We start from the raw sequence: 72,089 nt of genomic DNA on the forward strand, positions 1-72,089 counted from the left end.
AGAGTGACAATCTTCCATGAGAACTATTTGGGCACTTGTTTAAAATGCAGATTCTTAGGTCCCCACCTGAGCCCTACTGAATCACAATCTCTAAGGGAACAGCCCGGGACTAAGCATTTTCATAGGCACACCCAGTGCTCCTGATACACACCAAACATTGAGGATCACTGCTCTGGCATTGGCCAACTACGGCCTGCAAGCTGGATCATACAGCCCTTAAGCTAAAGATGGTTTTCACATTTTAAAGAAATGTAAAAAGAAAAAGAATATGCAACACAGACAACGTGGCCCACAAAGCTTAAAATACTATCTGGCCCTTTACAGAAAAGTTTGCCGACTGCTATCTTGTGCATTGCAAATAGCTTGGGTGGCACAAAGCAAATGGCTAAGCATGTGACTACTAACCGAGAGGTTGATGGTTCAAACCCATCTGGAGCCACCTCGGAAGTAAGGCCTAGTGATCTGCTTCTGAAAGGTTACAGTCCTGAAAACCCTAGCCTGGGGATGCCAGGAGTCAGAACTGACCAGAAGACAACTGATAACATCTGAATTGAGCCCTATCCCAGCCCCGCCACAGCTAAAATAACTGATGCACCAAAACTTTAAAAAACATAAACTGAGAGTGATGAAATACCTAAAGCTGTCATCTAAAAATGTATTTGTAATACTTTTAAATGGAGAGGCGAAATGTATAAATAAAATTGCAGCAAGCATTCTTTTAAAATATGTTTCATCAGTTCAAGAATTTATGGTAACTTCATGTGATTCTGTCCTTCCATGTACTTATCAGATGACAATAAATGACAAATTAGCCTAGGAAGAATTATCACATATACACTATTTACTGGACTATGCATATCTCCAATGCATTACTGCCACATATATCAGGAAAAATGTAAAACTATATGCCAGAATGCCTGGGGAATAAAAATATTATAAAATTTCAAAACAAAATACAGGAAAATGATTCACAAAGGAAATAAAGAAATAGAAATTTAAATTGGTTATCTCCCTACTGGAAAGGAGCTTGAGAGCCATAGAGCGGCTCCATTTCCTAAGAATAAGAATCTTGGGAAAGACCTAAGAACTCATTTTGGGAATGGTTCAGATAGCCACATTGTGCCAAAGAGGTTCAGCGTTTTGGGAACCATTCCAGTTAGATTCATAAAGTAATCCCAAAGCCAAAATGCAATTCCTTTAGGGGTAGTTTCTAGATGTTTGTTCTAGATACTTAAAAAAAAATTTGTTTATTTTTAACGTGGAGAAAGAAACTTTATTATAGAATCTAGGAACAAATATTGGCTTTAAAAATATATTACCTTTCAAGTGACTTGTCTTTCAGAATTGTAAACCGAAATATCTCACAATAATTTTGTTTCAGTGTTTTTTTTTTCCCTCAGAAGAAAGGAATGTTAGAAACCTTACTCACAATAACATTTTGATAAAGATTTAAACTATATAACATTTTTTAAGAAACAAGGTTTAAAGCCCCAGATAAAGTCTTGAAACTTAGCATGCTTCACCATTTAATAAAAATATGACTCATTTTAGTAAGAAAAATGCTTTCTGAGCTAAGTTTGAACTGCCGAAGAACATGGGACACCCACAAACCCAGTCAGCAAAAGTCTCAAACTCCTATAAGATTAAAGGAAAAATAAATTAGTGTGTACAGAGAATTTAAAAAAAAAAAAAAATCCCCAATGCTACTCGTCTCTAAGCGGAAGTAAAACTAAAACCCCCCTAAAATCCCCCAATCATCAATCCTTATAAATTCAGCATTTATCCTCTCCCTTGACTTCTCTGGGAGCCCTTAAATGACCACGAAGTCTTCTATGACTTTTATCTCATAAATGAGAATTCTTAAACTACACGATGTATGGATACCGACCTCCGTGTCACAAAGTGTTTTAACTTTTAAACCCATGCAAGCCAACGTGGGGTTTCCTGAGTTCCACAGGGGCCGGCTGTTAGGAACCGGATGGGTTTTGCAGATGTGTAATCCCAGGACGCGCACGGCACGAGTGGTGCTGGGGCCAGAGCTGTGTGGTGGCCGCCGCCTGGGCTGGGCAAGGTGGGTGGGACCGGGCGTGTGCCCGGGTGAGAGTGAAGGGCATGTGACAATACGCCGGTGGCGTGGTGGCCGCAGGATCTGGGAGGAGAGCGAAAGCTTGGCCGGGGTGTCCCATATGTGAGCGGAGATAGTCACAGCCCCACTCGTATTTAAGTGCCATTTGTCGCTAACAACTTAGGGATGTTCTTTATTTAAAAAAAAAAAAAAAAAACCTAGCCAAATGTCCTACTAAAACATATACTTCCACTCCCAACCCCCACCCCCCAAATTTCCCCATCTCCAGGGAGCTGAGTTTTTAAACCAGCCTAAAATCCAATCCCAAATGCGGGAGTCCCCTCCTCGCCCGCCCCCGCAACAGTGAGTCAGAGCCCGGCGAGCCCGGGTTCTGGTGCCGGGGAGCACGCCGAGTGGGGCGACGGCTGTCCGGCCGTCCAGGAGAAGGAGAGGAGGCATCAGCGGGACCTGGCGCGGAATCGCGCCGCCGCCGCCGCCCGGGAGCGGGGTTTGCGCAGGAAAAGGCGCCGCGGCGGCCCCCGGCCGCCCCTCCCGGCCGTGGGCTCTCCGCCCGCGCGCCGCCCCGGCCTCGCGGCGCGCCAGGCACAGCGCGGCGGCGCGAGTGCAGAATGGGAGCGGGGCGGCCGGGCCAGCACCCGGCGGGCGGCAGCCAGGGCGACCGCGGAGGCGGCGGGCAGGGCGCGTGCGCACTGCAGGGGCGCCAGATTTGGCGGGAGGGGGAGTGTCCAAAGCTCTTTGTTTGATGGCATCTCTGTTTACAGAGTTTATACTTTAATATCTACCTGTTTCCTCCTCCTCCTTCTCCTCCTCCTCTGCGACCTCCTCCTCCTCTTTCTCCTGAGAAACTTCGCGCAGGCGGTGCGGAGCGCCGCTGCGCAACCGGGGAGGGACACAGGCAGGCGGCGGCCAGCGCGAGGCGGCAGCCCCGTGCGGTCCCCGCGGCGTCCAGCGGAGCCCCCGCGCCCGCCGCGCCATGGCCCGAAGACCCCGGCACAGGTAACGGGGAGTCCGGGAGGGCGGCGCAGGGCGGGGGCGCGCTGGGCGTGAGGCGCCCGAGAGCAGGTGGGAATTCGTTCCCGGCGCTTCTCCGGGGCTGTCAGATCCTTGGAAGACCCGGAGCCCCTGCCTGGGCAGCAGCAGTCGCTTGAGAGACCGATGAATGGGAAAAGTCTATGCGGGAAATGTAACAGGACGTTGGGAAGGACGCCCTGTGGCTCTTTTTGCAAGTTGCAAGGGGATACATTGCTCTTTAGGGGGAAAAAACAGCACTTTCCAACCGAGGGCAGAGTGGTGCCTACCAGCCCCTGGGAGCCCACCAGGTGCCTGGCTGGATGCCTCGGGTGTCGGCGAGGGAGTCGCGGCATAATTGCTGGATGCACTGAGATATGTTTGGACTTGGAAGTGCAGAGCATATGGCAGATATAGGAAAAATGCCGGACCGTAGTAGCTGCACGTAGTTCATTTAAATTTCATTCATTCTTTGTGGAGGAGAAGAAAAGTGTCAGCTGACAAGCGGCTCGAAAGAAGATTTTAGCGGAGGAAAGGGGTCACTGCGTTCGAAAAGTGTTCAAACCGCTGGTTTTGAAGGTTCTAATCATTCTCCGGGAGACTTTTATTTCTAATGCAAACATTGCACACGCGCACACACACACAGACACACACGTCCGCGCCGCACATGTCACTGCACTTGGGGAGGCTCGCCTGCATGACGGGTGAAATCCCCTATATTTGGGCCAGGCGGACGGGAAGAGGGAACCGAGAATGAAGGCGATGCTCGTCCGAACTGTCAGTTACTGGCGTTCCAGCTTCCACTATCTTTTCAACTTCCCAGACTGGACGCGCCGGAGCTCCCTGCATGCCGCCGTGGGCAGGGGGTAGCCCGGCGGCCGTCGCAGTCGCCACTCTGTGGAAAGTGACCGGGCTTGCAGCACCCAAGGCCGCTGCCGCGCAACCAGGACGCAATCCCCGCGGGCCCTTCCCCTGGGCAAGAGGTCGGTGCGCCGCGCACACACGTGGACGCGGCTGAGGTCGCCGCTCCTCTCGCGCCCTGCGCCCGCCACCTTAGGGCGTCCGGGCCGAGCCCGGGGGAGGGGCAGGCCCCCATGAAGGGGCTCTGGGGTAAAGTCGTGGAGACAGAACACATGCACCCGCTTTTCTTCGGGATTGTTAGATTTTCTTGTGCTTGTCTTTGAACCAGCGGCTGCTGTTCTCGAGCGACGCTGAGAAGTTGCAAAGAGCGTTGGTGTGGGCCCTGCAGTGGCACCCCTGGGCCTGCCCGACCGGGGAGCAGCGCCAAGGCTTGGCTAGGTGCTGGAGGGGAAGGGAGGCTACCGGGGGGGGACCCCGAATCCCTGTGCCTTGCCCGAGACCTGGCCGCGCGCGCGTGGGGGTGTTGCCCCTTGAGGGGCTTCACCTTCGCCTTTGAGACACAACAGTAGAGCAGCCGGGGGCACCTATATTTTTTGAGAGTAGAAACTGGGGAGGGGGGGGAGGAGGAGGGGGCAGAGAGAGGCGCGGTTTGAGGCCCTGCGCCCCGAGGTCTCGGCTGCCCCCGCGGGGCGGTGCTGCGCAGGTTCCCTGCGGCTCCCAGGTAGCCGAGAGGGGAGGTGGCCGGGAGGGGTGGGAGCCTTGAACTTGCCTCAGGGCGGGGGAAGAGAAACCCCGCTGCGGGCCTGAAGCCGTTTCTTGCTGGGCGAGCGTCAACTCCGCAGAGATTATTAACCAGGTCAGCGAAATGAGTCTGAACCCCTTTTCTAGAATCACAGTAGCAGCCACAAGGCACTTCCTCCCGCTCCCCACCCTCTTCCCAACCCCTAGCGCCCCTTTTCTTTTTCGTTTCTTTGCACGGTTTGTTTCCTTGACAGAATGTAATATTCATAGTTGTACTCCTGTAACCACACCGGGTCTAGCAGGTGGGGAGTCGAGTGCATCAACCCTGAAATCATCTTTTGAAAGTCCTCTGACTGTTGGGTCTGAGATCTTGTCAGAGCAGATAAAGGAAAAGTTATTTCAGGTCTTTAGTTGAAATTAATCATGCTACAAAGGCGACCTGGACAAACGTAGAGCCAGGAAATCGCTTGCAGAGCTCAAAGGGGAGCCTCCGTGCCACATAGTCAGGGGGCTGACTATGTGAGGGCCCTGGACTCGCCCTGCCCCCCTCGTGGCCCCTTAGAGGCCTGCAGAAGTCACATACCACATTTTCCCCTAAGGCCTGGTTTTGCACATCTCTGTTTCTGTGCTTACTTTTTCAGTGGCACCAAAGAAATGGAATCATCCATTATTAGCGCTGAGAAGTACCTTAGAAAGCGAATCCAAGCCTTTATTTTGAGGCAAGGAAACTGAGGTCCTAAGAGAGAGGAAGTGATTTGTCCAAATCAGGCAGCTCGGTGGAGGCAGAGCTGGGACTGGCACCTTTGCCCCCAGAACCCCGGTTCTATTTGATTCCTATTCTCCCTCACCTGATGTTGGCTGCCCCCTGTGGGCGGTTGAATATGTTGCTTGTACCTGAGGGCCAAGCTGTTTCCAAGAGAGATGTGCCCAATTACTAGTTTGGAAAACGTAGCCTTCAGTTCTGAAAAGGTTGTCTCCAGATCCAGTCAAACCTAGAAAGTTAAAACGAGTTGGATCTGTGACTCCATGTTTGGATTACTCTGGTTTTCCCGGTATCCCTGATGTTTCACAAGGCTGCCACTTCATTTGGGGACTTTCCTAGGAATTCTCTGTCAACCTTTCAGAAGATGCTGACCTACGGCTCCAAATATTATAATTTTTTTTTGCTTTATGATGCTTATATTTCATATGAAAAGGAAACTGTAGTAATTATTATTAACCAGAAATTGTTCATTGCCTCCTGTTTACAATGTGAAACAGAACTAGGCTCTTGTTTAAAAGGATAGCTCCTAAATGAAAGAAATGATTACAGATTATAAATACACTTTAGTGGACTTTTTTTGTGGTAACATTTTAAATTTGGATCACATCCTGCCTGTCACTGTACATCCTGGGTCTTCATATTGTTATCCAAAATCATAGGTTTAAATTATAAGAACCCCAGACTCAGGATTTTTGGCAAGCACTGTAGCTTGACTTGTAGGGCTCAGTAAAATACACTTGTGAATTAGTTTGGAAAGATAAAACCTGATGGGACTATAAATTTCTTTTTTTTTAAATAATAAATTACATTATGACATTGCTTTATATTAGTATTGTTAATGCTCTCAATTTGGTGGATTTCTCAATATTACAATGATACATTTTCCTCATATTTTAAATTTTATAAGTAACATTATAACTAAAAGTACTCTCATCTATACAGTACCTGATTAATAAACATTAAATATAGAGTTACTTCAAAAGTCATCAAAATTCCTTGCTTTGGTCAGCTATGTAACAGAAAAAGCTCTTTTAAAAACAGCCGTGAGTTCTTTTTAAACGCACAGATTTATTCTGGGGGGAATCCCTTAGTTTTGAATTAGGTACATTCTGGGATATTTCAAACACCATTTAGTGAAAGGCAATAACAACAAAAGAGTAACTAAGATCCTGACTATAAGTGGCCTATTATCCCCTCTGGTTCTTTGGAAACTGAGTATTCTAAGCATAGCCACAGGTTGGATCTACCTGAGCCTGAGTTTTGAACAGTTTGATATTAATGTTATTTACAAAACACTTGGATCATTTAATGGTCTTATTTATCCTTCCTCAGGGGTTTAAATCCATCCTCTTAGACTCTTCTGATCCTCTAATCTTTAAGGGATGATTATAATTATATTATTGAGTATATTACAACTTGAATTTTTTCTCTTTTAATAAGTCACCAGCCCCGTTGAAATAACATACTCGAGTTGTTTATTGTTTGGGAAATGTTATTTAAACAATGTGACGTATGCCAAGGCTTTGGAGTGTGTTCTTATATAAAGGATATGGGCTCTTGTTCCTTTTACTGTCTCTAACATTAAGTCTTAAATGTAAACCTCCATTGGTGGGAAGGTTGCCAAATGTATAACTTGTCCCTAGTCTAACAGTAACAACAGGTTTAAACATGCAGAGTAATAAGAAAGTGCCAGGTCCTTTGCCGTATCTGTGGATACCAATAACAGCAGAGCCAGTTTACAATGCTGGAGCGACAGAATGCTGAATAAAATCTTGTTGTGCAAGTTTTCAGAGTTTTATCTTCGTAAACTTTGAAAAAGATTGTTGGGGAGTTTTTGTGGAAAGTTTTGTAATCCAAGAGTTTAAATCCTCTTGTTCCAGCTTACGTCTGCCCACTTTTATTTCTGGCAGCATATACAGTAGTGATGAGGATGATGAAGACATTGAGATGTGTGATCACGACTATGATGGGCTGCTTCCCAAGTCTGGAAAGCGTCATTTGGGGAAAACTAGGTGGACCAGGGAAGAGGTAACTCGTTACTTTATCAAAACATGGAAAAAGCCTTGAGTGTGTCAATTTATGAAAAACAAAATGTCAGCTCTACTACGGGTGTCAAACTCATTAGCAGCCTCTTTATGATCATAGCCTGCCTGTGCGACTTCACCTCTCACCACTCCCTGGATTGTATGTTCTGCCAACCATTTCCAAACTATTCAATGAACGTTCTCTCTTTTCACTTTAGGCTACATCTGTGTTTCCCTCTGCCTATTATGTTGCCCACAACCTCTTACTACTTCTTTGTTACCTTGCTCACCCCTCAGCTCTTCTATGAAGCTACCCCTAGCCTCCCCAAACACAGTTGCATGCTTACCCCTGTGGTCCCCTGCAATTGGATTCCTGTCCAGCCATAGATCTTATCGTTGCTGTAACATATATGCCTCCCCAGTAGACTGCAAAACTGCTGAGAGCAGGGCTAACCATCTGCTCATTTTTTTGTTCCCCAAACCCAGAATTGCTTGACACAAAGCGGAATATGAATAAATGTTCCCAGAATGAATAAATGGCTGTTTCCAAAAACAAAATGAAAAAACTCCAAAACTGCATAGAACTCATCTTGTTATAATGTATTCAGTTAATAGTCTAGATATATAATATTTGACAGAGCCATATACATGTATGTATAGGAGCCCTGGTGGCGCAGTGGTAACAGTGCTCGGCTACTAACTGAAAGATTGATGGTTCGAACTCGCTAGTTACTCCTTGGGAGAAAAATATAGTAATCTGCTTCCATAAAGATTTCAGCCTTGGAAACCCTATGGGGAAGTTCTACTCTGTCCTATAGGGTCTCTATGAGTCAAAATGGACTTGAAGGCAACGGGTATATTCTAAAAGCATTCCATAATGGTTGGAGATGTGTCTGCTTCCCACATTTCTTTTTCTGCCAGTTTATTAAAACTTAATCTTTTTAGGAATGGGAAAATACTTAGGTAGCAAAATTAGTAATGTGTTGGGAAAAGTTTCTTTTTCCTTAATGTTCTCAACATCTTTTGCAATTTATTTGGGAGGATTCATGTTAGAATAAATGCTATTAACTCTTCCTCAGTTTCATTCCACTCTGCTTCATTTAAATCAAAGCCCCTACTGGCAGCCAGGCAGGATTTCCAGTGAAGCCAGTCGGGATTTCCAGTGAAGCCCATAGAAAATGCCCATGGGAAGTGCACTTGGATGATCCTTAGAGATAAAGAAGGTCTTTCCTTAACACTGGTTCCTAATTCCTGTGGCCAGTGACCCATGTTGTGTGTGAATGTTGTTGCCTTTGCAGAAACATAAGGCTATCATTCTCTTGAAGGAATACATTTAGAAAGGCACTAGAGAATGGGTGGGACAGTGAACAGTCTTTAAACTGAAAGAACGGATTGCCCACTGATGTTTAGCGTCTTCTGTGTTCTAGTAAGGCAGACCTCATTTAACTTATGAATATATTGATACAAACGCTGAGCTATTTTCTTACATCGTACATGCCTTTTAAGCTCAATTACAAAGTGGTCTTCCATTTTTTTGTATGAAAGAGGTTGAACTAACTGAAAATACTGAATTTTTTACTCAAGATCCTATCTATTGTGATAGTTAAATGTCTGCTAAATCTAACATTGGAGTCCATTATTTTTTTTCTCCACAAAGTAAAACTTTTAACAATTACCATATGTTAAATACTCAATATGTGCCAGGCATTATGCACAATGTTTTGTATAATTACCTCATATAATTCCAAATAACCCTATGGATGTCAGCTTTCCCCTTTTGTAGATAACAATACTAAGGCCCAGAAAGATAAAATTATATACCCAAGCTTATACAACTCATCAGGAGCTGTGTCCAAGCTCAAAATCTGGTCTGTGTGACTCTAAATAGATCTATGTTCTAAACCAGTACGTCACGTTAATACCTGTTGTATTTGGATATTTTTGAGAGTTTTTTTTTTTTTTCCTGGATTGGATTATTGAATTGGTTCCCTCCTTTATTCCAACTTGAACAGAGTTACATAGTAAATGACTGATAATCCTAGGAGTACTTTTAAATGTCTTAGGATGAAAAACTAAAGAAGCTGGTGGAACAGAATGGAACAGATGACTGGAAAATTATTGCCAACTATCTCCCGGTAAGTTAGTAGTTTTTTTCTTTTATTTTTTTCAAAAGGGAAGCTTCTCCCAAGTGTTTTAATAAGATATTCTAGAAGATATTAAGATAATACATAGTATTTCCTCACATATAAGAAGTCAGAGGCGAAATACCCCGTCTATAATTTATATTGTCATGCATATAATTAGAATTTCTAGATAGATTGCTAAAGGAGTTCTAGAACTTTTTTAAAAAAGTTTGCTTTCTGTTTTATGCCTTCATTTATCAAGGTAATATAATTTAGCATTTTGATGACTTATTACATGGTAAATGACTAAACTCAAGATATTTCTCCCAATCAGCCTCTTCTAAATTCCCTGTTTTTGTCGATAGCAGCCTCTGGCATCCAGTTTTAGAATTTTGGGATCATTTTCAATATATCACACCCCCTCATCTTCTACATCCAAGCATTTACTAAATATTTAAATTACGAGTCTGGAATTCCTTTGTCATTGGTCCCTTTTGATTCTTTCTCACCACTGCTTCCATAGGTTAGGCTCCCTCCCTCTCATCTAGACTCTTTCAATGGCCTCCTGACCGGCTTTCCTGCTTGCAGCTTTGCATGTCCCAGTTCACCCACAGATGGCAGATCGAGCTTCCTAAAATGCAGCTGTACTTTATCTTTTCAAAACCTACAACAGCAACTTTAGAGTCTCCCAAATTAAGTTAAACTGCCTCAACCTGGCTGACACACCAGGGCCCTCCTCTATGGCCCCTACTCAGCTCCAGTTCTGTTTCCTACTTCCTCTCTGTAAGAAAGTTTGGTTACATTCATTTCTGCTTTCTCTCCTATAGCCTTTTGTTCCTGATGATCCCACCACCTAGAATATTCTCCCTTTACTTCTCTGCCAGTTAAAATTCTGTCCATCCTTCAAAGTCCATATCAAGAGCTTTTCCTGACTCCTCCGAGGGAGACATAATTTCTCTATCCTCAGAACGTGCCTCTCCCCACCTCAGTGTCTTTTTACATTGGTCTTTTCTTGGGCATGAATCAAATTTTGCCTTCTGTTATAGTTAATTATAATTTTTTTCTTATAATGTTATAATCTCTTGTAAGGTAGGGCCTATCTTTTATTTATCTTTGTTCCTTTTACAATATGAATTCTGGCCCTGAATTGAAGCAGATCTCTCAGTTTGAATGGGAAGCAAACTTTAGTCACTTAGGATGGATTTCCATAAAAGCCCGACATTAATAATGAAGCTCTAAGAAGCCTAAGGCCATATAGGCACTTCCACATGAAACAGACTGAGGTTAAGTTGAAGTTAAATTGGCAGGCCCATGTGCAGTATATGCTGTTCCTTTAGTTCAAGTAGCGGGACTGTTTCCCTCAGGAGGCAGAGCTTCTAATTTTAGATGCAACTTTGATATATTCTTTGTCTATTTTTTAGCTGTAAGTAGTGAGTGATATGTGGGCTCTCCAAAACATGCCTGAACACGTTCTTGAATGCTTTCACTGTATGCTTTCTACATATAATTCATATTAGAATCAGGTCTTCACGCGTACATCAAATCATATTGACGTGACAGTGTGTACTTTATTTTTTTGGCCTAGAATCGAACAGATGTGCAGTGTCAGCATCGATGGCAGAAAGTACTAAACCCTGAACTCATCAAAGGTCCTTGGACCAAAGAAGAAGACCAGAGAGTAAGTCCTTTCTTCATTGATGTGTGACTCGCATTTAAAAATATTCCCAAGACACCTTTGTTGTATGTTTTCCAACTTCAGAAAACAGGTAAAGTGTGCAAACAGGAAGTAAAGGACCCTATGCCTATATTTCCAGTGAATGAAAGCAGATTTTTAGAATTTTTCTGAAGATCTTGTAACCCTGAAGAATGATGACGCTGACTCATTACATAACATTAAAACACAGGTTATTTTTGTGTGTTTATCTGAAGGTGATAGAGCTTGTACAGAAATACGGTCCGAAACGTTGGTCTGTTATTGCCAAGCACTTAAAGGGGAGAATTGGAAAACAATGTAGGGAGAGGTGGCATAACCACTTGAATCCAGAAGTTAAGAAAACCTCCTGGACAGAAGAGGAAGACAGAATTATTTACCAGGCACACAAGAGACTGGGGAACAGATGGGCAGAAATCGCAAAGCTACTGCCTGGACGGTAATAATATGTCAAAAAATATATTGATTGGGAAGAATGAGGGAGTGGGTATTGAAAATTCTGTTTTAAATGTATGGCGAGTAGATTACATTCCATCGATTGTAATTTGTTGGGTGAACCTGAACCATGGCTTTTAGAACTGGAAGAGATCTTAGAGTTTTTCTTGTTGAAGACTTGAGTTAAAGTCCAGGAGCCACCCAGCCATGAGCCCTGGGCCAAGCCTTTTAACTTCCCTTGGCCTCAGTTTCTCCATTTGCAAAAAGAGTAATAACCTACTTCATAGGGCCAAAGCACTTAGTGCACTACCAAACACTAAACACATTGTTGGAAACTGAGGACAGTTCGTCTCTGGTCTGAGTTCAGACAGCTGATTAAGAGGCCAGAAGGAACTTGGTCACCATTTTGTATGATACTGGAGTTTATTTTATTATACCACATTTCCTAATTTTTTTTTCTTTTGAGTAAAAAAATAATATATTTCCAGGATTACCACACACCTTCCAGGTTTTTAAATCATGTCAGTGTAATGCTTTCTTTTTAATGAACAAGTCAGGAAAATGACATCATTATGAGGGATAACTGTGGAAGCTCATTTTTTTGTCTATATTCCCCACTTAAACATTATATAACAGATTTTGTTGAATTTGGAAAATTTTTACTACAGTCCAAAAATAATGTAAGATAAACCAAAACCCACTGCCATTGGATCAATTTGGACTCATAGCAACCCTACAGGAGAGAGTAGAACTGCCCCACAGGGTTTCCAAGGAGCAACTGGTAGACTTGAACTGCTGACCTTTTGGTTAGCAGCCAAACTCTTAACCACTGCACCACCAGAGCTCCGATGTAAGACAGAAAGTAATAAAGATCTTTTTCTTCTTGAGTTTCATATCCAAAAGTGGAGAAAGGGTTGTTTCAAAGAAGCCATGGCTACGATGGTGCATGTCCTGTTTTCTTGTGATGCTCTATAGCATTTCCTTCATCCTAGTTCAGTATAAGCTTAGAGAATTTAAGAGGTTAGTAAAAGGAGGCCTCTTATCACATATGGCCTGAGAGGATATGCTGTTGATTCTTCTAAAAATTAAAGGGGCAATTGAACTTCCTCTTTCTTTCACTTACATCCCCCACCCGCCTCGAAATAGTAAAAGGGAGGCTTAAAACGGTTTTTGAATTGAGAAACTGTTTTCCTGAGAAATGAAAGACTTTAGTAGAAAGGCTGTGCAGTTTGAAAATGTTTTGAGGGTTAGCATGTTACCCTCCTGGGTTCCATTTTCCACCCTTACCTGTCTGGTTATAGGACAGTTTGGGTGGTGTTCAAAAGGTGGGATTTTTCTGAACTCAGAATTTCTTGCTGGTGCTATGAAAGATGAAAAGCGGACAGTGAGGCAGCAGCAGCATAAGTTATTCACTGACTTCACCGAGTACCTAGTGGGCTGTGTGCTGTACCACACTACCAGGAGTAATTTCCTAGGCGAGCCAAAACTTTAAGTTACACCAGAGTCTTGTACCACAAACAGAATGAACATGAAGGGTGATTGTGTGGAGAATACACCTTTATCAAGGAAATAAAATGGCCCAAAGATACCAACATTTATAGAAAAGTACATCTATTCCAGTTATGGAATTAAGAAAAGTCAATGGATTGTAAATCAGCCTATAGAGAAAGCATGGTCTTCGGAGGTAGAGAAGACCAAAAGGATTAAACAAAAACTATTAGTGGTCCAAAAGAAAAGATCTCTGTTAGAAACAGTTTTCTGTCATTTAATGTTAATCTGAATTGAAATATTTGCTTGTAAAATTTTTATGTGATATATTTCTATACAGAACTGATAATGCTATCAAGAACCACTGGAATTCTACAATGCGTCGGAAGGTCGAACAGGAAGGCTATCTCCAGGAGTCGCCTAAAGTCAGTCAGCCAACAGTGGCCACAAGTTTTCAGAAGAACAGTCATTTGATAGGTTTTCCTCATGCTCCACCTTCAGCTCAGCTCCCTCCAAATGGCCAGCCCTCAGTTAACAATGACTATTCCTATTACCACATTTCTGACGCACAAAATGTAAGCCATTCCTAAGAATTTAGTTTAATGAGAGCAGGGCTTCCAATCAGTTTGTTCAGTACAAACCCCTGCTGAGCATTTGCATTTCTACCCCAGGTACACTGAACCAGAATCTACATTTTAACAACTTCCCGGAAGTGATTCTTATATACAACAAATTCTGAGAACCACAATGCTGTACTACACAGTAGAGCAGTGTGGTTCTCAAAATTTGGTGGCGCAGTGGTTCAGAGCTCGGGCTGGTAGACAGAAACAGGTCAGCAGTTCGAATCCACCAGCCACTGTTTGGAAAACCTATGGATCAGTTGGGTTGCTATGAGTCGGAATTGACTGGGCGGCAACAGGTTCAATTTGGGTTTTTTGGCTCTACTAGTGGTGCCCCAGAAATCTTTGTGGCGTGGTGTTTAAGAGTCGGCTGCTAACCAAAAGTTCGGCAGTTCAAATCCACCAGCCACTCCTTGGCACCCTGTGGGGCAGTTCTACTCTGTCCTATTGGGTCCCTATGAGTCAGAATCGATTCCATGGCAACAGGTTTGATTTGGGTTTTTTTGCTCTACTAGTGGTTCTCAGAATTGGGCCCCTAACCAGCAACATCAGCATCACCTGGGAACTGATTAGAAATGCAAATTCTCAGCAGGGGTTCGAACCAGGATGAACTGGTTCAAAGCCCTGAGTGAGAGACGTGATTATTTTAGCACGAGGTAATAACACTTAATAGTTGTATACTTTTCAGCGAGCTCCCCTAAACATGATCATGACCGATCCCACCCTAAGCCCTTTGAAGCTGGTAAGGGTAGGCATTGTTATCCCTGTTTTATGTGTCCAAAAATGAGGATGTTAAGTGATTTGTCCAGGATTGCACAGCTCATAGAGATAGTGCTAACTACAGTCCATGTTGTTTGATTCTGAAACCTCTGCTTTGTAACTTGCTACTTCAAATCTAATTTGAAGTTAGCTCTTGAATGGAAGTGTATGGAGGAATGGAGATGCATTTGTTGTCTAATGTTTTTCTTTTCCAAAATAAAAAGCAAATGTAATATTACCCTTAAAGGAGAGATAGCTTGATTTACGGAAGTTCTGATAATTCTAAGATTGTGTCTGGTAGTAATCTAGTAGAAATGTCTGAATTTATTCATTCAGTCAGTGTTTATGCCCTTACTCTGAACCAGGAAAAGAACTTTGTGGCATTGATTATCTGATGTCTGTTTGTTTTTTTTTTTTTTTCAGTCTTTATTTGGACCATTGTGATTCCTTTCTCATTTCTAGATATTATACTTAGGAAAGAAATAATTCATAATGGGTAGAAAAGAAAGGATGAAGAGAAAAAAATCAAGAAACTTTCATCTTAAAACTAACAGTAATAAACGATGAACTTTACCCTAGAATACAGAGCTTATGTGCAAATTCTATGCTAAACATATTCAGAACCAGTTTTCACCCTTCTGTATTTGTTTCATCCATTTGGCCACAGACTTTCCAAAAAAGTCTCAGGTGGATGAACTATCATTAGAGGTTCGATGCTCTTCATTAAAACCCATAATTATTCCAAGAAAAATGTTTTTATTTACAAACAGTTAATGCCATCACTTTTCCCCATCAAAACTTCTCTCACACATTCATGAATGCGTTTTAGATTATATTTTCCATTGATCTTCCCTAATGAAGAAATATTTCCCGTCAGGATCGACGCACACTTCAGATTTCTTTCACTATGTTTTAGCTCTCTACAAAACCAAACCAAACCCATTGCCATCAAGTTGATTCTGACTCATACCAACCCCATAGGACAGAGGGAGCTGCCCCATGGGGTTTCCAAGGAGCGGCTGGTGGATTGGCATTGCTGACCTTTTGGTTAGCAGCCGATTTAACCGCTGTGCCACCACGGCTCCTTTAGCTATCTAGCCACTTTAAAATGACTGAGTAAATTTCAGATTATTCTTTATTGCTTAATGAATTTTATCAGTAAAGCATTATTTTCTCAATCCTGGAGCAAAACCTAAGGAAGCCAAGTCCCCTGAAGCCTATGTAACCATGAGTGACTCAGCCTTTGTTTTGCTTTTTGATCTAGGTCCCTGGTCATGTTCCATATCCTGTAGCGTTACATGTAAATATAGTCAATGTCCCTCAGCCAGCTGCTGCAGCCATTCAGGTAAGATCATTTCCTAAAGAAACTTGTTAGCTGTTCAAGGCTCCGATTTAAGAAATGCTTTCTTTCTTTCATCTGAACACCTATCCTTACTTGGCCAACTGAAGTAAAAAGAGAAGGGAGTGGTGGAAGGGAGGGGTGGAGTTCTGGCCAGCCAGCTACCAATCTTTGCTTCCGGAGTGAATTTGCTCTGGAATTCTCTGGTTCTCTGCTGCTGTGCATTGGAAGGAGTCCTGGTGATGCAGCAGTTAAGAGCTATGGCTTCTAACCAAAAGGTTGGCAGTTTGAATCCATCAGCCACTCCTTGGAAACCCTACACGGCAGTTCTACTCTGTTCTGTAGGGTTGCTGTGAATTGGAATTGACTCAGTGCAGTGGGTTTTTGGTTTTTTTTATACTTTGGAAGAGCTTATCAGTTAGCATCCACTGTGGCTTGCTCTCTTCAGTCCAGAATAACATTCATGAAGATTTCTACAGGAGCCAAATTCAGTTGGCGTTGGTTTCTCTAGGGAAACGTTAGGCTGTGTATGGTACTTCTTGATTGTAGATTGTAGTTACCATTGTATTTGCAACTTCCAATCAGATCTTTGTCTCTTCTTCTCCCTCAACTTTTAATTCCAGAGACACTATAATGATGAAGACCCGGAGAAAGAAAAGCGAATAAAGGAATTAGAATTGCTCCTAATGTCAACTGAGAATGAGCTAAAAGGGCAACAGGCGCTATCAGTAAGTATAGTCACTATTTGCCTGGACAGGGGTGGGGCGAGGGGGATACTAGCTTTACCCAGGCACTGGCTGTCCTCTATCCTTTTTTTCCTCTTCTAAATATTATCCTAATCAAGGCTCTGTGTTTCTACTAACAATATTTAAACACGAGAATTGCTTGTAATCAAATACAGTTGATGCCAGAATGTATATTGACTAAATTGGAAATATTTTTGTATTGTAGTAGCACCAAAATATCCCACTCAGGAGTGTTGTCATTGATTTTTTTTTTTCCTCCATGAGGTCTATAATCAATTCAAAGACTACCAAAGAAAAATGAGTGAAAGTCTGCATTTTTAAAAAAGCTGTGCATCTTGTAATGAAGATATGGTACCTATTCATTTGGTTTTTTTCTTCCTTTTTCTATTATTTTTCTTTTCTTTTCTTTTTTTTTAGATGAACGTTTACACAACAAACTAGCTTCTCATTAAGCAATTAGTACACATATCATTTTGTGACATTGGTTATCAACCCCATGACAGATCAACACTCACCCTTCTTGACCCTGGGTTTCCTATTACCAGCTTTCCTGTCCCTACCACCTGCTTTCTAGTTGTTGCCCCTGGGCTGCTGTGCCCCTTTAGTCTCATTTTGTTTTCTGGGCCTGTCTAATCTTTGAGTGAAGGGTGAACCTCAGGAGTGACTTCATTACTGAGCTAAAAGCGTGTCCGTGGGCTGTACTCTCAGGGTTTCTCCAGTCTCTGTCAGGCCAGCAAGTCTGGTCTTTCTTTTTGAGTTAGGACTTTGTTCTCTGTCCAGGACCCTCTATTGTGATCCCTTTCAGAGCAGTCAGTGATGGTAGCCGGGCACCATCTAGTTGTGCCGGACTCAGTCTGGTGGAGGCTGTGGTAGTTGTAGTCCATTAGTCCTTTGGACTAATCTTTCCCCTGTGTCTTTGGTTTTCTTCGTTCTCCCTTGCTTCCAATGGGGTGAGACCCGTGGAGTATCTTAGATGGCCACTCACAAGCTTTTAAGACCCCAGACACTACTCACCAAAGTAGAATGTAGGACATTTTCTTTATAATCTATGTTATGCCAACTGAGCTAGATGTTGCCTGAGACCATGGCCCCCAAGCCCTCAGCCCAGTATTTCAGTCCCTCAGGGAGTTTAGATGTGTCCATGGAGCTTCCATGACCTTGCCTTGGACAAGTTGTGCTGGCTTCCTCAGTATTGTGTGCTGTCTTACCCCTCACCAAAGTTACCCCTAATTTATTGTTTATTTAGTGTTTTTCTCTCCCCACCCCTCTAATACTTTTCTTAACATAGTTTTTCATACTTTATCATTTCAACCTTGGTTTGATGCCCATTCAGTACATAAACATAAAAAAAGATCTACCTTTTCTATAAATAACATTAGCCACTGTCTTTGCTTTGCATGCATGGAAGCTCTGTGGGTGGCTACTGAATTCTCGCCTTTTTTTTTTTTTTTCTTGTGATTGGGCAGCAAACTGGGAATGCAGCTAGTGCTTTGTAACATATGTAGCTGACCAACTAAAATAGAATCAAAGAGAAGTGACACCCAGTAGGTATTCTTAGGAGCAAATTTCTTTTCGTTAAATAATAAAATGATTATGTGCGTGATATGTTAGTTCGACCACTTTTTAACTTTAGCTGATGTTTTGCAATTTCTCCTGTTGCATGATCATGCTGAAAGGAGACTTCTGTTAACTTGCCCTTCTGCTTTCCTAACCACGTTGAGTTGGCAGCCCTTCACTGCCCCAGTGCATTCTGTAGCCTTAGAAAGGGAGAGAGGCAACAAGAATATATGCAGATGAAAGCAACTCAGGCTCTTGAATCTTGTAACAGCTTTTTTGTGAGTTAGCAAGCAAATAGGACAATTCTTAACTCCTAGCAAACATTTATGGGCCTTGTAGAAATTATGTTCAAGTGTATGTTTAAGACACTCCCTGTGAGAGGTGTACTTTGTAACAGAGTCCCACTCATTGCAGTTTTAACAAAATGATTGTCAAATTAAGGTAATCATGTAGATGACAAACTCTACCACTATTAAAAAGCAGGGTCTTGCATTGATAAAAGGAAACATCTTGACAACTGTTTCATAGGAGTAAGTTCTGGATGATGCAACCAACTTTATCTTCCCTCCAACAGCATCTGATACCTTGTGCAATTTCATTGCTAAGTTCCTTCTCCCTTTCTTCTCCCCGCTCTTTCTTTATTTCTCCCTCCCCCCTCCCCTCTTCTTAGACACAGAACCACACATGCAGCTACCCCGGGTGGCACAGCACCGCCATCGCCGACCACAGCAGACCTCATGGAGACAGTGCACCTGTTTCCTGTTTGGGAGAGCACCACTCCACTCCATCTCTGCCAGTGGATCCTGGCTCTCTACCGGAAGAAAGCGCGTCTCCAGCAAGGTGCATGATCGTCCACCAGGGCACCATTCTGGACAATGTTAAGAACCTCTTAGAATTTGCAGAAACACTCCAATTTATAGATTCCGTAAGTAAAATGATTAAGGCAAGTTAATGTTTTTGGAAGGGGGATTAGGAAACCCATTTCTTAAAACATTGCCATTTTCTATAGCACAAGTCATGTTATCAGCATGTGTTAATGTGAAGGTAAAAGTATGATTTTAATCTTAGTATATCCAGTTTTTCTCAAAGTTATGATTTCATAAGCGACCCAGATAAAAGGTTGCACCCTTTTCCTTCAAAATGCATGTATTTTTTAGTAGTGAAGATAATAACTTATAAGCAGAGTTTGGATTATGGGAATGATGTTTGAGTTATGTTTAACTTTTTTTTTTACTTTATTATTTTGTGCTTCTCTAGAACTTCGCTTTGCTTTGGGATAGCATATAAAGAGTCATGTTTATTCAAAGCTTAAATCAGTGTATCTGAAGTGGTAGTCAGTTCACTGGTGGTGCTGTATGGCTTCCTCCCCAAACACTGATGCTTGATTACCAGTCCCAACTGGTCCACTGAGTCAGGTCATCTTTAGTGAAACAAGTTTGAGTTCAGCACCTCATAAGCAGATATTTGGTTAATTCCTTTGGCTTCCCAGTTGGTTAAAAAGCATTTGTTGCATACCCGTTGGACAGGAGATGAATCTTGCCGATAACATGCCTAGAAAAGGTTACTTTTTGCTTTAGATGCATGCAACTGACAGAATGTCAGAAGGTCCCTGCGACGCACGTGTAGGATCAACCATGAGGCAGCATAGTAGACCCTCTAATGCAGTGTAACAGGACCATTGCTAACCTTGAAGCTGGTTCTCAAGAAGTCAGCGGGGCAAGGGGTTCTCTTTGCATATAGCATCTCTCTCTCAGTGCTATGTTTCAGGTGATGGCACACATCATGCACACACTGTCTCAAAGTTCTGCGCCTCCCACATTGTTTCAGGATTCTTCATCATGGTGTGATCTCAGCAGTTTTGAATTCTTTGAAGAAGCAGATTTTTCACCTAGCCAACACCACGCAGGCAAAGCCCTACAGCTTCAGCAAAGAGAGGGCAATGTGAATAGACCTGCAGGAGAGCCTAGCACGAGGTTGAACAAACGCATGTTGAGCGAGGGTTCACTTGACCTACCCAAGCCCTTCCCTCCTACAAGACACAGCACAGTTCCACTGGTCATCCTTCGAAAAAGGCGGGGGCAGGCCAGCCCCTTAGCCGCCGGAGACTCTAGCTCCTTCATATTTGCTGACGTCAGCAGTTCAAGTCCCAAGCGTTCCCCTGTCAAAAGCCTACCCTTCTCTCCCTCGCAGGTAGATCAAAATTTCTGCACAGATGTTACTAATTTTCAACAGACACCTGAGCCTGAATAATCTAGAAACTAATCCTTTGGAACAAATGACTAATTCCTGTTGCCCTGCTGATTTCACTCCATTGTCGAAGCTAGCTGCTGCTAAGTCAGACTACCTCCCGAAGTGTAGGCTGCTTGCAGGTTGATTGGTGATTGTGTTTTAATGATTTTGCTTACTGTTTGTTGGTTTGGAAAATGGTTAGTTGCATGGCATGTGCTTTTATTTCCTACAACACTAGAGTTTAATATTTCTGTCCCTTCTTCTTCTCTCATCCCTTCCTTCCCTTTTAACATTTTAACATTTTTCTGCATCTTTGTTCCCTTATTATGTGATTCACTGACCAAAGGGAGGGGGGGACTGAACCATGTTTTGGTAACATTTGGGTTTTAACTAAAAGCTAGACAGTACAGAGGTTCCAATCCATCTATGAATGGAAATGTTTCAGAAGAGGATGAGGAACAAATGCTTAAGGAAAATAACTTGTTCTAATTTTAATTTCTCAATATTGGCTCTTTTGAATTGTGCTATAATATTTTATTAGCACAGTTTTGCCAAAGAGTATTCTTGTCTCTTTTTTTTTTTTCTTTTTTAAATTTTTATGGCATGGAAATTATAATTCTTATCAGAGACCTGTGTTCCTAAATTATTAAGATAATTGAAATCAATAGCTAATGTGGCACTTTAAAACATTTTTCCAATTATGTATGTTGAGTTTGTTTCAAGCACAGCTTTCAGTATGAGCAAATGGTACCCCACCAAAGAATTGTCTTGTTTTTTGGGCTGTGTTTTCCAAACTATGTTCTGCAGAATATTCATTCTGCAAGACTTTAATAGATATTCCAGAAAAACATCTAAATATGTAGGAATATGAGTTTGGGAAACAAAGAATCAAACACATTTAAAAACTAATTTCGTCACTACAGGATGGCTCAGAGTTTTTTTTATATACTGATGCACACTGTCAGTTTCCAGGAGGCAATTATGATATGCTGTCTTTCCCAGTACTTGACCTTAGAATCATGTGTTTCAGGAGCACCTATTTTTTTTCCCAGAATGTAAAACTACTGTAATAATAGTTTTAGTTCATAAAATCATTAAAGAGAGAAAACAGTTTGAAAGAAGATGATGATTACTTTCTAAAAAAACCCTTTTACCTTTTCAACATTAATCAAATGTACACCTCATTCTCATTAATGGCAGGTGTCATTTAGTGAGAATTTCTTCTTAGGATTTTGCAAGTCTTTCAGTACTGACGCTAGATTTTATTTCTTGGAAATGACACTCCAAATCTTGTGTGCGCTCAATTGAATTAAATATTACCATATCCAACACTTCATTGTTGGGTATTTTTATTTATTATCCTATTATATTTTTATTATCTTATATAATGGGTCAGTAAAACATGCTTTTTATCAAAGTGTGGCTTTTTTTAAAACTGGGCTAAAGAATTTGTTTAATCTAATGTAATTTTTTTCTTCCACCCCCTCCCCCCCATATTTAGTTTTTAAACACTTCCAGTAACCATGAAAACTTAGACTTGGAAATGCCTTCTTTAGCTTCCACCCCTCTCAATGGTCACAAATTGACTGTTACAACGCCATTTCATAGAGACCAGACTGTGAAAACTCAAAAGGAAAATACTATGTAAGTCCTTGGTTCAAGAATAAAATTCTTTATCTTATTTAACTAAGGGAATATAGTGTCCAAATATCTTAGTCCACATTACTAATTCACATGTATGTATATAATCATGCATATTCCTACATTGAATGTATCTGTCCTGGGCATGTTACCACTACCAAGAGGTAGGAGGTAGAGGGATAAATTAAAATTATCCTTTGTCATTCATTCCAAAATTTCCTATATATGTGGAGGTTGTTTTCATATGGTTTTCTTTCCATTCAGTAAAATCTTTTCTTCTTTGCTGAAAACAAGATTTTCAATCTTTGATTTCATCTCAATGATAAGCTTCAAAGTAAGAGTGAGCATGGTTCATGTTTTTAAAATCTTACTTTTTCTCTTTGAAGTTTGTGTATACATAGAACCTTTTCTAACACCCCCAAGAATGTTATATGATTAGAAACCAAGAGCTGATGAAGCCGTCATTTATATCCAGTAAAGGAGCCCTGGTGGCACAGTGGTTAAGAGTTCAGCTGCTAACCAAAAGGTTGGCGGTTTGAATCCACCAGCTACTCCTTGGCAACCCTATGGGGCAGTTCCGCTTTGTCTTATGGGGTCGCTATGAGTTGGAATTGACTCAGCAGGAACAGGTTTGGTTTTTGGTTTAAAGGCTTTACCATTTTAAACAAATGGTGGAGAGAGGCAGTATGAATTATAAAAAAAAACTTTCAAATAAATGCAATCTTATTATTTTGAAGTACAAGAAGATAATTTTAAAAGTTAACATAATGTCTTTTTAATGTGGGCTCTGTGTTAATGAATAGATAAAATTGATTGGCAAATGGCATCAGATTTTCACAATGGCTGTGGTCATTCTAAAGACCTAGGTCATGACACTTGACTTCAGAACTATTAAAGATGAAAAATATTTTAATGCTCTTAGTTCTAATATTTTGAAATATTTGAAAATATGTGATGTACGCATTATCTTTTTCGTAATATATGTGATTAATCAGCATACTCACTTGCCTTACAATTTCTTGTGTTGAAAAGAAAATTATTAAATTTAATAGGTAGAACAATGTAAGAGACATGGGCTTTCTTATACTGAACAACTTTTTTTTCTTTTTAAAGTTTTAGAACTCCAGCTATCAAAAGGTCAATCCTAGAAAGCTCTCCAAGAACTCCTACACCGTTCAAACATGCACTTGCAGCTCAAGAAATTAAATATGGCCCCCTGAAGATGCTAGTAAGTTTTAGAAAAGTCACTGAGTTTGGTTGGTTGATTTGCACAGACAGAAATTGTCCTCTGATGTAAAAATATGCACTCTTTCCTTCAGCCTCAGACACCATCTCATCTAGTGGAAGACATACAGGATGTGATCAAACAGGAATCTGATGAATCTGGAATGGTTGCTGAATTTCAAGAAAACGGACTGCCTTTACTGAAGAAAATCAAACAAGAGGTAAACACGAGATCCTTGGGAAGGAACGAGCTGTACACCCTGCTTGCTTTGCTCCTTGCTCAGTTTGCTGAATGCCTCTGGCCTCTGTGCTGTGTAACAGCACCACTGACAGGATTTTCATACAAGATGGAGTTAAAAGGCACTGCCAGACTGTAGGCCTTTGACCTTTCATTTGGGAAGTCAAGCTACCTCTGTCTATTTTAGGTTTGGACAGAGAACATGCTAGAGAGGAAAAAGAAGAAAGAAAGAAAGAAGCCAGGCAGCTTTTCACTAGACTTTTAATCGCGGATTTAAGTAAATATAAAAAAAAAAAAAAAAATTGGTGTCGAGTCTGTTTTGACTCATGGCAAGCCCACGTGTTGCAGAGTCGAACTGCTCTCCGTAGGGTTTTCATGACTATCACCTTTTGGAAGCAGATCGCCAGGCCTTTCTTCTGAAGTACTTCGGGATGTGTTTGAACCACCCACCTTTCGGTTAGCAGTTGAGCACTTAACCGTTCGTCCCACCCAGGGACTCTTTACGTGGGTGTGTGTGTGTGTGTGTGTAAAAGTGGGAGAATCTAGCTTGCAAAGATCAAAATTTTAGCTTGGTGGCAAGTGGCATTTCTAACAGGTTAGATACAAAAGCTCTTGAGCTTATTTGCTCATTAGGGTAAATGTTTCAGACTGGCCAGAAATGTACTCTAGAGTATAAATGTTCATGAGAAGTTCTAGGAACAACTAAGGACTTCCTATTTGCTTTTAGGTGGAATCTCCAACTGATAAAGCGGGAAACTTCTTCTGCTCAAACCATTGGGAAGGGGAGAGTCTGAACGCTCAGTTATTTACGCAGTCATCACCTGGGGCAGATGTGCCAGTAAGTATATGCGCACGAGCCCCCACATTGTGTTGGTGTGTTGCAGAATTTGGTGTGTGGCTTGAAGGGCTACTGCGATTTCAGCACCCTCTAAGGCATCAAATGCCTCCTATTTCTAACTTTTCTCTCACACACATGATTATTTTTTATGTGATTATGAAAGTGTTAAATATAAAGTGGAAATTTTGTTGATGTAATATAAACGGATTTTGCTCTATTGCAGAATTGTTCATAATTTATTTTCTTATGATTTAAGAATTCTTCTCACTTAAAAAATCTGCTGTGAGAATGTACTTATTTCTATGAAAACGAAAGTTTTGTAATTTCTTTAGTTGATTTATTTATCTCCTAAATTTGGCATTGCCTTCTTGTTAAACTGTGTCTTCTTTGGTGTTATGTAGCATCTAGCATAGTGCCAACCACGGTACACAGTAGATGCCCAGAATTGTATACAATATTACATGGCTTTGGTTACCACTATTAAAAAAGCTTTGGCATTCAGGTAGTAGTGTCTTAGACGGGGTTCTCTAGAGAAACAAAACCAGTAAAGTGTATAAATATATACAAAGAGAGATTTATATCAAAGAAATGGTTCACACAATTGTAGAGACTGGAACGTCACAAGTCCGTGGATTAGGATAGAGGTTTCTCCGGACTTACATAGCCACGGGGGCTGGCGAACTCAAGATCTGCAGATTGGAAAGCAGGGCTCTTGCTCACAGGCTGTGAATATCAGTGAATCCCAAGACTGGCAGGCAAGACGGCAAGGCTTCTCCTGATTCACATAGCTGCAGGAGCTGGCGAACACAAGATCGGCAGGTTGGAGAGCAGGGCTCCGCTTACGGGCTGTGAAGATCAACGAATCCCAAGACCTGCAGATAAACTGATAGCTCAAATCCCAAGAACCAGAGGTCAGACGAACAGGAGGCAGCCACAGGATCCAGAGTGAGCAAAAAACCAGAAAGATTGCTTATATTTGGATATAAGCCACACCCCCAAGGAAACGCCCTTTCAACTGATTGACTACTCTCAGGAGATCTCATCATGGGAATGATTGCATATAAACCCTGAGAATCATGGCCCAGCCATCCTGACACACAATCTTAACCATCACAGGTAGCCTGACTTTTTTTTTTTTTTTAATTAATCTTTAAAAAAAAAAAAAATTTTTTTTTTTTTTTTTTTTACTGTGCTTTAAATGAAAGTTCACAAATCAAGTCAGTCTCTCATACAAAAATTTACATACACCTTGCTATACACTCCTAATTGCTCTCCCCCTAATGAGACAGCACAGTTCTTCCGTCCACTCTCGCTCCTCATGTCCATTTGGGCAGTTTCTGGCCCCCTCTCCCCTCTCATCTCCCCTCTAGTCAAGAGATGCCAACATAGTTTCATGTGTCTACTTGATCCAAGGAGCTCATTCCTCACCAGTATCATTTTCCATTCCATATTCCCATCCAATCCCTGTCTGAAGAGTTGGCTTTGGGAATGGTTGCTCTCTTGGACTAACAGAAGGTCTGGGGACCATGACCCCTGGGGTCCTTCTAGTCCCTGTCTGAAGAGTTGGCTTTGGGAATCGTTCCTGTCTTGGGCTAACAGAAGGTCCGGGGACCATGGCCTCCAGGGTCCTTCTAGTCCCAGTCTGACCATTAAGTCTGATCTTTTTACGAGAATTTGGGGTCTGCATCCTACTGCTCTTCTGCTCCCTCAGGGGCTCTTTGTCGTGTTCCCTGTCAGGGCAGTCATCAGTTGTTAGCCTGACTTTTTAAGTTTGTAATGTATGAATGGTTGTGCTTTTCTCATAGAGAATCAGAGCTAATAACTATTATATTTTTTAGACATATACTAAGTGCCAAGTACTATTCTGAGGACTTTAGATGTATCAACTTATTTAATCCTCACCACAACCCTATAAGGTTGGTGATATTATCATGCCCATTATGCCAGCTGGGAACCTGAGGCACAAGGAGGCTGAGTCATTTGCACGAGGTTATATAACTAATATGTGGTAATGCTGGGTTAGAACTCAGGAAGTCTGAGTTCTTTTAACCATTATACTGTATTGTCATTCATTTGTAGCTCTAAAATATTTCTGTACCAATATTTGAAATAGTTTTCTCAATAAAACCAAACCCATTGCCTTTGAGTTGATTCAACCAATACAGCTTAGTAAATCTTTCATTTAAAAAACATGTGTTCATTAATTTAACAAATGTTTATTAAGTGCCTACTGCATACCCAAAACTATGGCAGTATTTGCCACAGTGAGATTAGGGTGAGTACATAGCTGAGTCCTCCTTTTAGCTCGTAGGCAACAGAATTTCTGGCAGATACCTGCATTTTTTCACACTAATCTATATCACCTCATAGTACTCTATTCCCTGAGGTGTTGGAATTGTGTTGGCATGCATATTTTCCAACCTCAGTTAAATTTCAAATGTTTCTCTTTACCTTTAGAACATTCTCACAAGTTCCGTTTTAATGACGCCAGTATCAGAAGATGAAGACAATGTTCTCAAAGCATTTACAGCTCCTAAAAACAGGTCCCTGGCGAGTCCCTTGCAGGTAATTACTATTCCAGCATTGGTATCTTAGAATTCATTCATTGAAAAACTGATCTTTTTGCAATTTTTTTTTAACATTTTAGACATGGGGGAGTGATGCTTTTAAACAACCTCTTTTTTTTGTGGAGAAAAATATATTTTCATACATTGCTAGCGCAAATGTGAATTGTTACAGTCTTTTGGAAAACAGTTTGGCAGCTCAATTAACAATTAAAATTAACATTCTTTTTGGCCCAGTAATCCTCCTTCTAAGATTCTATTCTTTTTTTTTTTTTTTTAATTTTATTGCGCTTTTGGTGAAAGCTTACAGGACAAATTAGTTTCTCATTCAAAAATTTATATACGCATTGTTTTCTGACATTGGTTGCAGTCCCCACAGTGTGTCAGCACTCTGCCCCTTTCCACCCAGGGTTCCCTGTGTCCATTCGTTCAGTTTTCCTGTCCCTTCCTGCCTGCTCGTCTTGCTTTTGGGCGGGAGTTGCCTATATGGTCTCATATACTTGATTGAACTAAGACGCACAGTTTTCACGTTGTGTTACTGTTTGTTTTATAAACCAAAAAAACCAAACCCAGTGCCGTCAAATCGATTCTGACTCAATGCGACCCTATAGGACAGGGTAGAACTGCCCCATAGAGTTTCCAAGAAGCGCCTAGCAGATTCGAACTGCCGACCCTTTGGTTAGCAGCCGTAGCACTAAACCACTATGCCACCAGGGTTTCTGCTTGTTTTATAGGCCTGTCTAATCTTCGGCTGAAAGGTAAATTTCCAGAGTGGCTTCAGTTCTGAGTTAGCAGGGGGTCCAGAGGCCATCATTCCGGGGGTACCTCCAGTCTCTGTCAGACCAGTAAGTCTGGTCTTTTTTGCGAATTTGAATTTTATTCTACATTTTTCTCCTGCTTTGTCCAGAACCCTCTATTGTAACCCCTGTCAGAGCAGTCAGTGGTGGTAGCCAGGTATTAAACAACTTCTTGATGCCTAAAACTCTAAAGTTTTCTTGTTGCTGTCATGAGACATGCTGGAAAATTTTATGATAGCATAACGGAGTGAAACATACCTGATGACAGCTGACAGACACTAAGACCATGTATTACCTCTATGTCAGTACTTCCTTCCTCTGCATGTAAATATCTTATAAAATTCTATCTAGTTTATTTTTTGTTCTAAAACTTTTATTTTTTACTCTCTATCACCAAGCAATTAAAGCTCAGGTATTTGTTTAGATTTAAAAGAGAAGTTTGAAATTAGCTAGATAGAAAATAATTGCGGTTTACTTGACTATCAGCATCCCCAGGGGGTGCAAATGGTTAACGCCCTTGGCTACTAACCAAAAGGTTGGAGGTTCAAGTTCACCCAGAGACACCTCAGAAGAAAGGCCTGGCAGTCTACTTCCAAAAAGTCAGCCATTGAATACCCTATGGTGCATAGCTCTAGGCTGACACACATGCGTTCACCATGCATTGGAGGCAACTAGAGCTGGATTTGACTATCAGGATAGGAAAGCCAGTGTTGTGGGGATAATCTGTAGTTGACCATCTGCTGTCAGGTTTTAATATCAAAAGAGATTTTCCTTGTAACTCTGAAGTGGGTGTATGCTGATGAAATACAATAAATTTCATATTGCTTCTGAGCCAAATGTAAATAAGGATGCAAATTTGCTCTCCCAAATTATTTAAAGCAGTTCCCAACAGTAAATAGCCCAGTACCCAGCCACCTGCAGGGCACTCCCTCGATCCCCTGTGCGGCACTGAGGGAAACTTCATAAACCCTGGAGCATACAGAGAACCGGGGCAAGTCCTCAGAGGTGGAAAGTTATATTTCATTCTGTAAGTTAAAGACACTTGGTTAAGATGGTATACTTGGAGAAGCTTGCTCACTCACTTAGAGGGCTTTGCTATCACTGCAGTAGGCCTTCTCCCTTTAAGTTGTGAGAATCTTAAAAATTCCTGTTTTTAATGGTACCTGAAATTGCACCAATTAGAAATCTATTTCTGATACTTGTTGTTAGGTGCCGTTGAGCAGGTTCTGACTTCTAGCGACCCTACAGGACAAAATAGAACTGTCCTGTAGGGTTACCAAGGAACAGCTGGAGAATTTGAACTGCCAGCCTTTTGGTTAGCAGCTATAGCTCTTAACCACTGTGCCATCAGGGCTCCTTGTGATGCTTAGTATAAACAGAAAACTAAACCTGTTGCCATCAAGTTAATTCTGTGCCATAGGGATTCCCAGGGCTATAAATCTTTACAGAAGCAGACTGCCACATCCTTCTCTCATGAAGCAGCTACTAGGTTTGAACCAGCAATATTTTTGTTAGCAGCCGAGTACTTAACCATTGTGCTAACAGGGCTTTTACACTTAGTATTATTTTTAAGTAATACATATAGAGCTGAAAGGGTTGTAGGCATATTTTGTTTATGAATTCAATCAGATTGCTTTCCGAGTGGGCTCTATCTGATTCAACTGCTTTGAAAAAGATAACTGTTGCCCGGAGTGTGAAATAGGGAGTTAGTACTTTGTGGAGAATCTGGGGAGTTGCTGAACCAGTTCGGCCCGAATAGGGCCCACATGCAGAAGACTCAGAGTATCTCAAAGACTGGGAGATGAGGAGGAGACAGCACTCCACCAGGGCATACGAGGGACACACAAAGGCGTGAGCAGGATGTCGGGCAAAAGTCAGCCATTTCAAAATCTTATGGAGAGGTAGTCCTGGATCCAGAAGGGAAACCCTTTGTTTTTCCTTCTATTTTCCTTCCTGAATTACCTGGCCCTTGGTTTCTAGAAGATAGAATTTGACTAAATTTTTTTTACTAGTACTTTGGAAATGTCCCTGGGGGGTGCAAATGGTTTGCACTCATCTACTGACCTAAAGTTGGCAGTTCAAACTCACCTAGCAGCACCATGGAAGAAAGGCCTGACAATCTGCTTTTAGAAAGATTACAGCCAAGAAAACCCTATGGAGCATTTGTACTCTGTAACACATGGGATCACCATGAGTCAGAATTGACTCAATAGCAGTGGGCTTGGTTTACGGTTTTATCAGAACCTTGGAGTCCCTAGGTGGTACAAATAGAAGGTTGGCAGTTCAGATCCACTGAGAGGCTCCTCGGAAGAAAGGCCTGGCAACCTACTTCTGAAAATTCATCTATTGAAAACCCTATGGAGCACGGTTCTACTCTGACACACATGCGGTCGCCATGAGTTGGATTTGATTTGATGGCAGCTGGTTTGCTTCTTTGGTTTACCAGTACTTTAATTAAGCTAGATTAAATTTTAAGTATATTTTATAAACTAGTTTGGGACCTAACCTGTATTTATAATGTATAGGAAAAGTTCATTTTAAGTTTCTAAGGAAAAACATGTTAATATATTTTGGGACAGTGATCATTGTATAAATTGAAAACCTCTGGTTATTTTTCTAAACTCAAACCCTAATAGCTTTTGGCCTAACCAAATACTGTTTAGCTAAAACCATTTAGAGCTGAACATCTTGCTAATAAAAAATATACATTATATAAAATTTTGCAAGATGTCAGTATTTATGAAAAATAGGCTATCTAATTTTTTTTTTTTAAAGTTTATAATGCTGTTGCATTTTTTAAATTATCAGTATGGAACTTTATTAAGTCAATATATTTCTACTTTACTTAATAGAAATACTGATTATCTTTGAAACTCAAAATTAAATAGTAGCTCTGTTTTATTAATCTATATTTTCTAGCATATTTGGCACTTCACCGATTCTGACATTTATATACTGAACTCATTTATACATGGCACATTGTGAAGATATTATTTCTTAATTCCACCAAACTGGATAACTGAAGCTTAAAAATTAATTTTAGAATCAGTGGTTTTATCTACACTGTATTGTTTACTAATTTACACAGATCAAACATTTTAATAATATGCTGTAATAGATAACTAATTCATTTAAAGAAATACTCAATAAATGAATGAATGGCACACACCAATTCTCTCCTTCACTTTGTGCCATGGATATCTAGCTTCTGATTGTGTAGAAATGTGTGATTTCTAAAATGTTTCAAACTATTATGATAAATATTGAAAAATGCATTATATTGCCTAGAATCGAATCATATTATGCATTTAATCCTTATTCAACAGTATTTATATGTTTTTATGCAGTGTGATAAATTTGTTTAAAACATAATGTTTCGGATATTTCCATTGATAATCCGATTTGACCTAAATTAGGCAGATTTCTCACAATAGTGTTATTGAATACATTATTATTAAATGGTCTGGTTATTCAATTTAAGAGTACTTTATATAATCTATAACTTTATTGATTTGTACCTACAAATATATCAGACATTAAATGGGATTTTTAGGCAAACCATCTAGACATTTTTGTCATAGTACTTTTAATTAAAACAATGAAATATAATTACCCCTAAGTATTTTAAAATTTAGATACTTCTAAAACTTAGAATATTTGCCACTTGTAAGGTGCAGCTGATTGTCTAGCTATCCAATTATCTAAATAAATTTACTTATGTACAAGAACAATTTTAGCAATAAAATAATAAAGTTGTTATATTTGATATTGAAAACAGTAGAGACTGCATAACCCTGTGTTGTTTTGCCTTTTCAGTTTTAATCATCCATGGCTTTATTATGGCAATAATGTTTTAGGCAGAGCAGTTATTATTGTTTTTGAGGCCCACAGACCTTTATGATTTGGCTTTTATTGTACATATAAATGCACATGCTTACACATCAATATGTGTAGATTACATTTGATATTTTTATATTAGAAATGCAAGAAGCTATACGTTTATGACATTTTGTTATGATAAATTTCAAACATACGTAGAAGAAAAATACCATGATCTAGATTTCAGTTATGAACATTTTGCCATATCTGTTTCATCTATTTTATGAAGTATTTTTAAAGCAAATTTCAGGTAATATTTCATTCTTACATACTTCTAGCTATATCTCCAAAAATAACATTTTCATATATAACACAATACCTTGTCGCACACTATAATTTGCAATAATTCCTTAATACTCTAATTCCCAAACTATATTCAAATTTTCCCTTTAATCCAAAAAAGAATCTTTTTGTTTATTTATTCTCTCAAGATTGAAACAAGTTCACACATTGTATTTGACTGTTAACAAACAAAAACCCAGTGCCGTCAAGTCGATTCCGACTCATAGCGACCCTATAGGACAGAGTAGAACTGCCCCATAGAGTTTCCAAGGAGCGCCTGGTGGATTCGAACTGCCAACCCTTTGGTTAGCAGCCATAGCACTTAACCACTATGACTGTTAAGTCTCTTAAATCTCTTTTAATAGCTGGACCAGTGCTGTTCAATAGAACTTTCTGTAATGATGGAAATGTGCATATGCTTTTGTCCAATATGATGACCACTAGTCATATGTAGGAGGCCTGGTGGCACAGTGGTTAAGAGCTCAGGCTGATAACTAAAAGGGCAGCAGTTCGAATCCACCAGCCGCTCCTTGGGAACTTCACAGAACAGTTCTACTCTGTTCTACAGGGTCTCCATGAGTCAGAATCGACCTGACAGTAGCAGGTTTTTTTGGTTTTAGTCATATGTAGCTATTGAGCACTTGAAATGTGCCACTAAGGCAGAGAATTTTTCATTTTATTTAATTCATGTTAATTTAAATTTAAATAGTCACACTTCCTACTTTTCTTTCTGGAATCAGCCCTTTCTTCAAGGAGCTATGAGTGCTGTTAGTGGGAAATGGTGTGTAGAGACCAAAATCAGGGTGCTAAGTATGCCCATCATTGCGTGGGTTGTCGTTGAGAAACAATTTGCCCTATCCCCCAATTTATAAACTAGGGTGTTTCAATAGAGGCTTTTATTAGCCATCATGTACAAATAATACTATATTTGGGTTTTATTTATGCTTCATCTTTTTCCAAAAGGAATTTGAGGAGGCAGCTGTATAATCTTATAATTGCTAGGTTTCTTTAAAAACAAAATAATTTTAAATTGTAAAAGCAAATAGGGTACTTTTATAATAAAAATGTTCTAAGATAGTTTCGATTTTGTGTCTTTCATGTGACTCAGAAGATGTGAGATATTCATATTGCACCATTGTCAGTACTCAGCCTTTTTCCCCACGTTGTATGTGGGTAGAGGTGAAGTATAGGAGCTTATAAAATGATCACAAATGAGCAAATAGCACATTCAGTGTAGAAAATTTGCAGTTTGAGACAGGCAAGGCAGATTCACTGAAGAACGTTACTGGAGTCTGCCATTCAAAAGTTACACTGAGAGAGAGCCATTTGGGTGAATTTGTATCTTTCATTGCCCCTTTCCTCCGTCATCAAAGGATTGGGGAAGGAATTAGGGCCCATACGCAGAGGCAGGCACACACACACAGAGCTTCCTCCTTAGCAAGGAGAAAAGAGGTGCCTGTTTTCCTCAGTATGCTCTCAATGTGCTTTACATTTTGAAATAAATACATTATACTAATAAACATTTCTTAAGGTAGACACCTTTACATCTTTACAGGTAGATCTGAAACTATGCTTAAGTTATAAGCCTTCAGGACTTCTGTATTTTTCTCTTAAATTCTAATTTCCTTTTATTCCTATTTAAAACCCTAGTGTCAATGATGTGTTCATATGCTTTTTACTCACTCACTCTCCTCTTTCTTGTGATCACAGAATGACAGCCTTAAATTTTCATTTCTTCACTCCGCTTGTCGTGGCCTTACTTTTTTTTAAAAAACAGTGACTTTAATTGAAGTAAATGTTTCAGCCATTACTATTTAAACACATTTGCACAGTGTCAAAAACTTTTAAAATATTATTGCTGGAAATTGAAACTCACTTTTTCCCCCTCAGCCTTTTAATTCAGTGTGTTTTGGATCGCTCCTATCTTTATATGAGTTGTTTATGAAACTTTCTGTTAAAAAAAAAATAGGGCAAAATCTTTTCACATGATAGGTTTTGCAGAGGTGTGTAATAAACCAACATGAGGAGACAGGAACCTGGATTCTAGTCTAGGCTTCACCATTTTCTAATTGCATGACAGTAAACTAACCTCTTTGGAATAAAATGCTCTCATCTGTAAATCGGGGCCCATACATAGTATATGCTCCATTCATCACACAGGGTGAGAATCAAATGGATATAATATTACCTTCCAAATGGCAGCACGCTAGCACGTGTTTGTTGTTGTTAGTCGCCATTACCCAGTCTTGCGCCACCTTTATGATCATTGGTATGTTTGAGTCCACCCTTGTGGCTTCTGTGTCAATACATCACAAGCATGACATCCTTTTCTAGCAGTTGGACTTTCCTGATGATGGGTCCAAAGTAAGTGAGCTAAAGTATTACCATCCTCACTTCTAAAAATTTGTTCTTTTTTTTTTTGGCAGTCCACAGTATATTCAATGTTCTTCACCAACACAACAATTAAAATGCATCAGTTCTTCTCTCTTCCTTTTTCATTGTTCAGCTTTCACATGCATATGAGGTGATTGAAAAGACCATGGCCTAGGTCAGGCACACCTTAGTCATCAAAGTGGCATCTTTGCTTTTCAAAACTTTAAAGAGGTCTTTTGTAGCAGACTTGCCCAGTGCGATATGTCATTTGGTTTCTTGAGTGCTGCTTCCAAGGATGTTGATTATTGATCCAAGTAGAATGAAATCATTGAAAACTTTATTTCTTCTTCGTTTATCATGATGTTGTTTGTTGGTCCAGTTGTGAGGATTTTCATTTTCTTCAGTCAGGTATAATTGGTGAAATTACTAGGTAGAGCTGTACACAGTTCCTGTCCTTAGAAACACAGGCATGGAGGCCTCCCCAGTGGCCAGGTCGTCTTGCACTGTGGTGTATTTTTTCCTCTAGCGCGGTCTCTCTCTCATTCCCTGTTCCACCCTTGCAGAACTATGTCAGTGGGTCACCAAAAGAGTTGGCTGATTCAACTGATTCCTTGAAATAAAGATAGTCATATCTCTTTTGTGCTATGGAGATGAAACAACTGATTTACTGGTTTTCTCTATTTTTTTTTTTTTTTTTTGCTGCCTGTGTTGGCATGTAAACAGGCATGGAAACAATCTACATGGGGCATAGATCTTTCCGGGCATTTCTTATTGTAGTGTATCATTGTTCACCCCCTCCCCTGTATGTCTCTGTACTCATTTGGTTCTCCCTTTTGGTCATTTTTTTCCACTTACCCTGGCAAAAATTCACGTAGTTATCAGTAGTGACCTGCTTTCGATAGACGTTATGACTTGAGCAAGTTTGCTGTGTACAGCTTTTGGGCAGAATTCAGAAAGGCTAAATAAATGGGGAAGGTATATAGAGCTAAGGTCAGAGTGCCCTGCCCCAGACATTACAAGGTGTGGATTTTGTTGTTGATGACACTTAGAGAAAATAAATATTCAGAGATTGAATCTTCCTCAGGCATACAAAGATAGAATTGCTTTAGAGCAATTTGGTGCTTGTGTTAATTTTAACTAGTCTGGAACTAACGTATGACTAAGGAAAAGGCTGGACACCCTGACGGCACAGTGGTTAAGAGCTACGGCTGCTAACCAACAGGTTAGCAGTTGGAATCTACAAGGTGCTCCTTGGGAACTGTATGGGGCAGTTCTACTTTGTCCTACAGAGTGTCTATGAGTCGGAATTGACTTGATGGCAATGGATTTAACAGGAAGGGAAGAGCTACTCTTCCAAAGGATTGTGATACCCTAGACTATGTGATAGAAACAGTTGGGAAGTATAAACATGCAAGATAAAGACACCCATAGAGACATCCGGGACAAACTTCAAATTTGGGAGAGGTTCATCTCCATTAGCAATTGTTAACTTAGGCTTGGGTGGAGCAGGAGGCACATATAGAACCTGATGGAACAACTTCCGGTCACTCTGTGTACCTTTAATCCCTAGATTGTAAGGTTCTTTTCAAAGAAAAATCAGCAGCCCTGAAATTGGAGCAATTCATTGGTTTGTGCAGGCATAGGGAAACATTTACATGCGAGAAAGCTTTGATAGCCGTTGACCTTACCTCAGCAAAATTTCATCTCAAGATTCACCCCTGACCTTCAGGATACAATTAGAGGTTTCTGCATTCCCTCTTATAACTGACACACTTTTAAAAGATATCCCTTTGGGAGGAAACTCTGACTTTTAGAATTTCAGTCCAGAGTAGATCTTTTCTTCACAGGGGTTAAATTGAAGAATAAGATAATCCTTGTTTCTTACTCTTTTGGACACTGTTCATACTTGCTTCTTATTTAAAAAGAGAAACAATGTAATACCATCTCAAGAGTTGTTTTAATTTTATAAAATCTTTTTTTCTTAATGAATTTAAAAATTTTTCTGTTAGGTCTGCAGATTGTGAAACACATAGCCCGCCCAGGCTTTTGATCTCAGCAGCTATTGTGTGAAGTTGCAATATCAATATAATAATAATAGTGGTAGTTGTTCAGTATGATGAAAAAAGCTATTCATATCCTAAATGGAAACGCAAAGAAAATCTAATTCTGACAGAAAACCACCTGTGGACATGGTCTTGTCTCGTTTTATTTCTTCTGTTTTCGACAAAGGATCCAAGTATTTATTTAAAGTGCTTCAACAGGATATCCCAGCTAAAATTTTGACAGACTGTTTACACTTCACTTATGCCCAGAGGCAATTAAAGGCACATTACAGGATAAGCAAGATGACTTGGCTGGCACGAGGAGGATGTGCAGGCAGGATTATTAATGTTGGAATGAATTAGGGCAGAGTGACATGTCTGGAATAGCACCATGGGTTAGTAACTTAACAAGAATTCATATGCAGAAATACATAATTCTTATCAATTCTCTTGTATAAATGAAACTAAAATTTATAAAGAGGAAATAAAGAGGATGCACAAAGATATCTATGACAGCATTAAAAAGTACTCTTCCAGGACAAAGACATTTAATCCTCCTTTGTCAATACTATTCCTTCTGCTTGAAAAGTTGGCCTAGGGCCCCAGGGCTCCAAGGTAAGGAGAGAGAATGAAATAGCAAAAGAGAGGCAGCTGCCATTTCAGCTGTTGGACCTGAGCCTTTCTTTTTTTACCTGCGTGCTCAACCTCATGCTCTTCTCTTACTGTCACGCCAAGGCTATGGGTCTGCTCTGATCAATTTTTTTCATTCACTGTTGGCATCTTGTAAGAACTGCTTGCTTTGTGTTCTAGTATCACAGAAGGGGGGCTGCCCACTCATGCTTGTCTTCTTGTTCCCACACACGGTGGCTCCCCCACACAGTGCTCTCCACATAGTGGCTATTCCACACAATGGTTCCCCAAAACAGTGGCTCCCCCCATAATATCTCCTCCCCACAGTGTCTCCCCCACACAGTGACTCCCTCACACAGTGCTCTCCACACAGTGCTCTTCACACAGTGCTCTCCATACAGTGGCTCCCCACACAGTGCTCTCCATACAGTGGCTCCCCACACAGTGCTCTCCATACAGTGGCTCCCCCACACAGTGCTCTCCATAGTGGCTCACCAACACACTGCTCTTCACACAGTGTCTCCCCCACACAGTGCTCTCCACACAGTGCTCCCCCACAGAGTGCTCTTCACACAGTGCTCTCCATAGTGTCTCCCCGACACAGTATTCCCCCACACAGTGCTCTCCACACAGTGCTACCCCTACATGGTGCTCTCCACAGTGTCTCCCCCACACAGTGGCTCCCCCACACAGTGCTCCCCCCCACAGTGTCTCCCTTACATAGTACTCTCCACACATGTCTCCCCCACACAATGCTGTCAACACAGTACTCTTCACACAGTGCTCTTCATACAGTGCTCTCCATACAGTGGCTCCCCCACACTGCTCTTCACACAGTGCTCTCCACAGTGCTCCCCCACATAGTACTCTTCACACATGTCTTGCCCACACAGTGCTCTCAACACAGTACTCTTCACACAGTGCTCTCCACACAGTGCTCTCCACACAGTGCTCTCCACACAGTGCTCTCCACTCAGTACTCTCCACACAGTGCTCTCCACACAGTGCTCTTCACACAGTGATTCCCCCACACAGTACTCTCCATACAGTGCTCTCCACACAGTGGCTCCCCTACACAGTCTCTCCCCCACACAGTCTCTCCCCCACATAGTGGCTACTCTAGCTTGGTGTTTGTCTATGCTAGGAGGTTTAGGGAGCTTTACCAAGTGTTCCAGTTGTCCTGCTGTCCATACACCCTGAGCTGCAGGGCTTACATACCCCTGAAATAATGTTCTTTCTAGAAATCAGATATTTCAGTCAATTTTATTTGTTTCTTGGTAAATTTCTGTTATTTTGACCTGGCAGAAGCTGATTCATCTTGTTATAAATATCTGGCCCTGAAGGAAGACCCAAACATGCATAAAGTAATGAGCCATGTGGAAGAGCTAGTAAAACAGTCAGTTTTCAAGTGGAAAATACATTAAGCCAATAATTCTTAGTATTAGAATCTCCTGAACAGACTTTGGCAATTTTGAATCGACTTAAGTATTATATTACGAAAGATCAGAACTTGACTTTTACACAGGAGGCATAGTAAATGCAAGCATAAGATTATTTTAACATAGTATTTTAAGATATTTAATTATGCTTTTATAAAATCAATTCCATATTAATTAGGAGCTCAGGAAAAGAGAACATTTTTTGTAACCCGAGGAAAAAAATTGACCTTTCCTTCCTAGCACCTCACTTTTCTCTTCATTCTCACTTCCCTTCCTCCTGTCCCTCCAGTTGTTTGTATGTATTCTTTCAAGATATGTATTTTGGGTTTTTGCATGTCTCTTTATGTAAACTTTAAAGTTACCTATAAGATCGGTGCACTCTGCTCTATGTAGCTCTAATCGTTGCTTTTAAGCATTGCACAGTACTTTGTGGTAGACAGCCACTGTATTTAACTATTCAGTCCCAAATGGTAGTTATATATGACATTGCTACAGTGGCCACAAATATAAGCACAATAATTGAAAAGAGAAGATTAAATTTTATTTTTTTATTGATTTCTTGTGTCAATGTAGTGTTTGAGTGCTTTAAGGGAAGATTATAGCAACAGCATGTCAGCAATGAATTAAACTAAAATATGCCATTTGCATGAACAGATAACACACCACAGAAATGTATAATCTGTATTAATCCACATGCTTGAATCTAGAGAAATATTCATTCCGAACCATTTCAAGGAATGCTATTCGGGAAAACATTAAATGTGACTTAGTGGCAGAAGTCAGTCCAAAGTGTCTGACATCTTTGTCCTTTTTGTGATACCCAAAACCAAAAAGAACCAAACCTGTCTAGTCCAGTTGATTCTGACTCATAGCGACCCTATGGGACAGAGTAGAACTGCCCCATAGAGTTTTCAAGGAGCACCTGGTGGATTCAAACTGCCGACCCTTTGGTTAGCAGCCATAGCACCTAACCACTAGGCCACCGGCGTTTCCATAGGACAGAGTAGAACTGCTCAATAGGGTTTCCAAGGAGCACCAAGTAGATTCAAACCGCCGACCCTTTGGTTAGCAGCCATAGCACCTAACCACTAGGCCACCGGCGTTTCCATAGGACAGAGTAGAACTGCTCAATAGGGTTTCCAAGGAGCACCAAGTAGATTCAAACCGCTGACCTTTTGGTTAGCAGCTGTAGCTCTTAACCACTACACCACCAGGGTTTCCTTGTGGTAACCAGTTCCTGGAAAACATTAGAACAATCCATCTTGCTGTGTGGTATTTCCAGTTACGAGTTGAGCCTCTGAGCTTCAGCAGTACCATTCACACTGGCGATGAGATGGCTCCGCAGGTTAGGCAGAAGCCAAGGAGTTCTGCTTATGTCTTATGAAAGTTGAAAAGTTAGAAGCATGGAACTGCAAACCTTATGTCACTGAACCTTTATTTATTCCAGCCACTTGGAGAGGAAACCCCACCACCCTACAAATACCACATTCTTTCTATCATTAAAAAAACAAAACAAAACAAAACCTGTTGCTGTGGAGTTGATGCTGACTCATGGCAACCCCATGTGTTATGTGTTAAATTATGTCACCCAGAAATATGTGTTCAAATCCTAACCCCAACACATGTGAATGGGATCCCATTTGGGAATAGGGTTTTCTTTGTTATGTTAATGAGGCCATATTGGTGCAGGGTGTGTCTTAAACCAGTCTCTTTTGAGATACAGAAGAAACAGATTAGGCACAGAAGAAAGGAAACGCAGATGAAGGAAGATAGATGCCGGACCACACGAAGACCCCCGAGGAGCTGAGTACCAGAAAAGGCAAAGAGGCACGACCCTGCCCCCAGAACGGACAGAGAGAAAGCCTTTCGCTAGAGCCAGTGCCCTGAATTCACACTTCCAGCCTCCTGAGAAGATAAATTTCTGTTAATTAAAGCCACCTACTTGTGGTATTTCTGTTATAGCAGCACTGAGAAACTAAGACACCGATTTGTCAGAGTAGAACTGCACTCCATAGGGTTTTCAAAAAACAAACTTTTTTTTTTTAATCTTACAGAGGAGCCCTGGTGGTGCAGTGGTTAAGAACTCAGCTGCTAATCAAAAGTTTGGCAGTTTGAATCCACCAGCCGCATCTTGGAAACCCTGTGGGGCAGTTCTATTCTATTCTAGTCGTATAGGGTCACCATGAGTCAGGATCGACCTGATGGCAACAGGTTTGTTTTTTTGTTTTGCTTTACTTTGTTTTAATCTTGTAGAAGTAGATCACCAGGCCTTTCTTCCACAGCACTTCTGCGTGATTTTGAACCTTCAAACTTTCAGTTAGCTGAGTGCAAACCGTTTGCACCACCACCATACCACTTTGCTTCTTTGTATATTCTAAGGCCCCAGTGACCTGACCTCATAATTTTCCACCAAGTTACTTGCATTATTCCTGATAAGAACACTAATGGAAATACCATATATACTCATTACGGGTGCAGACTCTGATATCACACTGCCGGGGGTTCCCTGGTGACACAGTGGTTAAGAGCTCAGGCTGCTAACCAAAATGTCAGCAGTTCAGATCCACAAGGCACTCCTTGGAAACCCTATGGGGCAGTTCTACTCCGTCCTATAGGGTTGCCATGAGTCAATCAACTCAATGGCAACAGGTTTGTTTTTTTTGCAGGCGGTTCAAATTCTTGCTCCGTCATTTCTTAGCTGGGTGACCTTGAATATATTGCATAAATTCTCTCCTACTTTCAATTTTTCTAATCTGTAAAACAGGTGTAATTAATTGTACCTATGCCAGATGTGTTTTATGTGAGAATTAAATGAGATGATACATGTAAAACACTTAGAGCATGGGTAATAGCACAGAGTAAAACCAAAAATCTCTTACTGTCAAGTTGATTCTGACTCGTGGCGACCCCATGTGTGTCAGAGTGGAACTGTGCTTCATAGGGTTTTCAATGGCTGATTTTTCAGAAGTCAATCACCAAGCCTTTCTTCCGAGGTGCCTCCGAGTGGGCTTGAACCTCCAACCTTTCCGTTAGCCGCTGAGCAGATTACCTGCTTGCACCACCCAGGGACTCTGGAACGTAGTAAGTGCTTATGATGGATTGAATTGTGTCCCCTAAATATATGTGTTGTAAATCCTAACCTCTGTGCCAGTGGTTATAATCCCATTTAAATGGGTTGTGCTTTGTTATATTAATGAGACAGAATTAGTTTAGAGTGTGTCTTAATCTTTTTGAAAAGTAAAAAGAGATTAAACAAGCAAGTGGGAGAAACAGAGATGGGAGAAGAGAGATGCCAAGGTACAAGCAGATTGTCCAGAAGCAGAAGCTCAGAAGAGACAAGGACCTTCCTGCAAAGCCTTCTCCTAGAACTGGTAACCTGAATTCAGACTTCTAACCTCCTAAACTGTGAGAAAATAAATTTCTGTGTGTTAAAGTCATCCACTTGTGGTATTTCTATTATAACAGCACTAGATAACTAAGACAGAATTTGATACCAGAAGAGTGGGGTGCTGCTGTTACAGATAACCTAAATGTGGAAGCAGTTTTGGAATTGGGTAATGGGTAGAGGCTGGAAGAGTTTTAAGGTGCCTAATAGTAAAGCCTAGATGGCCTTGAAGAGACTGTTAATAGAATTATGGCTATCAAAGGCAGTTCTGGTGAGGGCTCAGAAGGAAGTAAGGAGAGCTATAGAGAAAGTATCATCTTAGAGAATACAGTACACTTAATTGTGCTCATGTGGAACCTTTGTATAGCTCAAGAGGCAATTGTTCTAACAGAACAAGGGAATACTGCGTAGTTAAGAGTCAGGTGTGCAACAGGATTATATCCTTTCACCATATTTATTCAATTTATATGCTGAGCAAAAAATCTGAGAAGCTGGATTATATGAAGGAGAACAGGGCATCAGGATTGGAAGAAGACTCATTAACAACCTGCGTTATGCAGATGACACAACCTTGCTTGCAGAAAGTGAAGAGGACTTGAAGCACTTAATGATGAAGATCAAAGGTTACAGCCTTCAGTATGGATTAAACCTCAACATAAAGAAAACAAAAATTCTAGGAACTGGACCAATAAGCAACATAAGATAAATGGAGAAAAGATTGAAGTTGTCAAGGATTTCATTTCCTTGGATCCACAATCAACACCCCTGGAAGCAGCAGTCGGGAAATCAAACGACACATTGCATTGGGCAAATCTGCTGCAAAACACCTCTTTAAAGTGTTCAAAAGCAGAGATGTCCCTTTGAGGACTAAGGCGCACCTGACCCAAGCCATGGTGTTTTCAATTACCTCGTATACATGTGAAAGTTGGACAACGAATAAGGAAAACCAAAGAAGAATTGATGTCTTTTAGTTGTGGTATTGACGAAGAATATCGAATATACACATGGACTGCCAAAAGAATGAGCAAATCTGTCTTGGAAGAAGTACAGCCAGAATGCTCCTTAGAGGCAACAATGATGAGGCTTCCTCTCACCTGCTGTGGATATGTTATCAAAAGGGACCAGTCCCTGGAGAAGGACATCATACTTGGTAAAATGGAGAGTCAGTGAAAAAGAGGAAGACCCTCAACAAGATGGATTGGCACAGTGGCTGGAGCAATGGGCTTAACCATAGAGATGATCATGGGGTTGGTACAGGACCAGGCAGTGTGTTGTTCTGTTGTACATGGGGTCACTATGAGGTGGAACTGACTCAGTGGCACCTAACAATGACAGTACGGTGCCAGCAACAGAGTGTTGCTAGAAATGTGGATGTTAAATGTGCTTCTGGTGAGGCTTTAAAAGAAAATGATGAATATGCGATTGAACAGTGGAGGAAGGGTGATGCTTTTTATGCAGTGGCAAAGAACTTATCTGAATTATGCTCGGATGTTTGTGGAAGATAGAACTTGTAAGTGATGAACTTAGATATCTGGCTGAGGAGATTTCTAAGCAAGATCTTAAAGGGGCCTTGTGGTTCCTCCTTGCCACTTATTAGTAAAATGAGAGAGGAAAGAGATGGACTTAAAAACGAAGAGTGCAAAACGGAAACAAAACTTAACGATTTGGAAAATTCTGTTGTACAAACTAAGGACGTGTTCTAGAATGTTCACCAAGGACCTGACTACACAATCTTTTGTTAAAGAGATTTAGCTTGTGACTGATGGCTCTAACAAGCTACCACAGCAGAAAACCCATCAGCTTAGACTGAAGGGGAAAGAGAAAGAACACTGTCTATCTCTTGGATATCTATAGGCAGGAAATAGGCCAAAGGAGCTACATCTATTGTCCTTCAAGAAAAGAAAACGACCATCCCTGGAGCAGCTGGGAGATCAGCAGAACTGTTGGAAGGAGCATTGGAAGCAGGGCTCCATCCGTTTCAAAGGGTAGAGTCACGCCTTCTAGGTTTAAGAGTCAGATCTTCACCAATTTAGTTTGGAGTGTGGGGCTGCCGTTCAGGAGTGCCAGGGGGATGAGTCGCTTCCCAAGCTGAAAGGGTGAAGCCGCCATGCCCAAGGGGCAGAAGAACAGGGCCTACTGGGGCTGGGGGGGAGGGGTTGACACTCAGATGGACTAGGAGAATGGGGCTGCCCAAAACCAAGGGACACAGTTACCATCCTCCCAGTGGGCCTGTAAGGTGGAGCTGAAGCCCAGGGTCGAGGGGCCTCCACCCAGAATCCAGATGGCTTGGTCAACACTCAGAGTCTGGAAGACAGAGCCATTCCCCAGATGGTTTCAGAGAACAGAGGATTATTTTCAAGACTTGAGAGCTAATGTAATGTATTCTGCTGGGTTTTGGACTTGCTTGGTGCCCTTTTTCCCTTTTTTCCATCCAGTTTCTCCCATTTGTAATGGAACATCTACCTTGTGCCTCTTTTACTATTGCACTTTGGAAACAGGTAGCTTGTAATCTAGATTTCACTGGTTCACAGATGAAGAGGAATTTTGCCCCAGGATGGAATATGCCTAAAGCCTCGCCCATATTTGATTTAGATGATTCAGAAGATGCGATTTTGAACTTGGAGTTGATTTATGACTTTTGGAATGATGTGATGGGGAGAATGTTTTTCATGTAGCAAGGACATGAATTTGGGGGGTGAATGGTGGAATGTTATGTATTGAATTGTGTCCCCCCAAAATATGTATTGTAAATCCTAACTTTATACATTTGGGAATGGGTTGTCTTTATATTAATGAGACAGGATTAGTGTAGGGTATGTCTTAAATCAATCTCTTGTGCAATATAAAAAGAGATTAAACAATCAAGCGAGAGAAGCAGAGATGGGAAAAGAGAGCTGCCAGGCCACATGAAGATCGCCCAGGAGCAGAAGCTCAGAAGAGATAAGAACCAACACGGAGAAAGCCTTCCCCTAGAGCCAGCACCCTGAATTTGGGGTGCTGTGAGAAAATAAATAAAATATAAAACTGAGAAAACAAATACCACAAGCCAGCCACTTGTAGTATTTCTATTATAGCAGCGCTAGGTAACTAAGACAGTGCTCGTTAAGTGTTATTTGTCATTTAATCCACCATATGCCTACTCCATCCCACAGTAATATATAAATTGCAGCTTCCTGGCTTTTTTGTGCTATTTCTTCCACCTGGGTCACACTCCTTTTCTACCTATCTAAATCAAAAGTGTTAAAAACCAAAGATATCACTTTGAGGACTAAGGCGCACCTTACCCAAGTCCTGGTATTTTCAATTGCCTCATATGCATACGAAAGCTAGATATTGAATAAGGGAGACCGAAGAAGAACTGACGCCTTTGAATTATGGTGTTGATGAAGAATATTGAATATACTACCAGAAGAACGAAAAAATCTGTCTTGGAAGAAGTACAGCCTGAATGCTCCTTAGAAGCAAGGGTGGCAAGACTTTTTCTCATGTATTTTGGACATGTTATTAGGAGGAATCAGTCCCTGGAGAAGGACATCATGCTTGGTAAAGCAGAGAGTCAATGAAAAAGGGGAAGACCTCAATGAGATGGATAGATATAGCAGCTGCTGCAGTGGGCTCAAGCATAGCAATAATTGTGAGGATGATGCAGGATGGACAGTGTTTTGTTCTGTTGTACATAGGGTCCCTATGACTCGGAACTGACTTGACAAGACCTAACAAGAGACTTTTCACATGCTGTCTGTTATTACTTTACCTGTTTCTCACATGTGTTCATTTTGTTTCCTAAAGGACACTTTAAGCTCTGGAAAGCAGAGGCCTTTCTTTTCTTAGTCTTCTTTTGTCCTATGGGGAAAAAATTCCCCTTAGATGTCAGTACCAAGAATAGTTGTGCTTTTTCTAAACCACTGGTTTGTTTTTGAGCCTATGGACACCAATATTATATCTGATTGTATTTCTGTTTCCTTCTTTCCATTGGCTGCTACGGAGCTCAGAATCAAGCTTGTGGTTTACCTCTAGCTAGTACACTATTCTTTAGGTCTCACCCCATCTTTATATTATTTATTTTTCCACATTTATTTCTCTGTGACCCCAGTTTCTGCACTTTTTATATCCTGCTTTCTTATATTCATTTTTTAAGCATCTTAAATCCTTTTGGAAACAAAAGGGGAATAAATAGTACATATTTTAGTGTGAGGCAGCATGGAGGCATGACAAGAGCCGGGGCTATGCAGAAGGTAGACCTGGGTTAAAGCCACTATGCCGTTGACCTGCAGAGTAGCCTTAAGCAAATTACCCCCGCTCTCCCAAATCTCCATTTCCCAGCCTGACCAAAGAGAGAAGGAACCTACCTCACAGGGTTGCTGTGCTGTATAAATGAACTGATGTGAGTTGAAGTGCTGAACAGTATACCTGGCATCAGGATGCTGCCCATTAGATGTTAGTTCTATCTTGTATCCTCCAGCGTGCCTTTAGAAGTTAAGCCATTAAGGAGCATTGAGTTTCTCTTTAGGGAGATGAGAATCATTTTGGAAGTGGATGGTGGTGATGATCGCCCAATATGGTGGAAGTAATGCCACTGAATGGTATACTTGAAAATGGTTAACATGTCAAATGTTTTGTTACATAAATATTACCACAATTAAAAAAATTTTAAGTTAAGCTATACTGACAAGCAGATGTTTCTAAATTAATGGATGGGAAAATTTATACTACAGTTAGTAGGTATTGCTCAATTCCAGCACCTACGGAAGCTTCTTCCCTCAGGCACTTAACCAATTTGCTTAATGAGTAAATATGCCTGCAGCTCACTTTAGACTTCTGGAAATTACCTTCATTCCTGTCTCTAGTGCCATAAAATCACTGAATAAAAGGCATTAAAGCGTGAAGACGTGCTTGTATCTTTCAATTCTGCGTGGAGTGGGTTTTCCCTCTCAAAAATAAACAATTTCTGGTAAATAATAAGTCCCAGGGTGGCACAAAGAGTTAAACACTCAACTACTAACTGAAAGGTTGGCAGTTCAAGCTCACCCACAGGTGACCTGGAAGAAGGGACCTGGCAGTCGGATTCCGGAAGGTCACAGCCTTGAAAGCCCTATGGAACATAGTTGTACCCTGTACACTTGGGGTTGCCATCAGTCGAAATCAACTTGATTCAGTTTGGTTTTTGATAAATAATATCATTCGAGAATGCTGAATTCCCAGGTGTCAGGGAGTCAGGGCTGTATCTGACAAAGGCTTCCTGGTGTCAACCACTTGCTAGCTGGCTGTAAAAATTTCGTATACTGGCTCTGCTGGGATCAGGAGTCCATTTGCAAACTATAATATGTGCTTCCTGGTCTGACCTTGCTGTCACCCTCTTTTTCTCCATTAGCCTTGTAGCAGTGCCTGGGAATCTGCATCCTGTGGAAAGACAGAGGATCAGATGACGGCTTCCAGTCAGGCTCGGAAATATGTGAATGCATTCTCGGCCCGGACTCTGGTCATGTGAGATGTTTCCAGACAAGCATTATGGTTTTCAGAACACTTCAAGTTGACTTGGGATCTATCATTCCTCTACATGAAACTTTTCATGAATGGGAGAAGAGCCTATTTTTGTTGTGGTACAACAGTTGAGAGCAGCACAAAGTGCATTTAGTTGACCGAAATCTTATTGGATTTCATCCAACTAAAAGAATTTTTTTAAAAATAAATAACAGTCTTACCTAAATTATTAGGTAATGAATTGTCATCAATTGTTAATATCTTAATGCAAAATTTTTTTAAACATAAAGTGATTTATCTGTATTTTAGAGGATCCAACAAACCAGTATTTTCTCCTGTGATGACTTCTTTGAATTTTTACATTAAGAAAAGGTACTCCAATATTTCACTTTCCTCAATCACTAAACACAATATATTGATTAAAAAAAAAAAAAATCAGCATAAGCATTACTCTAGATGTTGACTTAATACCATGGGATAATTAACCAAGATTGTAAATGCTCATTTATGGTTAATAGCATTGGGGGTACATTTACTGTACTAAACCATTTTATGAGTTTTTGTTAGCTTGCTTTAAAAATTATTACTGTATGAAATAGTTTTATAAAAAAAATTATATTTTTATTCAGTAATTTAATTTTGTAAATGCCAAATGAAAAATGTGTTTTGCTGCTATGGTCTTAGCCTGTAGACATTGCTGCTAGTTTCAGAGGGGCAGTAGAGCTTTGGATGGAAAGAAAAGAAACTTGGTGTTAGGTAATTGACTATGCACTAGTATTTCAAACTTTTTTTATTTTTTATATATATATACATACATATATATATACATTTTTTCCTTTTGTAATACATTGGAAAACTTATTTGGGAGATTTTGCATTTGTTGTTGTTGTTTGTTATTGTTGGTTTTTAAGAGCAATGCATTGCACTTCTTTTTTGGGAGATCTATGTTGTTGATGTCCTGTGTTTTGTTTTGAGTTCAGCCTGACTGCTCTTTAATTCAGGGTTGTGTGTTTTATCGCATCCATGGTTTCTAAGTGTATGGTCTCAGAACTGCTGCACGGAGCCTGAGTTTGCAGCTGGGAGACAGAAGACTGGGGTTGATACCCAGTTGCTGCCTTAAGAACATTTGGTGCAAGATGGCCGGCACTAAACTTTTGATATGAGAGTGTACTTACTGCCTTGTAGAGAAATAAAGCTGTGCCCTTATTTTACTTACTTTTGACTTCTCTCTTATTTGTGATCATGGACAATAATCAGACTTTAAAGAAAATGAAGGCAACACGGTACGATTAATAAATTGCCCAGATTCTGAACTCAATGTGATAAAGCCAAGAATCATACTTTGGAGAAAGAGGAGCAGACAAACCAATTTAAAAAGTACACAAAATAATCATGTGCAGAATACCAACTGTAAGGGATCTTCCAGACTGTATCAGCCAGGGTTCCAGCAGCATTCCAACTGGGATGATGTGAGGGGAGTTCATTTACAAAGAGACTGGTACCATAGATGTGGGCAGGGTGTAGTGGAACCACAGGCATAGTGCAGGCACGTGGATATAGGCCTCATGCTACTGCCACCTAGAGGGGGAGAGTTGTGGAAAGCAGGAACCCTTGAGTGGAATTGGGGCTTCTGGCAAAGTCATTGATGTCCAAGGTGACCTTACAGGGAGGGAGCTAGAGGTAATGCCCTAACTTTGCTTCCCGTATAGCTCCCATCTCTGCCTGGGCACCTCATTGGCAGAACCAACCAGTTACCAGTTGCCAGAGGGCAAATAAGTGCCCTGATGTAAGCCAGATGGTCAGCCTCCTAAGGCAGAGAGCTGGAGGATGCGTTCTGGAGGAACAAGGACGTGGAGTCCCAGCCCAGCTACCACTCAGTCCAACTCCCCCATTTTACAGCTGAATCTCCACTGGCTTCCCTCTCTTAGCTCAGTGTTTATTTCCCTGTGCTACAATCTCTTTAACACAAATACCTTATCATTTCCTTTAGTCAATCTGTTTCAACTGAGACTTTAAATTCTCGTATGTATGATGTTAAACACTTGGTATTAGTAGAGCAAAGGATTTGTTACACCTATTTTAATTACTAGCCTTTAATATAGCTTAGCATTCTTTGATCATCTTTCTGATAGATCATAACACTTCATCCTAGTGTTAGGAAGTTTTTTATATTCAACACTCTTTTGAGTATTTTTCCAGGTGCTGACTCTACCACTTACTAGCAGTATGAACTTGGAGAAGTCACTAACATCTCTGAGCCAGGCTTGTTTGCTCTATCTGTGAAAGGAGTTCATTCCCACAGTGAACTTTTGTTAGTGATGCACTATACAATATTTGTTATTATGTGCCCTCTGCATAGTTAAATGGTGTCTGCCACACAGTGTGTCAAATGCTCATCTGGCTGGTAATGTGCACTACTGATTGCAGACTTCAACGTGGGGTCACATTAAAGAGTGAACTCAACGTTATACAGAACAAACAAGTTTCTAACAACTGTGTTACCCAATAACTCAAGACTAACACAAGTGTGTTACCCAATAACTCAAGACTGAACACCTGGGCTTGTTAAAAGATTATGATGACTGGCCAACATGGCACACAGACAGAAGCACCACGCTGTCCCTCCACAGCAAAGACAAGTAAAGTAAAACAGACAAGCATCATTCCTGGAACCTGAAGTGTTAAATGATGAGATAAAGAACTCAGCCAAGCACTGAATGGAATAAGAAACTTACAGAGGACAGAGAGCAACGAGAGATACCTGCGGAGGGCTTCATCAGCTAACACAGCACAGATCTGCCATCTTGGACTCCTGTCCGGGATCAGCAGACAGGAAACATGGGAAAGCAGCTTCACAGAATTTCCAGCAGGAGACAGCACCCAGTAACCAGCGATACACGCTTTCCCACCAACCATTCTCTTCCTGCTGATCTACCTACTAGCTTCCTGGCTGGCCACAGTGGCTCAGCCAGCCCGGAAATGCAGTGTCCGTGCCACTTGGATTCACCTCACCCACATGGGAGATCCGCAGACAAGGAATACAGAAAAACAGCTTCACAAAGTTCCCAGCAGGAGACAGAGCATCCAGTAATGAGCAATATACAATTTCCTAACCATCTCTCTTCTTCCCCACCCCTTTGGCCTCCTCTGCTTCCCGCCAGCTGCAGTCTCTTGCTGGGAGGCAACTGCTTTGGCCTCAGGCTGCTTGGCTGGGCCCCTGAGCTGGTGTTGGTTCTTTCCGTCTCTTTTGGTTTCCTCTGTGCTTCCTACCACCTCCCCCTCCTTTCTCTGGAACACCTGGCTCCATGTGCCATCTTTCCTTCTTCTTGAAAGGCTGCAAAGCCATGCTCCACTGGGGAACTGCTGCCCCGGCCTGGGACACCATGCTGGTTGGATCCCTGGGGATTTTTTTTTCCTCTTGTTTTCTTTGTTCTGTTTTGTTTTGTTTGTTTGTTTTCGTTTTCGCAGCTTGGGAGCCCCTTCTAGGTGGGCTGTACTGCACAGCTTAGGAGCCACTCCCCCAATCTGCACAGCCATGTAGGTGGGATCCCTGGGGGCATTTTTTTTCTTCTTTTTTTTTTTTCCTTTCCTCTCTTTTCTTCCCTTTCTGTCTTCATTTCTCAGTTCTCATCTCTCTACACTTCTTTTCCTGTCCCTGAATGCTTGGTGCTGTGTGACATCTATACCCCTCTATCCAGGCTATGCTGCACAGCCTGAGAGCCACCTCCCCAGTCTTAGCAGCCCCAACTGTGGGACTCCTGGGGTTTTTCTTTTCCACATTTTTTATCTATTTTCTTCTTTCCTTTTTCTTTTTTTCCTCCTTGCTTTTCTCCATTTCTCAGTTTCTCATCTATCCACTCCAACAGCAAGCTCCCTTAGCACTCTTTCTTTCTTTGCTTGTTTGTTTTTGACTCCTGTTTCTCTCTCCACTCTCTCCTCTTTCCCATACCCCTATTAGCTCCACGCATCACGACCTCTCCCTCACTTTCCTTCTTACCTGCACAGTGCACTGAGCATCACACCCCCAAGCAGCACAGGCACTGCCTATTAGAACCTGCCCAGCACTGATTCCTGGCCTGCCCTGTTGGCCCTAGTACATACCACAGACAAACCCTCCTAGCCTCTCCCCTTCAGCTGAACCTGCCCTGCTGCACCATAGCTGAATGACTGGCCCTGCCCATTGGAAAAGTGGGTGAAAATTATCGTGGCTACAGATGAGCAAATAACAAAGAACACACAGCCCGCCTGCACAGACATAACCAAGTAAAACAAAAAAGCAGGATGAAACAAACAAATCTACACTCAAGAAACAAAGAAAATACCTACTGAATGTCCCAAAGACAGCAGACAATATTGAAACATATTTAAAAAAAAAAAAAAAAAAGGACAGGATGGTTCCGGTGACACCAGATGACTTTCCAGTATAAGAAAAGGCACTAGAACTACAGAAGCACCATGCTGTCCCTCCACAGCAAAGACCCAAAAAACTAAGTAAGACAGGGACAAACAGGGAATTCAAATCTCTGATATTTAGAGCAATCCAAGAGTTGAAGCAAAAAGCAGACAAAAATGAGGAAAAAATAGACAAATTTATGGAAAAGGCAGACAAATTCATGGAAAATACAGATTAAAAAAATGGAACAATTCAGGAAAGTAATACAGAAACAAAATGCCAAAATAAATTCACAGCTCAGCTAGAAATCATTCAAAAACAACAACTAGAAATCCAAAAGATAAACAACAAGGTTTCATCAAACGGCAGTGTCATAGAAGGGCTGAGGAGCAGGTTTGAAAAGATGGAAGAGAGAATCAGTGAAATTGAAGACAAACACTTGGATACAATTCTGAGGAAAAATCAGAAAAAAAGAACAAAGAAAATGAAGAAACCCTCAGAATTATGTGGGATACAATCAAAAGCAAAAATTTTCGTGTGATCAGAGTTCCAGAACAGGGAGAGAAAATGGAAAATGCAGAGAGGATCACTGAAGAGTTGCTAACAGAAAACTTTCCTAATATCACGAATGATGAAAAGCTGACCATCGAAGAAGCTCAACGAACCCTATATAGGATGGACCCCAAAGAAAAACACCAAGGCATATCATAATCACACTCACTAAAACCAAGGACAAAGAAGAAATCCTGCGAGCAGCTCAAGCAAAAACAAAAGTCACATACAGAGGACAAAAAATAAGACTAAGCTCTGATTATTCAGCAGAAACCATCCGGGCAAAAAGGCAATGGGATGACATATATAAAACCTTGAAATAAAAAAAATTGCCCACCAAGAATAATACACCCTGCAAAACTTTGTTCAAATATGGTGGTGAAATTAGGATATTTCCAGATAAACAGAAATTAAGGGAATATGTAAAAACCAAACCAAACTTACAAGAGTTATTAAAGGGAGTCCTTCAGTCTGAGAACAAGCAACATCAGACCACAGCCTGAATCTAGGATGCAAGATTGTACCTGCCAGATACCAATCTAGGAAATGAACTCTCAAGGACTATCCAAAACCAAAAGAATTGCAACAGGGAACCAGAGAGGTTAATCTGTAAATGACAAGAACTTTAGAACCATAAAAGAGGGAATAAATGGTATAGCTATAGAACTTTCTAATGGAGAGGAAGGCAAGGTGATACAAGTAATAATAGACTGGTTCAAATCTAGGAAGATAACGATTAATTTCAAGGTAACCACAAAGAAAGTTAACAAACCTACTCATCAAAATAAAGAAGAAAAACATGAAGTCTCAATAAAAACAAAATCTACACAAGCAAAAGAAATGAAAAAGAAATCTACAAACCAAAGGAACTCAGCACAGTAGTGTAAGAGGAAAAAAGAAAATGTTATCACCACAAAAAAAAAGCACTACAAAATGACAGCAATAAACTCATAAAAAATCAATAATTACACTGAATACAAATAGACTAAACACACCCTTAACAAGATAGAGTGACAGAATGGATTTAAAAAAACAGGATCTATCAATATGCTGTCTACAACAGACACACCTTAGAAACAAAGATGTAAATTTATTTAAAAATCAAAGGATGGAAAAAAAAATATCAAGCAAATAACTACCAAAAAAGAGCAGGAGTAACAATACTAATCTCAGATAAGATAGACTTTAAAACAAAATCCACCACAAAAGACAAAGAAGGGCACTATATAAAAATTAAAGAAACGATCCATCATGAAGACTTAATCTTAATAAACATCTATGCACCCAATGACAGGGTTCCAAAATACATAAAACAAACTCTAACAGCACTGAAAACAGAAATTGACAGTTCCACAATAATAGTAGGAGATTTCAACACACCACTCTCAGTAAAGAACAGAACATCTAGAAAGAAACTCAAGAAAGATACAGAAGAGCTGAAGAGCACAATCAGCCAACTTGACCTCATAGACATATATAGAACACTCCACCCCACAGCTGCAAAGTACACATTCTTTTCCAATACACATGGAACGTTCTGTAGAATAGACCACATCTTAGGCCACAGAGCAATCCTCAACAAAATCAAAAACATTGAGATAATACAAAGTATCTTCTCTGACCACAATGCCATCAAAGTAGAAATTAACAACAGGAAGAGTAAGGAAAAAAAATGCGTTACATGGAAACTGAATAACACCCTGCTTAAAAACCACTAGGTAATAGAAGAAATCAAAGGTGGAATCAAAATTTCCTAGAATCAAACAAGAATGAAAACACATCATACCAAAACCTTTGGAACACAGCAAAGGCAGGCCTCAGAGGTCAATTTATAGCACTAGATGCACACATCAAAAAAGAAGAAAGGGACAAAATCAAAACATTAGTTACACAACTTGAACAAATAGAAAGAGAACAGCAAAAGAAGTCCACAGTCACAGAAGAAAGGAAATAATAAAGCTCAGAGCAGAAATAAATGAAATAGAGAATAGAAAAACAACAGAAAGAATCAACAAAACCAAGAGTTGGTTCTTTGAAAAGATCAACAAAATCGACAAACCACTGGCCAAATTGACAAAACAAAAATGAGAGAATGCAAATAACCTAAATAAGGAATGAAATGGGGGACATTACAATGGACCCAACTACAATAAAAGGGATCATAACAGAGTATTATGAAAAACTATACTCCAACAAATTTGAAAACCTAGAGGAAATGGACAAATTTCTAGAGATACACTACCTACCCAATTAACACAAATGATTTTGAAAATCTGAACAGACTGATAACAAGAGAAAAGATTGAAAAGGTAATTTAAAAACTCCCAACAAAAAGAAGCCCTGGCCGAGATGGCTTTCCTGGAGAATTCTACCAAACCTTCAGAGAAGAGCTTACACTGGTACTACTCAAACTATTTCAGACCATATAAAAGGAAGTGATACTTCCAAACTGATTTTATGAAGCCAGCATAACCCTGATACCAAAACCAGGCAAAGACACCACAAAAGAAGAAAATTACAGACCAATATCTCTTATGAATATAGATGCAAAAATTCTCAACAAAATTCTAACCAGTAGAATTCAGCATCATATCAAAAATATAATGCACCATGACCAAGTAGGATTCATACCAGGTATGCAAGGATGGCTCAACATTAGAAAATCAATCAACATAATCCACCACATAAATAAAAGGAAAGAAAAGAATCACATGATCATCTCAATCGATGCAGAAAAGGCATTCGACAAAGTCTAACATCCATTCTTGATAAAAACTCAATAAAATAGGTATAGAAGGGAAATTTCTCTACATTAAAAAGGGCATCTATGCAAAGCCAACAGCCAACATTGCTCTCAATGGAGAGAGGCTGAAAACATTCCCCTTGAGAACAGGAACAAGACAAGGATGCCCTTTATCCCCAGTCTTATTTAACACTGTGTTGGAAGTCTTAGCTAGAGCAATAAGGCAAGAAACAGGAATAAAGGGCATCCAAATTGGTAATGAAGAAGTTAAACTGTCCCTATTTGCAGATGATATGATACCATACTTAGAAAATCCAAAAGACTCCACGAGAAAACTACTAGAACTAATAGAAAGATTCAGCAGAATAGCACAAGATAAACATACAAAAATCAGTTGGATTCCTAGACACCAATAAAGAGAACAATGAAAAGGAAATCAGGAAAACAATACCATTTATAATAGCCCCTAAAAAAATGAAATACCTGGGAACAAATCTATACAAAGAAAACTACAAAACACTACTGCAAGAAACCAAAAGAGAACTGCATAAATGGAAAAACATACCATGCTCATGGATAGGTAGGCTCAACATTGTGAAAATGACAATTCTACCCAAAGCGATTTACAAACATAATGCAATATCGATCCAAATACCAATGACATTCTTTAAAGAGATGGAAAAACTTATCATTAACTTCATATAGAAAAGGAAGAAGACCCGGATAAGTAAAGCACTATTGAAGAAGAAGAATAAAGTAGGAGGGCTCGCGCTACCTGACCTCAGAACCTACTATATAGCTACGGCAGTCAAAACAGCCTGGTACAGGTACAAGGACAGGTACATTGACCAGTGGAGTAGAACTGAGAACCCAGATGTAAATCCATTCACCTATGGTCACCTGATCTTCAACAAGGGCCTAAAGTCCATCAAATGGGGAAAAGACAGTCAAATAAAAAGTATAACAAATGGTGCTGGCAAAACTGGATGTCCACCTGCAAAAAAATGAAACAGGACCCATACCTTACACCATATACAAAAACTAACTCAAAATGGATCAAGAACCTAAATATAAAGCCAAAAACTATGTAGTTCATAGAAGAAAAAATAGGATCAGTGCTAGAAACTCTAATACATGGCATTAACAGGATACAAATCACAACGAACAACATACAAGCCCCAGAGGATAAGCTAGATAACTGGGATCTTCTAAAAATTAGACACTTATGCTCATCAAAAGACTTCACCAAAAGAATAAAAACAGAACCCACAGACTGGGAAAAAATTTTTAGCTATTACAAATCAGACAAAGGTCTAATCTCTAAAATCTACAAGAAATTCCAACACCTCTACAACAAAAAGACAATCCAATTAAAAAATTGGCAAAGGAAATGAACAGACACCTGACCAAAGAAGACATTCAAGCGGCAACAGACACCTGAGGAAATGCTCAAGATCTCTAGTCATCAGAGAAATGCAAATCAAAACCACAATGAAATACCATCTCGCCCCAGCATTACTGGCACAAATCAATAAAACAGAAAATAACAAATGTTGGAGAGGTTGCAGAGAGATAGAAACTCTTATGCACTGCTGGTGGGAATGCAAAATGACACAACCATTTTGGAAAACGATATGGCACTTCCTTAGAAAGCTAGAAATAGAAATACCATATGATCCTGCAATCCCACTCCTAGGAATATATCCTAGAGAAATAAGAGTCATCACATGAATAGATATATGTACACCCATGTTCATTGCAACTTTGTTCACAATAGCAAAAAGATGGAAACAACCTAGATGCGCATCAACAGACAAATGTATAAACAAACTGGTATATACACACGATGGAGTATTACGCAATGCTAAAGATCAACAATGAATCTGTGAAGCATCTCATAACGTGGATGCATCTGGAGGACATTATGCTGAATGAAATAAGTCAATCATGGAAGGCAAATATTGTATGAGACCACTACTATAAAAACTCATGAAAAGGTTTGCATACAAAAAGAAACAATCTTTGATGTGTTACAAGGGAGGGGAGGGGTGGCAATGGAAAAACATTTAGTAGACAATAGATAAGCGGCAACTTTGGTGAACGGTAAGACAGTACACGATACTGGGGAAGCCAGCATAACCTGTACAAGGCAAGGCCATGGTAGCTGCACAGACACATCCAAACTCCCTGAGGATGGAATTGCTGGGCTGAGGGCTGTGGGGACCATGGTCTCAGGGAACATATAGTTCAATTGGCATAACAGAGTTTATAAAGAATATGTTCTACATTCTACTTTGGTGAGTAGCGTCTGGAGTCTTAAAAGCCTGTGAGCAGCCATCTAGGATACTCCACTGGTCTCACGCTTTCAGGAGCAGGAAAGAATGAAGAAAACTAAAGACATAAGGGGAAGATTAGTCCAAAGGACTAATGGACCACATCTACCATGGCCTCCACCAGACTAAGTCCAGTACAACTAGATGGTGCCCAGCTACCACCACTGACTGCTCTGACAGGGATCACAGTAGAGGGTCCCAGACATAGCTGGAGAAAAACGTAGAACAAGATTTTAACTCAAAAAGAAAGAGCAGACTTGCTGGCCTGACAGAGACTGGAGAAACCCTGAGAGTATGTCCCCCAGACACCCTTTCAGCTCAGTAAGGAGGCAACTCCTGAGGTTCACCCTTCAGCCAAAGATTGAACAGGCCCATGGAACAAAACAAGACTAAAGGCGTGCACCAGCCCTGGGGCATGGACTGGAAGGTAGAAGCGAACAGGAAAGCTGGTAACAGGGAACCCAGGCTTGAGAAGGGAGAGTGTTGACTTGTCGTGGGGTTGCTAACAAATGTCATACAACAATGTGTGTACTGTTTGTTCTGTAAACCTTCATCTAAAGTTCAATTAAAAAAAAAAGTTTACACACAAAAAATGAAAAGATTACAAGAAGTGTGAATTTAGATTTTATGCACATATGTACTCACATAACATCAATTCTGCAATCATCTGTAAAACAAGTTTGTCCTGCTCCCTCTCTCTCTTTTTTTTTTTCTTTTATCACCCAGCTCTTTACAATGGAGACCTGGCAGTAAAATAAATGGAAACAGTATTATTTACCACTTAAACAGAAGTTGTCCTTTTGAGTTACTGCTTGTAGAGCTTGTATCCATATGTACATCCAGAGAATAGGAGAGACACGGAGAATACTCAGAACTGATAATTCGAGATGTCCGGGGGAAGAGTGCTTTGTTTCTTTAGAAAGCATACAGTATTAGAACTGGGAGGGACCTTAGCTATCATTAAAAAAAAAAAATAATGATAGCATCATTAGGAGCTTGCTATAAGAGGCTTGCATCATTGTAGAAAGAAAATCTCTTTTGGGGTGCGGCCAACCTTAGTTTGAATTCAGACTCTGCCCTTGACCAACTCTGTGACTTTGTATGAGGTTTACGTACTCTCTTTAAGCTTTGTTTTACTTACCTATAAATTGGAGGTAAAAATACTTCTCAAGGTTATTGGTATTATGAATACAGGCAGTCCCCAGATTACGAACTAGTTCTGTTCCTAAATCTGTCTTTAAATCAGATTTGTACATAAGTCAGAACAGTTAGGTATGGTTCACGGGTTCATATCTAATGTTGGTCAAATGTTTGTCTTAGTATAAGTATATAGTGTATCTTTCTATGCATTAAAAAACATTAAGGAAACACTTCTAAAAAAAAAAGGAAACACTTCCAAAAAAAATTTTTTTTTTTTTTTTTTTGGTAGATACACTGAAACATCTTTAACATAATAATACAGTAATAATAATAATGTTTTGATGCACACTGCAAAGTAGTGCGTTTGTCATTACGAACCATTGTATGTACCTCAAATTTTAAATATGATAGGCTTTATGGGGGTTGGTTTGTAACTACGGGTTGTAAGTAAATCAGGCATTTGTAACCCTGGGACTGCCATATTACATGAGCTAGCACATGCATTCTTCCATCTCTGTAAATTGTTGCTGAGGGTGTTGATTAGATAAGGTGTGGTAATGACTTAGGATAGATCATAGAAAAAATATGCCTATTACCCAGCAAAGGAGAAGTGAATACCCTAGATGCCTACCTCCCTAATTGTGTGTTAGCTCTATTCTCTGTATTAAAATTAATTCAAATCTAAATTATATCTTCTCAAAATACCCCTAATCATTCTCACATGTATTTAAATATGTGTATAGGATTCTCATTCTTGTATAAATATATGTCAGAAATATGGGACATGTTTTTCCTTAAAGTTGTTTGTTTCTAATCCAAAAAAGAAAATGATCTCATAGATAAAATGTGCTGTACAGGTCTGTTACGTGGTACTTACCATCTTTACGAGTTTCGTGCTTATGTTTCTCATTTTAACCATTGCTACAAAAAAATAAATTCTTCCTTACACACCATTTGTAGAGGATGGAGTGGAGGAAAGGTAGCCAGCTAAAATGCAAATGTTGTTTTAAAAAATGAAGTCAACTTCTATACAACTATACATAGTAACTTTGCTAACAGGAGCAAGAAGGGGGAAAAAAAAAACCTCACTGACTTTGAGTCAATTCTGACTCATAGAGACCGGAACTATAAATCTTAGCAAACTTCTTAGTGTTTTGATAATAAATAGGTAAGAATTCTTTTAATTAATATTCAATGTAAATATTCTTAATGCTAAGGTAGAAATTGAACAGATTGTGGTCTTCACTGTCTAGTAGGCTTCGTATTTGCCTTGTAGACTGTGTTTATTTTATTCAACTAGTATGTTCTGATCACCTATTGTATGCACGGTGCTGTGTTTGAAGCTGAGGTTAGATCTTAAAACAGCATAAGTAAAAACCCCCGCCATCTGTGAGCTTAAGTTCGGAAGAGAGATACAGATGAGAAAGTGGGTAATTACGATATGGTTGCAATAGGGTAACAGAGACCATAGGAGAGACACCAGATCTAGACCTGGAGGGGCAAAACAGGTTTCCCGCAGAATTCGTCTCTAAATGGGACTGACCAATGAAGCTGGGCCAAAGTGAAAGTGGGAGGGGGCAGTGGGATGATCCATTTTTTGTATGATTTTTAGATTGTGTCCCCTTGCCATCAAGTCAATTCCAACTCATAGCGACCCTATAGGACAGAGTAAAACTTTCCCATTAGGGTTTCCAAGGAGCAGCTAGTGGATTCAAAAATCCAAGCTTTTGGTTGGTAGCTGAGCTCTTAACTGCTATGCCACCAGAGCTCCTTTACAATACGTAGGGAAGTGTAATTTTATTAATAGTATCTATCAGTCTCTAATAATATGGTTCTGTTGTCCATGATCTGCCAAAAGGAAATTTGTTTCTCAAGAAGATTAGCACATAAACAAAAAAAATTTCATCCAGAACACCTTCATTCTAAACCCAGGTAATCAGTTTGCAGAAAACCCTTGTTCAATTACTTCATAGATCTGTATTTTGGGACTTCTGTTTAAATCTAGGAAGTATTTTATCCAGTATATAATTTAAAAGCATACCAAAAAGAAAAACAGTTGCTGGGAATTCCAACTCATGGCTACCCTACCTGTTGCAGAGTAGAACAGCACTACCTAGGGTTTTCAAGGCTGTGGCCTTTTAGAAACAGATCACTAGGCCTTTCTTCCAAGGCAGCTCCGGTGAGTTTGAACAGTCAGCTTTTCAGTTTGCAGTCTAGAGCTTAACTGTTTGTATCACCCAGGAGGGCCTCAAATCCAAGACAGACAAAATTCAAAGACAGCTTCAGTAGCCCAAAACATTGAAATGCTTAGGATAGGATTATGATGTTTTCCTGCTAGAAAACAAATCACCTTTAGCCTCTCTATGGGTAGACTTAAGATTTGTTTTCATTTCATCATTTTTCTAAAGAATTTAAATCTAGTCACCTATCCCAAATTTCTAAAGATGGATAGATGCTCCCGCCTTCCCTTCCTTGTTCCTGTGTCAGTGCAAGCAGTGACCAAGTTTAAGGCCTGAAGTCAAATGCTAAGGTGGTCACTGGGTGGGGCAGTAGCAGACTAGTCCTTACTTGGATCATCCCAGATCTATGTTCCTCCCCCATTCCAAATCTGCCAAAATGAAAAAACATTGGAAACATGTATCCTGACTGAACACAGTGATTTGATGACATGAATTTACTACCACTCCATCATAAAATTCTAATTCTAAAATGATAATAAAGGTGAATAAGGTACACAGGTCGAAAGGAACAGAAAACAACAGATAAGAGAATATTTTCCAAGAACATACTCATTCCTTTATTCAACAAATATTTACTGAGCATTCCACACACAAGGCAGAATTCAAAACAACCAAAAAAATATACAATTACTGGCTGTTATGGATTGAATTGTGTCCCCCAAAAATGTGTGTCAACTTGGCTAGGCCACGATTCCCAGTATTGTGTGGTTGTCCACCGTTTTGTCATCTGATGTGATTTTCCTATGGGTTGTAAATCCTACCTGTACGATGTTAATGAGGCAGGTCTAGAAGCAGTTATGTTAATGAGGCAGGGCTCAATCTACAAGATTAGGTTTTGTTTTAAATCAACCTCTTTTGTGATATAAAAGAGAAGCAAACAGAGAGACAGGATGACCTCATACCACCAAGAAACAAGAGCCAGGAGAATAGCACATCCTTGAAACACAGGATCCCTGTGTTGAGAAGGTCCTCAAAGGGGGAAGACTGGTGACAAGGACGTTCCCCCAGAGCTAACAGAAAGAGAAAGTCTTCCCCTGGAGCTAGCACCCTGAATTCGGACTTCTAGCCTCCTAAACTGTGAGAGAATAAATTTCTCTTTGTTAAAGCCATCCACTTATGTATTTCTGTTATGGCAGCACTAGGTACCTGAGACACTGGCATAGCAATGTTTTCTTGGATAACCTGAAAATCACTAACAGAGGCCTATTTCAGATTTGCTTTTTTAATCACCATATTTCATTAATCTAAAATGTCCTTTTTTATGTCTTAACATTTCTGATACCAGGCTGTGTCTTTAGTGCAGCCTGACTTTTCTCTCTTTGAAAATTAATGTTATTAAGTCTATGCAGTCTCACAATTTATTTTATACTATCAAATAAAGGAAGAGCTTGTAATGTATAAGCAGAAATTTCAGAAAGAACGCCCTAGCCTTTTATTAGTAATGAAACCAACCTCTGGTCAGCTCCTCACAAACTTCGTCCACTCCCCAGGCACATCAGAGCCACAAGGGTGAGTGCATGTCTAAACCTCTCCAGGAAGAAACCCACTTTTATCTTCAGTGTCTAACCCAATGCCCAACATGTTCAGTAAATATTTCCAGAAATCCAAGAATGAATGTGAGCATCCCTGCATGGTCTCACCTCCATTCTGTGAGATTAAAATAAGCTTCTTCATCTCTCTGGGTCTGTGTTTGCTCATTTATAAAACAAGGAGTTTGGATTGGCTGAGCCATCGGGGCACTTCCAGCTCTAGCAGTTTATGAGTAAATGACATCATTAAGATGCTGCAAATGGGATAACTACGGTGATTCAGGAGGATTTATTTGAAGTGTGTATTGCTCGTGAAGGTCACACATTTGATAATATTTGCTAAACAACTAGTTGTACAAGGAGTTTTCGTAATTTGGGACTCCTCCCATCTCTGTCCTCAGGCCTCACAATTGCTTGTTAAATGGGATTCCTTGTATTCCAAGAAGCCTAAACAATGCTCGGTTTTATCACTTAAAAGCTATGCAGCATACAGAAGCCCTGTTTGTGTCTCATAGCTAATTTGTGTAACCTTACTTTAAGTAATCAGGTGTTTCATTGTGCAACAGTCTAAGACAACTTACGTTGACTTTCTAGGACTCTGATGGAAAATTAATACCCTAGAACAGGGATCAGCAAATTACACACCACTGTTTGGCCACCGCCTATTTTAGTAGATAAATTTTTATTGGAACACTGCCTCATCCATTAGCTTATTTGTTATGTATGGCTATATTCACACCAGATTGCCAGAGGTCAGCAACTCCAACAGAGACTATATGACCCATAAAGCCTAAAATATGTACTATACGGCTCTTTAGGGAAAAAGTCTGTGAACCCGGCTCTAGAAGAAAAGTAATGAGAAAACACAGTAACACTTCCTTCATTGGTGGGAAAGAAAATAATGGAGTCTGCTTCAGTTAAATGGACTAATTGAGTTCATGATTTCTCCATCTGCTGGGTCCTTTTGTTGGCTACATACAATGACTACCTCTGTTTGGGAATTGAGATCATCTAGTAGATTAAACCACATAAAATGCCAACCTGTGATAGAGTTTTGACATACAGATATGGGAACTTCATGAGATTCAAACTAATACTTTGGTCTTGATTAGCATACTCAATTTCAATTCTTTATTCCCTTTGCAGTCTTCCAAATACCTCAGTGGTTCACAAGCTTGGCTACCTACTAGAATCATCTGGAGAGCTTTTAAAATGTACCAATGCCCAGGCCACACCCTAGAACAATTGAAGGAGACTCTCTGGGGGAGGAGCAAGACATTAGGTAGGTTTGGAAAGCACCCCAGGTGATTCTAACATGTACTCAGGCTTGAGAACAACTGAACTTCTAGGATTTTCTGCAATACCCAGGTGCTGGGTGTTACGGGCTCCTTCCAACTAGATAGAAGGATGTGGACAATTGTAAGAAATGATTAAGGAAATCACTACTGCCATGATTCTGACTTCCGCTTTCATCAAATCATCTGGAAAACGCAGATTGCTGGTCCCCACTACAGAGTTCCTGATTCAGCAGGTCTGGAGTGGGCCTGAGAATGTGCATTTCTAACAAGTTTTTTTTTTCCTCAGGCAATTTTGAAGTTGCTGGTCCAGGATCTGACTTTGAGAACCACTGTATTATTACTATGTTCCACAGACTCAGTGTCTTGCTCACAGTAAGTCCTTAGTAAATGTTTGTTGAACAGATAATGGAAGAGTTGCGGTAGAGGGGATAGCCAGTAACTATTTTAGGCTAGATGCTTTGGAAACCCTGGTGGCATAGTGGTTAAGAGCTATGGCTGCTAACCAAAAAGGTCAGCAGTTAGAATCTGCCAGGTGCTCCCTGAAAATCTTAGGGGGCAGTTCTACTCTGCCCTGTAGGGTTGCTGTGAGTTGGAATTGACTCGACAGCAAGGGGTTTGTGTTCTTTTTGTTTGTTTGTTTTCTAGGGATATAGCAGTGACCAAGACAGATACCTTCTTTATGTTCTAGAGAGAAGTAAGTACATAACTTCAAGAATGTGTATGAACTGTCCAAAAGGGAAGCATGGAGTGTTATAGCAGCACAGAAATTCCCTAGCCTAGCAGTTGCTAGTCTTCTGAAAACCTCTTTAAATGCCATGTTGCCAAGTTCTATCATCAATAATTCAGATGAAATCCAAGAACAGAGCACTGGCTTGGGAAAGTAGATGAGCAGAGGAGAGAGGGAGAGAGAAAGAGAGAGGAAAGCACACTTGAGAGATTTACATTCTTGCTTTGGACTTATTGCCACTGAGTATCAACTACAGAATTAGATGGACTCTAAGATCCTAACCTCCTAGGGAGAAGGACACGGAGGTGTGAGTAAAGACCACATAGCTCATTCCTCTGTTCCTCTCACACACACACAAGTTTAGTATACCTCAGCAAAAGGGAAGGTCTCCATTTTCAATTATCTGGGCTACATAAGATTGCAAGGAGTCCCTGGGAAGTGCAAACGTTTAACTCACTCAACTGCTAAGCAAAAGGTTGGAGGTTTGAGTGCACCCAGAGGCACCTCAGAAGAAAGGCCTGGCAATCTACTTCTGAAAACTCAGCCATTGAAAGCTCTATGGATCACAGTTCTACTTGATACACATGGGGTTGCCATCAATGTGAATCAACTGAATGACAACTGGTAACTGGTAAGATTGCAAAGACCAAAGAGACATTCAGACTCAGAATGCCCCAGCTAACAGGACCTTTTTGTAGGACACAAAGAATAGCATGGAAGAAACAAAAATGGTTTCAGAAGCACCAATATTCAAGCCTAGTGGAGATCTAGAAGTTATCTGGGATGCTGTAGCAGTTGTGATGGCCCAGTTGCCCCCAAGTAGTCTCCCATTCCCTTGACCCGGTTGCTGTTCCCTCTCAGTCACTTTGGTCCTACAGCCCTTCCCACCACTGATGCTCCCTCTGCCCCGGCCATCTCTCTCGCACTCGTTATAGCCTCATATTATCTGCATAACCAATTAGAATTACCTGATTGTTTTGTCCTTGGCTAATTTTTTATTTCCTTTCTACTAACTATTATCAGAGACCCTTCATTTTTCAGGCCAAGGTCTAAGTAACCTTGTGCACAGGAAAATTCATGAATAATGTATTACGCCAATAAAAAACTTAGGCGGATTGTAATTTTTCCTTATCGATCATCCTGAAAGACAGTTGCCTAATGTTATAGATTCAACTGAGTCCCCCACAAATGTGTGTCAACTTGGCTAGGCCATGATTCCCAGTATCCTGTGATTGTCCACCATTTTGTCATCTGCTTGTGATTTTCCTATATGTTGTAAATCTTATCTCTATGATGTTAACGAGACAGGATTAGAGGCAGTTATGTTAATTAGGCAGGACTCAATCTACAAGATTAGGTTGTGTTTTAAGTCAATCTCTTGAAATATAAAAGAGAGAAGCGAGCAGGGAGATGGGGAAAGGCAGCTGGGCAGGGAGGGAGGAATGCTTCATACCACCTAGAAAGCAGCACCAGAAGTAGAACACATCCTTTGGACCCAAAGTTACTGTGCTGAGAAACTCTGAGACCACGGGAAGATTGATGACATAGACCCTCCCCGAGAACCAACAGAGAAAACCTTCCTCACTTGTCCGTCAGTTCCTCATACTGTGGGGGATTGTGTGTTGCTGTGATGCTGGAAGCTATGCCACCAGTATTCAGAAACCAGCAGAGTCACCCAAGGCAGACAGTTTTCAGCTGAGTTTCCAGACTAAGACAGACTAGGAAGACGGAACTGGCAGTCTACTTCTGGAAACAATTAGCCAGTGAAAACCTTATGAATAGCAGCAGAACATTGTCTGATATAGTGCCAGAAGATGAGCCCCCCCAGATTGGAAAGCACGCAAAAGACGACTGGGGAGGAGATGCCTCCTCAAAGTAGAATCAATCTTAATGACATGAAACGGAGTCAAGCTTTTGGGACCTTCATTTGCTGATGTGGCACAACTCAAAATGAGAAGAAACAGCTCCAAACATCTATTAATAATCAGAAAGTGGAATGTACAAAGTATGAATCTAAGAAAATTGGAAATCATCAGAAATGAAATGGAATACATAAACATCAATGTCCTAGGCATTAGTGAGCTGAAATGAACTGGTACTGGTCATTTTGAATTAGACAGCCATATGGTCTACTATGCTGGGAATGAGAACTTGATGAGGGATGGCGTTACATTCATCATCAAAAAGAACATTTCAAGATCTATCCTGAAGTACAACGCTGTCAGTGATAGGATAATATCCATACACCTACAAGGAAGACCAATTAATATGACTACTATTCAAATTTACGTGCCAATCACTAAGGCCACAGATGAAAAAATTGAAGATTTTCACCATCTTCTGCAGTCTGAAATTGATCAGGACGCATTGATAATTACTGGTGATTGGAATGCAATAGTTGGAAACAAAGAAGAAGGATCAGTAGTTGGAAAATATGGCCTTGGTGACAGAAACACTGCCAGAAATTCCATGATAGAATTTTGCAAGACCAACAACTTCTTTATTGCAAATACCTTTTTTCACCAACATACACGGCAACGATACACATGAACCTTGCCAGATGGAATGCACAGGATCAAATCAACTACATCTGTGGAAAGAGATAATGGAAGAGCTCAATATCATCAGTCAGAACAAGGCCAGGGCCGACTGTGGGATAGACCGCCAATTGCTCATGTGCAAGTTCAAGTTGTAACTGAAAAAAAAGTAGAACAAGTTGGCAGGAGTGAAAGTACAGTCTTGAGTATGTCCCACCTGAATTTAAAGAGCATCTCAAGAATAAGTTTGATGCACACTAATGACCGAAGATCAGACAAGTTGTGGGATGATATCAAGGACATCATACATGAAGAAAGCAAGCAGTCATTAAAAAGACACGAAAGAAAGAAAAGACCAAAATGGATGTCAAAAGACTCTGAAACTTGCTCTTGAACATTGAGCAGCTAAAGTAAAAGGAAGAAATGATGAAGTAAAAGAACTGAACAGAAGATTTTAAAAGGTGACTCAAGAAGACAAAAGATTATACCGACGTGCAAAGAGCTGGAGATAGAAAACCAAAAGTGAAGAACACGCTCACCATTTCTCAAGCTGAAAGAACTGAAGGAAAATTTCAAGCCTCAAGTTGCAATAGTGAAGGATTCTATGGGGAAAATATTAAATGATGCAGGAATCATCAAAAGAAGATGGAAGAAATACACACAGCCATTATACCAGAAAGAATTGGTCCACATTTAACCTTTTCAAGAGGTAGCATATGATCGAGAACCTATGGTACTGAAGGAAGAAATCCAAGTTGCACTGAAGACATTGGCAACCAAGAAGTCTCTAGGAATTAACGGAATACCAATTGAGATGTTTTAACAAACAGATGCAGTGTTGGAAGTGCTCATTCATCTATGCCAAGAAATTTGGAAGACAGCTACCTGGCCAATTGAGTGAAAAAACCCCAAACCAAACCCACTGCCATTGAGTTGAGTCCAACTCATAACAACCCTTTAGGACAGAGTAGAACTGCCCCATACAGTTTCCAAGGAGTGCCTGGTGGATTCGAACTGCGAACCTTTTGGTTAGCAGCTGTAGCTCATAACCACTGTGCCAACACAGTTTCCACCAACTGGAAGAGATCCATATTTATGCCTATTCCCAAGAAAGGTGATCCAACCAAATTTGGAAATTATTGAACAATATCATTAATATCAGATGCAAGCAACATTTTGCTGAAGATTCTGTGAAAGTGGCTGCAGCAATATATAGACAGGGAATTGCCAGAAATTCAGGTCAGATTCACAAGAGGATGTGGAATGAGGGATATCATTGCTGTTGTCAGATGGATCCTGACTGAAAGCAGAGAATACCAGAAGAATGTTTACCTGTGTTTATTGACTCTGCAAAGGCATTCGACTGTGTGGATCATAACAAATTATAGATAACTTTGCAAAGAATGGGAATTCTAGAACACTTAATTTGTGCTCATGAGGAACCTATACACAGATCAAGAGGCAGTTGTTCGGACAGAACAAGGGGATACTGAGTGGTTTGAAATCAGGAAAGGTATATGCCAGGGTAGTATCCTTTCACTATACCTATTCAATCTGTATGCTGAGCAAATCAACTGAGAAGCTGGACTATATGAAGAATGGGGCTTCAGGACTGGAGGAATGCTCATTAACAACCTGTGTTATGCAGATGACACAACTTTCCTTGCTGAAAGTAAAGAGGACTTGAAGCACTTACTGATGAAGATCAAAGACTACATACAGCCTTCATACACCTCACATAAACAAAACAAAAATTCTCACAAGTGGAGCAATAAGCAACATCATGATAAATGGAAAAAAAATTGAAGTTGTCAAGAATTTCATTTTACTTGGATCCACAATCAACACCCATGGAAGCAGCAGTCAAGAAATCAAAAGACCCATTGCATTGGGCAAATCAGCTGCAAAAGACCTCTTTAAAGTGTTGAAAAGCAAAGACGTCACCTTAAAGACTAGGGTGCGCCTGACCCAAGCCATGGTATTTTCAATCACATCATATGCATGCAAAAGCTGGACAATGAACAAGGAAGACTGAAGAAGAATTGACGCCAAAAGAATGAAGAAATCTGTCCTGGAAGAAGTACAACCAGAATGCTCCTTAGAAGCAAGGATGGCACGACTGCATCTTACATGATTTGGACATGTTGTCAGTAGGGATCAGTTCCTGGAGATGGACATCATGCTTGGCAAAGTACAGGGTCAGTGGAAAAGAGGAAGACCTTCAATGATATGGATTGACACAGTGGCTACAACAATGGGCTCAAGCATAACAAGGATTGTGAACATGGTGCAGGACTCAGCAGAGTTTCTTTCTGTGGTACATAGGGACAGTATGAGTCAGAACCAACTCAACAGCACCTAACGACAACAGAGCTGGCACCCTGAATTTTGACTTCCACCCTCCTAAACTGTGAAAGAATGAATTTCTCTTTGTTAAAACCATCCACTTGTGGTATTTTTGTTATAGGAGCACTAGATAAATAAGATGCCTAAATTCCTTTTAAAAAATGCCCTTTCTCCATCCTCTCTCCATTCCTCGAATTGCTCCTTTGAGTGCTTTTCCGGTAGGTATTAATATTTCTAAACATCTGCTTACCCCCAAACAGGGAAGTTCTGGTTTTAGCAGGGAAGGAGGAGTCACTCCACTATACTTAGTGGAGAAGCTCTGAGCAGTCATAGTCAAATTTGGAATTTGTGGGGTTTCCAAAACCACAACTCAGAAATCCATTTATAAGACTGGTTCCCTTGAGAGGCAGAGCCAAGGTAGCAGAATAGACAGATGCTTCTGGCGAGCCCTCTTTACAACAAAGACCCAAAAAAACAAGTGAAAAGAGTATATTTGTGAGAAGCTGGGAGCACTGAGCATCGGAGGCAAGCTTAGACAACGAACTGAGGGGGCGGGGGAGGAAGAGACCATTCAGAAGTGGAGAGGAGTTACCAGACCTGTATCGTGGGCAGCCCTCAGGCACCATTCCCGGGGTGGCAGCAGCCGGGGGCTAGTACTAGAGTTTGGCCGCAGTTTCCTCAGGGAGAAGCAGCAAGCCACACAGCCTACTCACACCTCCAGAAACTGAAGAGAACGGCGCTCTCGGCAAAAGCTAAGTGCTTGCATATATTTTACCGCGCCAACCCCACCCCCAAGCTGGCTTCAGTGGCTGAATCCCTGGGCCTGAGATACACCCTGGTGAGCACCTAGAGCCATCCTCCTGGCTTGGGGAAGGAAAAAAATTGCAACTGGGGAGAAAGATAATTTGCAGCTCCATTAACTGGGGAGCTCAGGACAGAAGCGGCTCCTGTCCAGGCACAAACCGTCTGTGGACCTTGAGCACCTTTCCCTTCTGCATGGACCTGTGTGGGCCTATTTCGGGAGAATAGGCCCTTGTCGGCAAACTCCAACCATTTCAGCGGTGCAGTGGAGAGGTGGGTGTTTGACATTTGACATTGCTTTGCCTATTAAACAAGGTCCTCACCTACCCACATCAGGGACCTGAGGACTGGTAGTTCCATTCAGGTCACCTAGCCACCGTGATAGGGGTACAAAGATAACTGGTACCTCCCAGTCCTTACAACCGAAAACTTTGGATGCCCATGGTCCCTCTGCAGAACCCAACCACCAGCACGCTCTAGGGAACAGGGACGTGTTTTCCTCAGAGACACTTGGGGGTCGGTTCTCAGCCCCCTGCCTCGTTCAGAGTGTGACCCCCTGCTGCAATCAGATACTGGTATATACGCCAATTGCCCCTGGCCCTCTAAGCCTCTAGGACAGAGCCTGTACCACACACTTCATGATCAGCTACCTGGAAACCTGAGCTGAATTCATACAAGAAAAATGAATGCACTCCTAGATCGATGTACCTAAAAACAGCTCTGGCCATCTGGGGACAGGACATCAGAGCTCCAAAAGCAAAAATAATCAAGCTAGCTCACTCAAGCAACCCGTTTGGGTATATCAAAACAAAACAAAGCAAGCGGCTACGACACAGTAAGCAAACATAAACTAATACAATAAGTTATAGATGGCTTGGAGACAACAGTCAATATCAAGTCACATAAAGAAACAGATCATAATCACCTCAACAGGCTCTCAAAACAAAGAATCCAGGGATCTTCTAGATGAAAGTGCATTCCTGGAATTACCAGATGCAGAATACAAAAGTTTAATATACAGAACCCTTCAAAACATTGGGAAGGAACTGAAGCAGTACACAGAACGAGCCAAGGAACACACAGATAAAGCAACTGAAGAAATTAGAAAGATTATTCAGGAACATAATGAAAAGTTTAATAAGCTGGAAAAATCCATAGACAGCAATCAGAAATTCAGGAGATTAACAATAAAATTACAGAATCAGACAACTCAATAGAAAGTCAGAGGAGCAGAACTGAGCAAGTAGAGGCTAGAATTTCTGAACTCAAAGACAAATCACTTGGCACTAATATATTTCAAGAAAAATCAGATAAAAGAATTTAGAAAAATGAAGAAACCTTAAGAATCATCTGGGACTCTATCAAGAGAAATAACCTACGAGTGATTGGAGTACCAGAACAGGGAGGGATAAGAGAAAATACAGAGAAAATTGTTGAAGATTTGTTGGCAGAAAACTTCCCTGATATTGTGAAAGATGAGAAGATATCTATCCAAGATGCTCATCGAACTCCACATAAGGTAGATCTTAAAAGAAAGTCACCAAGACATATTATAATCAAACTTGCCAAAACCAAAGATAAAGAGAGAATTATAAGAGCAGCGAGGGATAAACAAAAAGTCACCCACAAAGGAGAGCTAATAAGAATAAACTCAAACTACTCTGCAGAAACCATGCAGGCAAGAAGGCAATGGGATGAAAAATTTTAAAAATTGAAGGAAAAAAATTGCCTGCCAAGAATCATATCCAGCAAAACTGTCTCTTAAATATAAAGGTGAAATTAAGACATTTCCAAATAAACACAAGTGTAGGGAATTTATAAAAACCAAACCAAAACTACAGAAAATACTAAAGGGAGTTCTTTGGTTAGAAAATCAATAATATCAGGTATCAACCCAAGACTAGAACACTGGGCAGAGCAACCATAAGTCAACGCAGACAGGGAAATCGCAAAAAACAAAGCAAGATTATATATATATATATATATATATATAATATAAAAGCCTAAAACAGGATAACAGCGATGTTGTCCTATAAAAAAAGACAACATTAAAATAATAAAGAGGGACTAAGAAATGTAATCATACACCTTCCATATGGAGAGGAAGATACAGCAATACAAAGAAATAAAAGTTAGTTTTAAACTTA

General features: G+C 40.6%; 1 protein-coding gene across 4 annotated transcripts; it reads left to right on the forward strand.

The window, feature by feature from the left end:
* The first annotated feature begins 2,807 nt into the window (after positions 1-2,807).
* On the forward strand, positions 2,808-48,500 carry MYB (MYB proto-oncogene, transcription factor). 4 transcript variants are annotated; one of them, XM_049901626.1, is made up of 16 exons: positions 2,808-3,082; positions 7,370-7,487; positions 9,547-9,618; positions 11,192-11,284; positions 11,536-11,756; positions 13,581-13,815; positions 15,884-15,964; positions 16,582-16,686; positions 18,932-19,186; positions 20,089-20,451; positions 21,992-22,134; positions 23,245-23,359; positions 23,451-23,576; positions 24,321-24,431; positions 26,889-26,996; positions 47,194-48,500. In XM_049901626.1, exons 1-16 carry the CDS (start codon positions 3,060-3,062, stop codon positions 47,308-47,310), a joined length of 2,286 nt encoding a protein of 761 aa, XP_049757583.1. In that variant the 5' UTR covers positions 2,808-3,059; the 3' UTR covers positions 47,311-48,500. The 4 variants fall into 4 exon arrangements, with proteins under 4 accessions (XP_049757583.1, XP_049757592.1, XP_049757612.1 ...); XM_049901635.1 differs by lacking the exon at positions 26,889-26,996; XM_049901655.1 differs by lacking the exon at positions 20,089-20,451.
* The last annotated feature ends 23,589 nt before the right edge of the window (positions 48,501-72,089 follow it).

The sequence above is a fragment of the Elephas maximus genome, chromosome 1, assembly GCF_024166365.1.
Source record: "Elephas maximus indicus isolate mEleMax1 chromosome 1, mEleMax1 primary haplotype, whole genome shotgun sequence".
Classification (NCBI taxonomy): Eukaryota; Metazoa; Chordata; class Mammalia; order Proboscidea; family Elephantidae; genus Elephas; species Elephas maximus.

Excerpts from the sequence above, each read along its gene's own strand:
- MYB (XM_049901626.1), top strand. The coding sequence starts at position 3,060 with ATGGCCCGAAGACCCCGGCACAG. Across the intron at positions 7,488-9,546 it reads CTAGGTGGACCAGGGAAGAG|GATGAAAAACTAAAGAAGCT; the intron begins GTAACTCGTTAC and ends TAAATGTCTTAG. Across the intron at positions 19,187-20,088 it reads CACTCCAATTTATAGATTCC|GATTCTTCATCATGGTGTGA; the intron begins GTAAGTAAAATG and ends ACATTGTTTCAG.